Source organism: Peromyscus maniculatus, chromosome 10, assembly GCF_049852395.1.
Source record: "Peromyscus maniculatus bairdii isolate BWxNUB_F1_BW_parent chromosome 10, HU_Pman_BW_mat_3.1, whole genome shotgun sequence".
Taxonomy (NCBI): Eukaryota; Metazoa; Chordata; class Mammalia; order Rodentia; family Cricetidae; genus Peromyscus; species Peromyscus maniculatus.
In genome coordinates, this window is record NC_134861.1 from 33,007,178 (window position 1) to 33,079,266 (window position 72,089).

At 38.4% G+C, this 72,089-nt stretch overlaps 1 long non-coding RNA gene across 1 annotated transcript; it reads left to right on the plus strand.

The window, feature by feature from the left end:
* Positions 1–22,767: 22,767 nt before the first annotated feature.
* LOC143267513 (uncharacterized) lies at positions 22,768–30,857 on the plus strand. Its single transcript, XR_013042650.1, has 2 exons — positions 22,768–22,978; positions 30,704–30,857. It is a non-coding gene; the product is annotated as an uncharacterized LOC143267513 (long non-coding RNA).
* Positions 30,858–72,089: the final 41,232 nt, after the last annotated feature.

Here is a 72,089-nt window from a genome sequence, read left to right on the forward strand (position 1 = left end):
TGATACTTATTCAGGATTTCAATGGGCAACTGCTTTGAGTTCTGAAAAAGCTGATTCTGTAATCACTCATTTGCTAGAAGTTATACCTGCACAAATTAAAACTGACAACGCTCCAGCATATGTCTCTGTTAAAATGAAACAGTTTTTTGCTTATTATAGTATAAAGCATATTACAGGCTTACCACATAATCCTACAGGTCAAGCAGTTATAGAAAGATCAAACAGAACTCTAAAGGATATGCTAAATAAACAGAAAGGGGTAACAAAAAACCCCAGAAATAGACTGCATAATGCTCTATTAACTTTGAATTTTCTTAATGCCAATGAGAAAGGAACAACAGCTGCAGAGAGACATTGGATAATAGAAAAAACTACAGAATTAAATCAGCCTATATACTTTAAGGATGTGCTGACCTCATGGAAACCAGGATATGTGTTACATTGGGGATGAGGTTTTGCTTTTGTTTCTATAGGAGAAGATAAGCTGTGGGTACCATCAAAATTGATAAAGGTTCGATTTGAACAAGAGAGACCTCTTAATTAGAGGAGGTGATAGTTCATCAACCAGCATGAACATCCAATTTAAACTAACTTATACCAGTCACACATGCCTTTTCATTTAATCAGATAATAACTTGCCAAAAAGGAACATCCCCAAAATTAGTCTTGGGGAAAGGTTTTTGTCTTTTAGGAGAATGAAGGTTAAGGAATCTGAAGAACACTGGACAAATGAGACAACTGAAGAAAAGGAACAAATCATGTATCCCAGGAAACAGAGTGAAATGGCATATGGGTATATCATCTAAAAAAGGAAAATGCAAACTCCCTGTATCATGCCAGAAGAAAAGAGCCATCTTCTGCTATGGCACAGGAGAAAAGCCAAATTTATTAAGGGAATAGTCTATTACTAATCTCAACTCTTTGATTCTATTCTGATTATTTAAAGTTTTCTTAAAGTATAAAATTTGTATCAATATTTACAAGATTAATATATGTGTGTATATATATATACATTTTAAACTTTGTTAAGATATGAAGGGTCATATAGAGTACTAATTCTAGAAAAAAGGCTTCAATTAGCTGCATATATATGTCTTTGTGTTCAAGTCTCTTATCAGTTTTCTGCAGGAAATCACTGCCAGCCCTAACATCAACTGAAGTCTCCAGGAAGAAGATGGGGCCCCACAACAACAACAATTCCACATGGACAATAATAATATCACTATGCTATAGTGATATCACTATATCTACAGATCAGCTTTGGACTACAAAGTGCTCTGAGCAATTTTGAGATCACTAGCTGAGATGATCCAGTCTCAAAGACTACTTGAATAAGGACTTAAGATAAACCATGAACTTTGGCATTATACACAGACTGGATAACGAACAATATAGTTACCTCTCCTAGAATTTGACAATTAACCTAAAATTTTTCTTTCAATATAAAGATAACTTTGCCCATACCCAGCAGGAAGCAATTTTAAGAATACGACACCCACATTCCCAAAGAGGTGGTGTGTGGTGGGTGGTTTTTTGGTCTTTTTAATGGGTTTTGGGTCTGGGATAATTTTTATTGTTTGGGGAGTTCGTTACAAGTTGTTTTCAAGGGTTAGAAAAAGACTAAGCAAAGGAGATTAGATTAAAGTTTCTTGTTTAAAAAAGAGAGAGAGAAGAAAAGAAGAAAAAGACAATTACTAGTTTTAAATACTTTACATTGGATTGGATTGTTTTATATTATATACAAATTTGAAATTGATATTGTTAGAAAATGCTATATGTATATTTCTAATTGTACTTATACCGTTCATTTAACAATATAATGCAATTTTCTGATCCTTGAATGTTATTATTATCAACTATTGGGATATAAAGAAATGATAGTTAGTAGTTAGATATTACAATAGAACTTGTAGTCATATTAGATATGTTTTAAAAATTGAGCAGATATATTTTAGATAGACAGGTCATCTTCAAACCCTTCAGAGATCTACAGAATATGGCATTCAAAATGTTCTAATAACTTAGAAAATTTTTCTCTTTTGTTATGACTATGGAACATGTTGGCTCCTGGCAGTACCAATCTACTTCAGAGAAAATATGGGCATTGAAGAAACTGCATATGGAGTTAATTTTCATTGTGGCAAAAGTTAGCCACTGGACAACAAAAAATCCTCAAATCAACAGGACAAAATGGACAGACAGGACACGAAACAAAGGACTACTAATTCTTGCTAAAAACAAGTGTGGTTACGGCTTTATCAAAAGGCATCTTCTGAGGCCAGGACAATATGGCACCATCCCTGAAGTGGCCCTTTTTTTTCCGAAGGCAGCTGAACAGGCAGTGGGTTGATGGCTTCTGATGTGCAATGGAACAGCAGCTGAAACAGTTATTCTTGAAGAGTAACTAAGCTCAAGCCTCTCAATAGTAGACTGGCATTTAATACAGGGATGAGGAGAAGAACGGGATGCTGAGATGAAGCCATATATACACAGCCAAGAAGAATGGACAGCTGAATTAAAAAACCGTCATCAATTTCCAGAATTTAAAATCCTAAATCATGACAGGACACTAGTGGAATTCAGGTGTTTCTGGTACATGGACTGCTCTCACCCAATGTGAGGTTGAACTGTTGACCTTGTGTACATCCTACTTCACAAATGAGTCTGTCAAATATGCTACGCCTATAGGCTCAAGATGATGCCCCAATACTGCGGATAAACCTCAGGTGACTGTCCAGGCAGCTGGCTGTTTCTGTCAACTCACAAATTTTTTTGGAAGTTGCTTTTGTGCACTTCCTGTTTTTATTTTTGTTAGCTAATATTATTTCCTTCTTGGGTCTCTGAGGGAGTTGAAGATTAGTTAGTTATAGTTGAAGATTAATTAGGATAGAAAGTGAATTAGATACATTTTGGACTTACAAAATAGGATAGATAATAGAATTATTTTCTCTGAATTTGTCAAATACAAATGGACTAGATATTGTTTAGGTATTTATTACTTGTATATATTGTATATAGTTATTGTACTTTTGTATATACTTTTTCTTATGTATTTTTGTATATAGTTTTCTTTTGTTAGTTATAACCTTTTGCTTTTTTCCTTTTTATTAAAATAGAAAATGGGAAATATGGTGGTATTTTATTTGTACTGAAATGTGATTTTAATTTTATGTTAATAAATAAAGTTTCCTGGGGGTCAGAGCTATTAGAGCCATAGCAAAAGCTGGGCGTTGGTGGTGCACACCTTTATTCCCAGCACTTGGTAGGCAGAGCTAGGTAGATCTCTGTGTGGTCAAGGATACAGCCAACATTGGAGACACATGCCTTTAATCTCAATACCATAGAAGACCTGGAGGGCTGTACATACAGGCAGTGACGAGGCAATCATGTGTTTGGGTTTACAACCAATGAGAAGGCAGAACAGAAAGTCTATATAAAGACAAACAGACAGGAAATAGCTCTCTTTCGGAGAGGTCTCTTGGCTAAAGAGGTTAGCTGCAGCAGGTGGTAAGGCTCTTAGCTCTGATCTCTTGGCTTTCTTCTTTGCATTGGTTCTGTATTTCTTATTTAATAAGACAGTTGGTTACATCTACATCTCTCTGGCTCCTGGAGCCTGCTATAGTCTCCTGGGGCGACTGCCACCTACACATCTTTCCATCTCTCTAGCCCGCTATAACTTCATGAGCATATCTCTACAAAGACAATTACTATTTTTCTCTATTGGAACTCCCCCTTTCCCAAAAATCTTCTCCCAGTACATTTCTTCAGCTTTTTACTCATCTATCTGCTCTAACCACTTATCTCTCCTCTACTGAGTATCACTCTGGAGCTGCCTGCTTTGTCTACTACTACAAAAGCCACACCAGTGTACCAAGATGCTCCTCTCATCCTACTGGGCCTCTATCACTTTGGGACACTTCTCTCTTACAGATCTCTCAGTCCACTTGGGGATGCCCTGGATTGAAATTCTTGTCAACATGACACTTAACCCCTGCTACTCTCTTTATTTTCAGCTCCTTCCTGGGGCTTCCTTAGGACCTGCAGTCCTCTGGCTTCTCTATGCCCTCCTGAGCATATACTACAACTCTTTCTTTGCCTCTGCCTCAGAGCTGCCTGCTCTGTCTCTTCTCTATGCCCTACTAGGCCATTATGGCAACACTGGAATACAGCCCTTGTTTCTCATAGCTACACTGTTCTCTGTCCCTCAGTCCCCTCTTGGAGCTTATTGGAACCCTTCCCATAGCAGAGCTCCTGTCTGTAACCCGTCCTCCTTTCCTTTTCAGATGCAGTTATTTCATTAAAGCCTCACTGTCTTACTGGAAAAGGCTTGGCTTCAGTACAGTTTGACAGCCAAAGATGGCATACTTGATTTCAAATTCTCTCATTGGTAACAACTTCTTACACCCTCCAAATGATCACAAAACCTCTTATATCTGAACTTGTTCTGCTCTAAACTTTGAAAACTCTCTTATCACTAATGTTTTTCTACTTTCCACTCTTAAAAATCTTTTATGTCTCTGAGTTCTTTGCTCTCTGCTCTCAATTTTTTTTTCTTAAGACTATGCTATAAATTATCTTAGGATTTGTAAGTTTATTGGGCATGGTTAAAAATCTGAAAAATCTGTAACAAAAAGTTAGCTTGAAACGTGACAAAAGACTGATAGTTAAAAATCTATGCATATGTAATCTTAATTGCTATAAAAAATCAACTCTTATTTAGAAAAATAGATCTACTTACTGTATATATAATTTGAATTCAACTCTTGTTTATGAAAGAGATGTTTTTAAATAGCAACCATATGGCTGTCATACATCTTAACTAAGGCAAGAAAATACATGAAATGTAACTTTACCACCTTTTTGATTGAGATGACTACGTGGTATAAATCAACTACTATAACAATTATCCAACTTATTAGTCCACTTAGCCCTCTTTCCATTGTATCTCCTTTTAGACTAAGACTCCAAAATTATTTTGGATTAGGATGGACTTTTTTATGATGATAAATTCCTGAAGTTATAAAGGTATACTGTTCACATAAACTGACTTAGAGATATATGTCTGACTACTTATGTCTTTGCTAACTGCTCAACACCAGGCTTCTAAAAAATTTTGGATAAAAAAAACAACATATGTTTGTTGAATACAGTATATTAGATAAGCAAGGTTTATAAATTCCTAAGGTCTGGCTCAAATATATATGTCTAGTCTCTTTGACTTTGGGACTGTATTTTTGGTTAAAGTTCTATTTCGATGCTAAAGGATCTTCAATTTAATCTTCAGCTCAAATTATTAAGGCTCAAATTTAACATGGATAATTATTCCTAATCGTATAAAAGCCACTAACTTGTAAACTGTTAAAGATAATTAAGACATGCAAATCACTCTATAAATGATTAAATTCTTTAATGTGCTCAGAACTATGCTCATAATCATACTAAGTACAAATGTAATTCATTTATAGGGACAAGCTTTATTTAGCAAGGTTAAGCCTGAAGCAAGTAACTGAAAACAAGTAAAGATTGTTTAAAATTAAGTATATTTAATAGATGGTCTTCAAACTCCTCAGAGATCTGCTGAATATGGTTACTTAAAGTATTTAATAAAAAATCTTTATGTGATTAGAAAAAATCCCAGCTCCTAGTAGTGGAACTAAGCTCTCAAAAGAATATGACTCTGCCTGGATTGTCGCTAATCACTTGGTAAAGAACTGCCCTTTCCCTCGCCTGCCACCAGGGCCCTACCCAAACTGTGGACACTTTTGGGGTGATTGCCCTATTATGCCTCTCTAAAGTAGGTAAGTTTTGTCAAGTTCCTCTTTCATAGGAAAATCTCTCAGCTGAAGGCCAATACTGTCCTGTGTGGCAGATGAAGATATACTGTATTGTGTGATAGCAAAAGACCATTCCATCTTTTAACCCCCCAAAAGCCATTGAGAACCATGGGGAACCTAGGTAACCTTCTAAGTAGTGGGTAAGTCTCTGAAATTTTATTTGATACAAAGGCCATTTGGATTATACTTCTGTTGTAATTCACCCTTCTCAGATCTCTGATGGTGCTGATGGCTAGCTGTAGCTTTATCAGTTTGACAGCAGCAAACCATTCCTAACCCCAAAGCTGCAGCTGCCTGGTCAGTTTTTTTAATATGTAAAAATCAGGTCTCACTTTTCTAAACTAGTACATCTATAACTGTTTTCAGCAAACCTGTGTCTTGTGGTAAGTGATTGGATGGAAAGAAAAGATTTGAAGTTTATGTAAATTATGAGGGTCTTAAAGTGTATAAATGCAGTTATAAAGGTCTGAGGATGTGAAAGCTTAAGTAAGTTTTGAGAGTCTAAGAAAGCAATTTAAAGGGGGAAATGCAAGTTGAAAAGATCTGTACTGGCTGGTTTTGTGTGTCAACTTGACACAAGCTAGAGTAATCAGAGAGGAAGGAGCCTTAGTTGAGAAAGTGCCTCAATGAGATCCAGCTCTCAGGCATTTTCTTAATTAGTGATCAACGGAGGAGGCCCAGCCCATGGTGGGTGGTGCCATCTCTGGGCTGATAGTCCTGGGTTCTATGAGAAAGCAGGCTGATTAACACAAGGGAAGAAAGCCAGTGATCAGCAACTCTTCATGGCCTCTGCACCATCAGCTCCTGCCTCCTGGATCCTGTCCATTTGAGTTCCTGTCCTGACTTTCTTCAGTGAGGAACAGCAATGTGGAAGTGTAAGTCAAATTCTTTCCTCTCCAACTTGCTTTTTTGGTCATGGTGTCTAGTCAGAGCAATAGAAGCTCTAAGACAAGGTCTAAGGAAGGGATATAAAATGAGAAATGGTTTAAGATTTTTTTCTTTTTATCATACTGTTGTTTTTATATTAAGACTTCAAAAGTTCAGAGTTTTAACATTAATCAGTGGAGTTTTGATAAGCTATTAATCTATCCCTGGTAAAGCAATGACTACTATTATCATATTCACAAACCAAAAATTTTAAACTTTCTCAGTTGTTTTCTAAGTGTAGACTTAAAAGTGCTTCTCATCATGCTGAAAACATCTCTTTCCAATCTATATATATATCCAGTCCTCTGGATAGAAGAAAGAGTATTCATGCTTTTAACCCCAAATCATTTTTAAGCTCTGCAATCTTTTGCTATGACTCAAAGGTGTGAATCTATTGCTTTTTCTATAATGTGGATTTCAATACAAATTACAAACAGTGGCAATGCTAATATATCTAAAGCTTTTCTCTTTTTGTAAACTTAAAAAATTCTTCTAAGCTTCTGGAAGACTCGACTTGGAACCACTTCTCATGGGTCAAACAGACTCCAGATAAGCCTTCCTATCAATGAACAGTCTAAGCTTCCCTGCCTACTCTCTGTTCCTCTGTTCCTGAGGATGGGCTCTCTCTCTCTCTCTCTCTCTCTCTCTCTCTCTCTCTCTCTCTCTCTCTCTCTCTCTCTGCCTTGGGACTATTTCCACACTCCTGGCTATGAGGACCATGGGCCTGGAAGCTTCAAATATATACCCAAGATAAAGATTTCCCCTAAACTCCTTAACTTTAACTGCTGTCCTTAGTCGCAGCATGTTTCCAGTCAACTGCAGATTGCGCTAAAACTGCCTGCAACACTCCAGGCCCCAAGTGGCCCACCATCACAGACTGTACCAAAGTTGCCTGCACTTCACTAGCCCCAGGTGGTCCCTCAGAACCTGGGAAGTGATTGAAACAGATGCTCCTCAGTCTGTACTCCTATCTCCCTTCCTGGTTTTGACCAACATTCCAGCCTTCTTGGGCCCCTGATAATGACTCTCTAGTCTTAGTCAGAATTCTGTTGCTGTAAAGAGAAAGCATGACTACTACAACTCTTATAAAGGAAAACATTTAATCAGGGCTTGCTTATAGCTTCAGAGGTTTAGTCCATTATCAACATGGTGGGAATCATGGGGGCACACAGGCAGGCATGGTTGTGAAGAAGAAGCTGAGAGTTCGACATTCAGATTCACAGGCAGTGGGAAGAGAGATACTGGGCCTGGTTTGAGCATTTGAAATCCCAAAAGTCCATCCCTACTGTGACATCCTCCAACAAGGCTACACCTACTCCAACAAGGCCACATCTGATAATCCCTGTCAAGAAGCACCCTTCCCTAATGATGAAGTATTACAATGTATAAGCCCATGGGGGTCATAGTTCTTATTTAAACCACCACAGAAAACATTATGCCACCCATTATCATCAACAAAAAGCCTGGAATGTCCTCATTTCATTCAGTTTCCAAAATGTCATTTCTTCTATAATTTGTTCCCCTGAATCAAAGATTTGTTAGAAAGATCAGTCATCCCATGGACTGTCCTGGATACCAGATGCAACTGACAAATCACTTGGGTGTCCTTTCCCTTGTTCTCTAGTGACACATTTTCACAGCTCCTGCTCTTTCTGTAATGACCTCCATGTCTCCAAATGCATTGCTTCTTGATTTAAATGTCAAGATAAATGCAAATTTAGCTCCATAACCTGTCTCCTTCCTGCCAATATAATTATATCAATAATCTCTGCTCCTCTACAGAATCATTTTTTTTTAATTTCAGACAGTATCTTTGAACCTCTATTTGTTGCTCTATCAAACAAGATGTGCCTGCCATGCATCCCACCTCCATTTGTTTTGGCTGCACTGGAGATTAGCTGGGTCCTTGAACATGAACAAGACCTATACTATGGAGCTACTCTTAAGCTTAAGACATTTGTGCTTTGCTGGTCCCTTCACCATCACCAACTCTTCCTCTTTCTCCTCTTCCTCCAAGTCTTCTTCTCATTCTGTAGTTTTTAAATTGATGAAAAAAAATTGTATGTATTTATGATGTACAACATAATCTTTTGAAATATGTATACATGTGGTATGCTTAAAACTAATATAGGCATTATCTTACATGCTTTTGTATGGTGCACATACTTAGAATCTACTTTTTAAGCCATTTTTCAGTATTTAAAACATTGTTGGAGGTCAGAAAGATGGCTCATTAGCTAAAGGCATTTGGTGCCAAGTCTGATGAACTGAGTTCAGTTCTTGGGACCTGCACTTGAAAGTGTAACTGGAAGTTTCTCTGGCCCTGCAGTCTGAATGAATCTCTCCCACCCACATCTTGCAGCTGCTTGACCCCAAGTAAACACACAGAGGCTTATATTATTTGCAAACTGTATGGCCTATGTGCCAGGCTTCTTGCTAGCTAGCTCTTATAACTTAACCCATTTCTATTAATCTATATGTTGCCATGTGGCCATGGCATTACTGGTCTGCTGACATCTTGTTGCTCCTTGGGCAGCAGGCTGGTGTCTACTCTGCCTCTGCCTTTTTTTCTTCCTGTCTCTCTCTTGGATTTCCTACCTGGCTATAACCTGACTCACCATAGGCCAGAGCAGCTTCTTTATTAACCAATTATAACAATCCATATTCATATCATACAAAAAGTCAACCCACAGCACTTCCTCTTTTCTGTCTAATCAAAAAGGAATGTTTTAACTTTAACATAGTAAAATTACATATAATATAACAGTTATCAAGCAAGAATGACAGTTACAATATCTAGTCTATTTGTATTTGGCAAATTTAAAGAAAATATTCTAACATCTATCCTATATTTGTGAGCCTAAAGTTTCATAACTAATTTATCTTTTATCATAACCAATCAAAATTATAACTATCTAGTCTTCAACTACATCAAAGACCCCAGAAGGATATAATGTTATCTGAGTATTGAGGAAATGCATTGAAAGTAACTTTCACAATTCTAGAAATGACAGAGACAGCTGGGTACCTGGACAGTCACCCAGAGTTCCTCTGCAACATTGGGGCATCCATCTTCAGCCTATAGGCCTAAAGTCTCTCAGTCACTTTTCTCTGTGTCCTGTAGAATGTCTGGCTCTCTCTTCTGTGAAACAGGAACCTGAAGGACTATCTCACCCTGTTTAGGCAAAGTTTAGTGGTCACTTTCCCATGGATCCTGCATGTCCAAGTCTATATAACATATTATCAAGTAGCCCAGGCAAGAGCAGTTTCTTGCCCAAATGTCTATTTTTGCCATAAAGAAAGCAAACTCCATATAGTGATTCTTTGATGCCCATCATCCTATTTGAAGTAATTGGTGCTGCCAGGAACAGATGTGTCTCATTGTCCAGAAAAGTATACGTTTTTGAAATATTTTAAATGCCATATTCTGTAGGTCTTTGAAGTGTTTGAAGATTATCTACCTAATTGAAATATATCTATGTATACCTAGAAAACTTAACTAATATGACTATAAGTTTGATTATCATAAATCACTAATTATTCTGTATTTTAATTATATATTACAATTTTAAATGACTTGCATAAACAAGACACCTTAAACAAGAATAGAAATATACATACAATATAAAAAATTAACTTTAAATTTGTAATAAACTAAAATCTATAGCTAAGTAAATCATTTCAAATAAGTTGTGGCTCTTTAAAAGTAGATTCAATAATCTACTCTTTTATCCTATCATATCTATATCCTACATTTCGATATCATATTTCTTTTTTTTCTTTTAGAAAGAGATTGACTATGACCAATAACAATTTGTAACCAATATCCAAAAAAAAGATAAACTTCCATAATCCATTTTTTTGGGGGGAATGTTGCCAGTGTTTTAGGCTACTTCCTGCTGTTTAGGGGTGCTGTTAATCTGTCCTGACTGGAGTAGTCTGTGAGGCTGGATCATCTTAGCCAGTTGCCTTGAAGCTGTTCTGGAGGTTGGATCATCTGGAGATCTCTCAGAGGGTCTTTTTTTATGGACCCATATTAACCTGGAAGGAATCCACAGCTTCTCATCTCCTGTGGAAACAAAAGCAGAACCTCTTTTCCAAAGCAGCATATTCTTAGACACAATTTTTGCAGTCATGATATCTTAAAATATATATATATATGTGTGTGTGTGTGTGTGTGTGTGTGTGTGTGTGTGTGTGTGTTTAATTCAGCAGCCTTTACAATTAAATGTCTTTCTGCAGTTAAAAATCCCAAAGACAATATAATCCAGACTCTCTGTGTGATTTCCATCTTTGTGTGGCCTATTATATTCTTTATATATAATTTTATGTTTTAAAGACTTTATTTTATTTTTATGACTATCTATATCCATCCTTTCTTTTCTCTCTCTCAAGCCTATGTACATTTTTGTATGTAATATAAACCATTTAGAGGTTTATTCCATCTGAATCTTTCTTTTGTGTATCTATAATCCTTTTCTGATCATTGCAATCTGCAGCATGGCTAAGATTGAAGCAGCAGCCCTGGCTGCTCACTCCACCCATTTCAGCTTCCCAACATGGTGAAAGTACCTAGGAGTGTCATGCTTACTCCATCAAATCTGGGGTTCATGCTGCCATCAGGTAGCATGCAGCTGGATCATAAACCCTTTGTGTCTGTATGAGTAAAGGCTGAATCCACCATGTAGTATGCTGTGCAGCTTGGAGATAGCTCTGTATACTGAGGCAGGAATCTACTATGCTGTTCTCAAGTCCAAATACTACAGTGTCTCTGTACCAGTCTGCATGAGACATGAAATAGGAAGCTGTTTTTGGCTCTGTTTTAGAATCTCGTGTTAAGTTCTCTCAAGTTTTAGGTGGACAATCAAGCCAACACGTTGGGCATCCAAATGTAGCCAGAAGTTTCTCTAGTCCTGCCCAGCCCTGTGGTCGAGATAAATCTCTCCCATCCATATCTTGCAGCTGCTTGGCCCCAAGTAAACACACAGAAGCTTATATTATTTATACACTGTATGCCCTAAGGGTCAGGCTTCTTGCTAGCTAGCTCTTATAACTTAACTCAACCCATTTCTATTAATCTTTGTGTTACCACATGGTCATGGCATTACCAGTCTGTTGGCATCTTGTTGCTCATTGAGTGGTGGGTTGGTGTCTCCTCTGCCTTCCTTCTATGCCTTTCAAATCCTTCTCTTCTTAAGCATCATTGGATAATTGTGCCTTCATGAAGTCTTTTCATCCACAGCCAAAGCTAGCTTTTTTTCTGTGCTTTGTTGCATATCACCTGTACCTCTGGCATGTACTCTACTCTCCTATATAATTTATATACATAAAGGTATGTCTTCATACCTAAAATAAACATTTTCACTTTCTTTTTGTTTTATAATTTATTTTTTTAATTTTATGTATATGCATGGGGATGGGGCATGTGCATGTGGGTGTTGTAGGTCTCCAAGATGCCAGAACTATTTGATTTTTTTGAGCCAGAGTTGCAGAAGCTTATGAGCTGTGAACTGTAAGCTGCATAATATAGATGCTAGAAACTGAAATCAGATCCTCTGGAAGAGCAGTAAGTGCTCTTAACCACTGAATCATCTTTCTAGCCCTTCACTTTCATTTATTTTATACCTCTCAATGGTCTTCAATATTTTTATTTAATATCAAAGTACTATTATTATTTGCATTAATACCTGTCGGATGAGAAAACTAAGACTCCAAAGAAGTAAGTCACTTATATCCAGACCCAGAGAATGTCTGAATTCTAGGTTGAATCCTGTAAGGATATTTTTACTACCTTGTTCAGTGACAACTTCAGTCTGAATCGCTTCAGAAACTAAATGAAATTAATGGAAAAATCCACTTGAATTTTGAAATTAAAAGTAAGCAAATCATTATTGATTCTTTTACTCACAGCACTACCTCTGCATAGTCAATCATTTGTAAGAGTCTGTTCTTGGCTGGATATTGTGGCCCATACCTTTAAGTCAAGAACTATAGGAGGCCAGAGGCAAACAGATCTTTAGATGTGTCAGGCCAGCCAGAGATATATTGTGAATGGTAGGGGGATCAAGCATGTAGGTGGAGATCTGAGTTTGAGGCTTTCATAGTGTACATAATGAATTCTAGGCCAACTAGGGCTATATAGTGAAAGCCTGTATCAAAGAGAGAAAAGGAAGAAAGGGGGGAAAAGTCTTTTTGTTTGTTTGTTTGTTTTTTCAATGGGTTGAACTCAGAGCCTCATTCATGCCAGGAAGTGCCTTACCACTGGGCTACAACCCAGCCCTAAGAGTCTTTTCTCTTTAATGTTGAAATTAGATTTTACTATTTGCATATGGTATTAAATTGGGTAGTTCAGAAAATATTATAAGGAAAAGCAGGATTCCTACTTAGTCAATTTCCTATCATACTTTACAAAGACAACATGTTATCATCATTTCTATTTTAATCCATATGATGGCTATCTAACTCTAGATATATGCTTATATATTTAAACATTGATCTTACTACCTATAAATAGCATCTGCTGACTTCTTCTTATGAAGGGGAAGGACTGAATTCTGTGTACTGCCTTCATATCTTAGAGTAGGATCTCCACGCAATGTGTTGGAGACAGAGGGTTATGTATTGAAGGCTTTAGGGACTATAAGTAGTGAAGCAGTAGTGAAGGTAGCAGGATGGAACTGCTGGACAAGCTGACTTATTGAACAATTTTTGAAGAAGCTTCAGTTTGTCCTGTGGAGAATACAAAGGACCCTCCAAAGCAGTCCTGGGTCAAAACAATGGGCCTGGTATTTGTACCCCACCTCTGATCAGAGGACATAAATAAAAACAAGCCATTGTGAGAGCCAAAGTTACATTTTAAGTTTTAATTACTATGCCTAAGAGAAACACACACACACACACACACACACACACACACACACACACACACACTCACACACACACACACAAAATGCCTCTGATCTGCAAGTCCCTTGCCAAAGGACAGATAGTTCCTAAACTTCTGGAGGCTATTGTTTATGGGAGATAAGCCACATGCTTTTCATTCCCCTAAACAAGTTTGTTTGACCTATCTGTACTGATGTGCTTGATCATATATGGGTGGGAAGCTCACAGGATGGAGGTATGTCAAGATGTATGCCTGCCCTGATTGGACCTGATAGGAATTGTAATGAATTATGTGTTTTCCTTCTTAAGCCACTACAAACTGTGATTCTGATCCATTTCCCAGGAACCTGGGTATGGACCTGGCCAGAACCCATCCACGTAGCCAGTATTTAATTAAAGCTCACTTTAAATTTGGCTTTAAACTGTGGCAGTGGTCTTATTCTAGATAGGTGAGATTAACATCACCTCTGTTTGACTTCAGACAATCCTGGAAGAAAGACATTGTAGGAGTTAGTAATTCTGGCAGCTAAAGAACAAATTATATTTTCCAGAGGTTAAGGGGCTGAGGAGAGCATGCCAGCACCTCTGAAACATGATCCTGTATTGCTGGAGACCATTTGCTTGCAGGGTAGGGAAATAATCCAGGCAAGGTAAAAATGAGCCAATGCTGGGTCAAAAACTTCTGGAGTCTGACAAAGAGGTTTATTTTTCTTACAAATTTAAACACAGTAAAACTTTGGGGAAAAGATCTCCATGTGACAATCATCACAACAATGCTTTGGGTGTGACTACATCAAAACTCCCTTGCAAGGTGTATCTCTTTAGTAAATCATTGTGACCTTTACCACAGAATAAGTTCTATCAACACAGGAACTGTGATCAGCATAAAGGCTTAGGGAAGAAGGTTTGGGTTTGTTGTTGTTGTTGTTGGTGGTGGTGGTGGTAGGTTTTTGTTTTTTTTTAGATTTTTCAGGATAGGGTTTCTCTGTGTATCTGTGACTGTCTTGGAACTCACTCTGTTGACCAGACTGGCCTCGAATTAACAAAGATTAACAGAATGCTGGGGTTAAAGGCTTAAACCACCACTAGCAGGCTGGAAGAAGGATTTGTAATAAGCATGAAGTGGGGTTCTATTGGCTAAGAGACAAAGCTAAGAATTCAGGGGATTTGATGAAGCCTGGCTTTACAGATTAGCAAAGGTATTAACACTTCCATTCACACTCTTCTGGGTGGAAAGCAGGCATACACACACCTTTTGTTGAAGAGAAGTGTCCATCTAGTGCTATCTCTAAGCTGGGCCTTCTATAGCTGCCCCCTTTCCCTTTTTATTTATATTATTGTTGTTTCAAACTAGAGTCTTATTCTATTGGCCACAATAGCCTTGAACTTATACTCAGTCTACCTTAAGTATCTGAGTGTCTGGGATTACCAGAGTGTGCTAACTGTGCCTAGCTCTACTTTTTTGTTGTTGTTGTTTGGTTGGTTTGCTTTTTTTTTTTTTTGGAGTAAATTCACCCTGTTTTGGAGTAGCATTGCCAAGTTTATTATGAGCTCCTTGATTTGCAAACCTCCTTTATGAGATTTTTTTGGGATTGTGATTGTTATTTATTATGTGGCACTATTTGCCATGTGAGAGAAACCACAAGGTACAATGAAATCTACTATAAGAGTTTTTATTAGAGGAGGGTAAAGAGGAGGGTAAAGAGGCCTACTGGAAGCAAATGATGTGGAAGAAGGGGTAGGGAAATGGGTGGAATTTGTTTTTATGGATCTCCCTGAGCATGCACATATGGGCCTATGTAGCTACACCACACATGTGCATAGGTTACATGGTCACGCTGCATGCAAATTATGTGATCACATGGTACATGTATTACATAAGACGTAAGGCCCTGGGATGGCTAAACATCTTGCACTATTGCTGGACAGCACATGCATGATCAATAAATTCTAACAGTGATAGATAACATTATATTTTAAGTTTAAATAACTATGCTTAAGAGCCCTATAAAGCAAAATTGTTTCTAACATGTAAGTCTCACTTGCCCAAGAACAGATAGCTTCCCAGAATGCTGAGGCTGTTCTTTTATTTGCCTGGCCTTGTTCGTGCAAGATAATGGTCACAATATCACTGCTTCTCCTTCTGCTAACAAGCTTGCTTGCTCAAGACATCTCTTTACTCAATTGAGCCCTTGATTGCAGGATGTGAACCTGCATGTAAACAGAAGGTAATCTTACATGCTTTCTGTCTTTATAAACCCCTGACTAATGTGGCTCAGGGCTACACTTAGAAATTCTGAGTTACAGGTATGGCCCTGGTGCCAGTATCTGAATGAAAGACTCTTCTTCACTAAAATATATTTATGGTCAGAATGGTAAGTCTCTGAATGGCTCCAGACGCATAACCATGACCAAATCACAGTTCTTGCCTTTGCAGCTATTCTAAAAGATGCATTTCACTTCTTTACTACCAACTCTAGATCCTTCTTATCTTCAGTACTTTGCTGGTGGAGATGGCTCTAATCTTTATCTCCATGGATTCCTGGTTCCTAGTCACCATAGCCAAGTCTAGGTTATATTGTCCTATGTTATGTGAGCATGAAAGAAAGAGATGCTCTTATGGATTAACTAGGAGTCAAACATATTCTTTTGCTCCTTTCAGTGAAATAGAAACTTCACCCTTTCCTGTTGACTGGGACCTGCTACACTGGGATGTAGCTCTTTCACATCCCATGTACTTACAGGTGTCCAAAAAACAGTGGTGCTGCATTGTCATTCAACACCAAAGCTCATTAATTTCTAAATTAAATTGAAATTTTCTGTTCCCTTAAACCTGCTCTTCTTCCTTCACTCTTCAAAAAATCGTGCTGGGAAACTTGGGTTATCCTTCATTCCCTTTACTCCCTCACCTTATATAGCTACTAAATTCTGTGGAATTCTATGTCCCCATTAACTTTTCAATTCACCATCATTCTCCTGCTGCCTAGTTGCTTTTCTCATTTAAACTCATCATTTCTCACACTAACTAGCCTCCCACTGATGGCTTTGAGGTAAAAAAAAAATGCAATAGAAGATCTGGAATTGGAAATGGATCTACTTAGGGCTACTTGGGGCCTGTAGTGGGTAGCCATTCCAGCTTTGATCTGGAAGTTCCAACCCCCATTGAGGCTTTGGCAACTGTCATGCCTACAAGGTGGGGCCAAGGGAGGACCCTGGAGACCCAAGATCGAGATGAGCCAGCGCTCTCTCAGTTCCTGGACCCTAGACGGTGGAGGTTGACAGAGCAGAGCTCCAGAGAACAACGGTGGACTGTGATACACCTTCCCCAGACCCTGCGATCTACCTATCCCTTCATTTGTAAGTTACCCACTAAATAAATCTTCCTTTTAACTACATGGTGTGGCCTTAATAATTTTGCAAATATCTGGTGCTCACATGGGGCAAATTCCAAAGGCCTGGGTGGCTCCCACCCTCAGCCTCCTCCCCGGCTGACGGGTACCTAAACCAGCCTGCAAAGTTCCATATAACTAGGGAACGCCTACATGGTTCCATTCCTGAAAAAGGGAGCAGCTACTCTGGTCTCAGTTCCCTAGCTCAGCCCCGAGACCAGCAAAAAAACCGCTATGAGTGAGGCATTCCCCTGTTCCCTGAGTGCTGGCTCCTGCTTCCCACCATCTGGATTCCTGCCCTTAGCTGCAGTCAGCCAAGGTCGCCAGCAGGCCCTGCTTTGGAGCTGTACCAATGCCACCTTCTGGCTGAAAAGTCCTACTACACCCCCAGAACTATGGAAAAGTAAGCTAGGCAAAGCAGTGTCTTATTTCAAGTAAAAGTACTTGATAATTTTATATTTTAAATTGACTAACAAATTTTGAGTAATTTTTGTAATATGGCCGACAACATTACCTCACAAGAATTTAAAAACTTTTTTGTCTGTATGATGAATGACATTCTCCTGGAAATATATGACCTTCCTCAGGCATATTTGGCCTGTACCATTTTGGCATTCATCATAATAATTCACACAGTGTACAAACACTGGTTTAATAATAAGAACAAAGATGGGACTGATACAGGCTTTAAGTGACACCAATGAAGGTTTACAGAAAAAGAATCTCTTTCTGGAATCTGCTTTAAAAGATAGCAATAAAGGCTTATAGAAAAAGAATCTCTTTCTGGAATCTGCTTTCAAAGACAGCAATGAAGGCTTACAGGAAAAGATTCTTTCTCTGGAATCTGCTAATCAGGATTTACAAAACAGGCTTGTACCCAAAATTGATTTTATTGATAATAAATATGAACATTTAATGGATAGGACACTAACTCTCCAGAGTGAAGTTGTGGCTACTCAGACACTATTAAATGATAAGATAAGGTCGATGGAATCATGTGTTTCTGAGGAACATAAAAACTTCTATGATTTCATGAGAAATCTGGAGTCCCTTGCAAGAGAGGAGGTTCACTCCCTAGAATAGACCCTAGGTGCTCATTTTCAAGCCCTAGAAGAAACTCTCAGTAAACATGACAAGGGACCTAATAAGCAGAAGGGCAAGACCATAGAGGTTGTAACACCTCCAAATGGCTCTCATACAATGGCTTATCCTGTCATCATCCATGAGAAGCCAGCAGATGACACACACCCTGAGCCATATATGACATATACATTGCAACCAATTTCAACAAGGGACTTTAAAAATATAAAGGAAGCAGTAGTTATGTATAGGATACACTCCACATACATAAAACAGATGTTAAATTTGTGGTCTACCTCACATAAAATCATTCCAGATGACTGGCATCAGTTAATTTCAGCTGTTCTAGAATATAGCCAGCAGTTACAATGGAAAAGCTTGTTGAGAGAAGAGGCAAAAAATTTGGAACAACAAGGTAAACTTAGAGGTTTTGTGATCTCCCAAGATCAAATACTTCGTGAGGGATGTTTTGATGACAGGAATGTACAAGCCACTTATGATGAGCATACAATATCCTTATGCCATACAGCAGCTCTAAATGCTTGGGAAAAAAATTCAGAACCTGGAAAACTAACTGAGGTATACACAAAGGTATTTCAGGGACCACACGCACCCTTCACCAATTTTTTACAAAGGCTTAACACAGCTATAACAAAAGCTGTATCAGATAAAGAATTAAGAAAAGTATTAACTGAGTCCTTGGCATTCAACAATGCTAATGCAGAATGGAGAAAAACACTTACACCATTAAAGATCAGATCAGCTCCTTTGGAAGAATGGATTCAGTATACTAATGGTATTGAGTCTCTTAACTACAGTAATGAGGCTTGGATAGGAGAGACAAATCCCAGAGGTGAAAGAAGGCCCTGTGATACCAAATGTTTTAAATGTGGTACACCAGGTCATATAAGTAAAAACTGTACATGGGGTACTCCTAGAAGTAATACTCCTTTTAGGAATAGCCTAAACAGGAGACCCCAACCACCTTCTGGATTATGTAGAAGGTGTGGCAAAGGCCAACATTGGACTTGTGAGTGCAGATCAAAAATAGATATACGAGGCAACCCTTTACTGGTAGGAAACACCTCAGGGGGCTTCTTGCAGGCCCCCAAATCAAATGTAGTACGAACAATCCCAGCCACTGTGGAAGAAATTCCTCTCCAGGACAACTGAATAAACCAATGCCTTATGTAAAAACTGATACTGCAATGGATGATAAAACAGCTCTGATAGATGGATCACAGTTTACAAAGAACACTATAAAACAAATATTTTGGCAAACTTCTATAAATGAACAAAGACCAAAGCTTAGAATTCGAATTAATGGCCTGGTTCTGGAGGGCCTGGTAGACACAGGTGCAGATGTGACTATAATTACACCAAAATCATGGCATCCGAATTGGCCTCTTCAAGAGGTAGATGTCCAACTTTTAGGGATTGGCACCCTATCTCAGATAAAACAGAGTTCGAGATGGGTTGAGTGCATAGGGCCAGAAGGACAGAGAGGAAGGCTGAAGCCATATGTAGCAAATGTAGCAGTAAATCTTTGGGGCTCAGATCTGTTACAACAGTGGAATACCCAGATTAAAATTCCTACACTCTCATAAAAGGAATACAGGCCAATGCATGTTTCTAGGAATAAGATCATAGCATGCTATAAAAAATCAGTCACCAACCATTCAGGCTGTTCACAAACAGAGCACAACTGCTGTTAAACTCTCAGAAGTACCAACAGCCTTACCTTTAAAATGGCTAACTAATAAACCTGTCTGGGTTGGACAATGGCCTGTGACAAAAGAGAAGCTACAAGATTTAGAAGAGCTGGTTCAAGAGCAGTTAAATGCTCAACACATTGAAGAATCTACCAGCCCTTGGAATTCTCCTGTATTTGTTATTAAAAAAAAAGTCTGGTAAATGGAGAATGCTGACAGATCTGAAAGCTATTAATAAAGTAATTCAGCCAATGGGCTCCCTACAGACTGGGATGCCCTTACCTTCTCTGCTACCCAAAGAATGGTCTATAATAGTTATTGACATAAAAGACTGTTTCTTTACCATACCCTTACAAGAAAATTATGGAGAAAAATTTGCCTTCACAGTACCTAATTATAACGATTTTCAGCCAGTCAAGAGATATTAATGGAAGGTCCTCCCACAGGGAATGTTAAACAGCCCTACTTTGTGCCAATACTTTGTGCAGAAACCATTGGAGGTAATTCGTGTAAAGTTTCCACAATCAATAATTTATCACTATATGCATGATATCCTATTAGCTGATCCAAAGTTAGATACATTAGAAAGCATGTTTGAAGAAGTAAAAAAAAGTTTTGCCTCACTGGGGACTTCAAATTGCTCCTGAAAAAAAACACAAAGAGGAGATTCTATTAATTACTTAGGATATAAGATAGAGCTGCAAAAAAATTAGACCCCAAAAGGTACAACTATAAGGAGAGATTGATAGAAGACTCTTAATGATTTTCAAAAGTTATTAGGAAGCATTTCCAACTTACTGGGTATCGTGGGAATACCCAAAGATGGACTACAAAATGTGGATAATACTCTAGAAGGGGACAAAGAATTAAATAGTCCAAGAGAATTATCAGCCGAAGCTGAGAAGGAATTGGCTCTAGTGGAAAAGACAATTCAAGAAGCACATGTGGATTGTGTGGATCCAGAACTTACATGTATTCTTGTCATATTTCCCTCCAGACATTCCCCCACAGGTATTTTGATGCAGAGGGAAGATATTATATTGGAATGGATATTCCTACCACATAAACCAAATAAGAAATTAAAGACTTGTGTAGAAAAGGTCTCTGATTTGATTCAAAAAGGAAAATTAAGACCTTGCCAGTTGACAGGAATGGACCCAGCAGAAATTGTAGTACCTTTAACTGAGGAAATTTCATCACTATGGAAAGATAATGAATATTGGCAGAGAGCTTGCAGTAACTTTTTAGGAGAGATTAACAACCACTATCCCAAAAGCAAGAGAATAGAATTCATAAAGAAGACTGAATGGGTCCTTCCTCACATTGCACGACAAAAGCCAATTTCTGGAGTCCTCACATTCTATACTGATGCAAATAAATCAGGAAAAGCAGGATATAAATCAGTCGACTTAAGTAAAGTGGTACAAAGTCCAAACAGCTCTGTACAAAAGGCAGAACTGTATGCCATTCTTATGGTACTGATGGACTTCACAGAACCCCTCAATATAGTCACTGACTCTCAATATGCAGAGAGAATTGTTTTACATATTAAAACTGCTGAATTCATTCCTAATAATACAGAATTAACTTCATTATTCATACAATTGCAGGAAATCATCAGAAAAAGGGAACATCATATATATATATATATATATATATATATATATATATATATATATATATATATATATCACATATCAGATGCCATACAGGTCTGCCAGGACCTCTAGCACAAGGTAATGATGAGACTGATCAGTTACTAATACGTAATGTGCTAGAAGCCTCAAAATTTCATAAGAAATACCATGTAAATAGCAAAGGTTTGAAGAAGGATTTCTCCATCACTTGGCAAAATGTCCTACTTGTTCCATCTATAAACAAACTCCATTACCTACAGGGAGCAATCCAAAAGGTAAACAAGGAAATGAAATTTGGCAGATGGATATGTTTCATTTTGCAGAATTTAGAAGATTAAAGTATGTCATCATACCATTGACACCTATTCAGGATTTCAATGGGCAGCTCCTATGAGTTCTGAAAAGGCTGATTCTGTGATTACACGCCTATTAGAAGTTATGGCCATTATGGGAATACCTGTACAAATTAAGACAGACAATGCTCCAGCATGTCTCCAATAAAATGAGACAATTCTTTGTTTATTACAATATTAAGCATGTTACAGGTATACCACACAATCCCACAGGCCAAGCAGTCATGGAAAGATCCAATCGAACTTTAAAGGATATGCTAAATAAACAGCAACAGGTAGCAATGACTCCTAGAAATAGATTGCATAGTGCTTTGTTAACCTTGAATTTTCTCAATGATGATGAGAAAGGAACAACAGCTGAGGAGAGACATTGGATGACAGAAAAAGTCCTGAGCTGAACCAACCAGTTTATTTCAAGGATGTACTGACGTCAGAATGGAAACCTTGATATGTTCTACATTGGGGAAGGGGTTTTGCTTTTGTTTCTGCAGGAGAAGAAAAGCTATGGGTACCAACAAAATTAATAAAAATTCGATTCAAACAGGAGAAACCCCTTGATGAGGATAATTAAAAGATCATCCATCAATGTGACATCTCTACAAGCTACAAGAAAATCTTAACAATCAAAGGTTGTGGTAGGGTTCTGTTTTTGTCTTTCCAGGATAATGGAAATACCCATCTTCCAAAAATCATAAGACCTTGGATATCCAGATGTTTACAGCAGAAAGGAAGAATCTATTAGCACCAATCTACACATGGCAAAATCTCACTGCCTAACATTTATCTCTCTATCAATCTAGAAAAGTTGTGGTTCCAATTCAATTATAAGCCAAGCTGGCTTTTGGAGATTGGCTCACTCCTTCTCTAAACCCAAGCATATTGCTAAAAGAAAAGGTTGAGAGACTCTTCAGTCCCGTATCAGAAGAGCCCTCTGGTGTGGGACAGAAGGAAACCAATAAAAAGGGACCATTGTCTTCAAGATTCTAATTCTTTCCATGGTTACTCTTGATTTCTCAGAATCCTTTCTTACATGCTATGTCCTCTTTAAATCCAAACTTTCCATTTTGATAACAAATAAGTTTTTCCAAAGCAATCTTTGAAGTCTCCAGAAGGAAGATGGGGCCCCAACAACAACTCTACCCAATCCAGAATGATGCCATGGTAATCATCATCATACTACACTTCTTGCCAGAATTTCAGACAATCTTACCCATTACTCTAAGACTTGCTGCAGAACCTACAGTTAGTCTAACTGAGATTTAACTATCTGAGCTTTCTCACAGTACCCAACAGAGATACCATCACCTCGTAAACAGCTGGAAGCAATTCTAAGAAAACGATGCCCCTTCTCCCTTAGGTTTCATAATTCTCAGGGTTATGGATGATGGTTATAGGGTTAGGGGTGGAAGACAATATTAGACTCAGTATTCTAAAAAAAGGGAAAAGAAGAAATTGAATGGATAGGTATAAGATATTATGGTAGATTATTGTATATACTAGTAAACAAATTTAGTAAAATAGCAGCCTTAGATAATTTGCACTGTTATGGATTCTTATATGTTGATACAAATGTAAACTATTTTTATATTCCTGTTTAAGATAAGTTGTATATTGATAAAAATACAGAACTATATTTGTTATAATGTACATATGTTTCTACTCTTATTTGAAATATTTGTATATTGATACAAATGTAAATTTATATCTGTCATACTGTATGTATGTTCTACTTCTGCTTAGGATATTTTGCATATTGATATATATATTTAAGATTATTGTCAGGCCGGGCGTTGGTGGCGCACGCCATTCCAGCTTTGATCTGGAAGTTCCAACCCCCATTGAGTATTTGGCAACCCCCATTGAGTAGTCACGCCTACAAGGTGGGGCCAAGGGAGGACCCTGGAGACCCAAGATCGAGATGGGCCAGCACTCTTTCTGTTTCTGGACCCTAGACGGTGGAGGTTGGCAGAGCAGAGCTCCAGAGAACAACTGTGGACTGTGATACACCTTCCCCAGACCCCACGACCTACCTACCCCTTCATTTGTAAGTTACCCACTAAATAAATCTTCCTTTTAACTATGTGGCATGGCCCTAATAATTTCACCAATAGGGGCTATTTAAAACAAGAGTGGGCTGGGGTTATACAAGGGCTTGGGTTTGGGACCCAGTATTTCAAAGAGAAAAGACATAAGAATCTACAGAGAAGGCTGAAAAGGTGATTCAGTGAGGAAAGATGCTTGCTACCAAGCATGATAACCTCAGTTTGGTCCCCAGGACCCATATAATGGAAGGAAAGAACTTACCCCTACAAGTTCTCATCTGACTTACACACACCAAGAAAGAAAGAAAGAAAGAAAGAAAGAAAGAAAGAAAGAAAGAAAGAAAGAAAGAAAGAAAGAAAGAAAGAAAGAAGGAAAGAAAGAAAGAAGGAAAGAAAGAGTGAGAAAGAGAGACAGAAGGAAGGAAGGAAGGAAGGAAGGAAGGAAGGAAGGAAGGAAGGAAGGAAGGAAGGAAGGGAGGGAGGGAGGGAGGGAGGGAGGGAGGAAGGATGGAAGGAAGGAAGGAAGGAAGGAAGGAAGGAAGGAAGGAAGGAAGGAAGGAAGGAAGGAAGGAAGGAAGGAAGGGGAAAAGTAGGTAGGCTTGGGATGTCAAAGAGAGAATTTATTTATAGGTATGCATGTGTGTCTGTGTGAGTTTATGCATGTACATGTTCAGAAAGCTTAACCAGCCAAATGCTTCTAGTTTCTGGTCTTCACACCTTATATATCTTTCTGCCTTCTACCACCACTCCCTGGGATTAAAGGCTCACTTCTTGGGATTAAAGGTGTGTGTCACCATGCCTGGGTGTTTCCACTGTGGCCTTGAACACTGAGATCCAGAGGGATTTCTGCCTCTGGAATGCTAGGATTAAAGACTTGTGCTACCGCTGCCTAGCCTCTATGTTTAATATTGTGGCTGTTCTCTTCTCTGACCCCAGATAAGTTTATTAGCATGCACAATATTTTGGGGAACACAATACCACCACAGAGAGCAATTAGACTTTTCTTCAATGAAGAAGACTCTTAATTATACTGTCAGTGTGCCATAAGAGAAACATCAGTTCTGTGCTATTAAAAAGTAAGAAATAGACTGGATACTAAGGTCTACAAGTACTCCTTGGGAAGATGGCCCTGACTAGGCCACATTCTCTAGTCTATGACATATGCAAGGATAGAAACCTTCATTGTATTTTGAGAATAGGCAATCCTTGTTCATCCAGTCTGCTTTTTTTCTAGAGGGTAGAATTTAAGTTCTATTTCTGCCCCAACATCTGGGAATCCATGAGAATATAATTTCAAGGCTGTGCCTTTGCAGCAGCACAGGCTAGAGTCACCAAGAAGATTCTAGGAAAATGAAGGCTGGTGCCAGCTTCTTGGTGTCAGGTCAGTCTCTTGTCCCATGTTCATAGAGACAGTTGTTCTCCACACTTTATGTTTGGGCTTTTTGATTCTCCTAGAGTCACTATTCTTTTATATTTTCTGTATATTCCTGATTACTCCAATAACAGCTGTTCTCAATAAACTAAGGCTTGACTTCTCTTGAATGTACCAACCCACTGGGACTTGTCTCAATCTGATGTTCTAGGTCAGTACTAATGGGAATTAGACTTTTTCCAAATCACCAATAAGATGCAATTGAACTTTGAAAAGTTTGTGGTCCTGAAAGTGCCAGAAGAATGGGTAAAGCAGATTAACATGTAAACTTCATGGGGTTTGCTATGGCTTTAGCCTGTCAAATCTTTACTGTATAGCCCGTAGTAGAGACACCATGAGCAAGCTAACTCCATTCTGTGTTTTGGACAAAGACTAACACTTATGTATGCTTTTTAACAGTAACAGATCCTGTTGTTGAGAAGACATTGGTAACTGTTGTGTGATATTTTGTGTCCTGACAAATAAAGCTTGCCACTAGTTAACCATAGAGATCTGGAGGTCTGTACAGACAGGAGACAGGAAGTGATAAGTCAGGGCAGAGACAGAATTTTAGCTTTTTTTTTTTGGTCAGAGGATTTGGAGATGTAAGAAGTCACTGGTGAATGATCCTCTTCTTCTCTGATCTTTCAGCTTTTACCCGGATTTCTCAATAAAAAAAAAACACAAAACTCATGGTTGTTATTGATAAGATTAATTAGGATTGCACTTCATCTAGTGTCCAACTTTTGGGGCAAAATATCATAAAAAAATCCACTTGCCTATGGCTTTGCAGCCACTGGCACAGGCCAGAGCTGCACGTGCGGCTCCTGCTGGAGTCACCACCCCACCAACTAGGTTTTCCTTTTTTCCCCAAGCTCTCGGAGCAAGTCTTCGATTTGTCTGTTGCAGCCTCTCTATAGCTCATCTTTTAGTCATCATTAATAAACTATAACAGAACAGAGTTATCATTTCCAAATATTTTCCCTTAAGTTTTGACATCATTAACAATTAAATGACAGGATAATTAATGTTAATGGAATTTACATAATGTCAATCATGAATATTATTTGTTCGATCATTTTTATTTTAGCACTGAAAAGGTTGTTTAATTTAAGTGCCAAGGTAAAAATTTTACAAAAATGTGTGAAAAAGATTATAGAGATATTCAGACCCAGACAGAGGAATTTAAAGGTGAACCTACCTCAGCATTGAATTATATGGTTATAGAGAAACAGCCTGTTTTCAAACAACCAAACTTAATCTATCCAGTAATCTTACAGGAATTGCCAAATGCTCATGGCTGTGTATGAGCTAACTGGACTCCTGTGAAAATGTTAGATTTGAGGAGATTTAAATAAGCTATATTCTTATATGATATGTATTCTCCATTTGTAAAGCAGATGTTAAATTCATGGTCAACTTGTAATAGAATTATCCCTCAAGACTGGAAATATTTTGTTACAGCAGTAATAGAGGTTAGTCCAAAGTTACAATGGAGAACCTGGTGGAAAGCAGATGCTAAGACTAGAGAACAACAATGTCGGACTAGAGGTATGAAAATATCCCAATATCAACTTCTTGGAAAAGGTGATTGTGCGGATACACAAAGATAATCTGTATATGATGGCCACACACTAATTTTATGCTGAATGGCAACCCTGAATGCTTAGGACAGAATTGAAGAAGTAGGAAAGAAAATTGAATCATTTACAAAAGTTATACAGGTCACAAAAGAAACCTTCACTGGTTACTTTAAAGGATGTCTTCAGCAGTAAATAAATCAATACCAAATTCATAATCTACATAGATACTAATTGAATCTATGACTTTAGAAAATGCCAATGTACAATGCAAAAGGTAATTAGGACATTAAAGGCAAGATCAGCACCCTTGGAGGAATGGATCAAAGATACAATTAATATTGAATTGCGTGACCATGATGATACTTGGATAGAAGAGGTGATTTCCAGAGGTCTGAAAAAAAATAATGTCAGATATTTTAATTGCAGTAAATGAGGTCATCTAAAAAGGGACTGTGAAGAGGGCATTCCTAGAAACAAAGTTTCTTCAAGGAACAAAGGCAACAGAATGCTCCTCCCTTCTATATTTTGCAAACATTAGACTGACAAATGTAGATCAACAAGGGACAGACAAGGGAATCCTTTGCCTTTGCCATTGGGAAACTCCCTGAGGGGCCTCTTGCAGGCCCCCTTGGCAAATTCAGTTTAGTTCTTTCTGCCATTGTAGAAGAAACTCCTTCCCAGAGCAATTAAATAACCTAATGCCTATTGTAAATAAATCATACTACTCAAGGTGATAGAACAACTATCGCAGAGAGAACAAAAAATTCGGGAGAAATCATAAAGCAATTTTTTTTTTGGCAAACTTCTACAAATGAACAAAGACAAAAATTAAAAATATGAATAAATGATGTTCTTATTGAGGGTCTTGTAGAGACAGGTATGGATGTTACAATAATTGCACCAGAATCTTGGCATCCAAATTGGCCCCTTCGGGAGGAAAATGTTCAGCTGTTAAGGACTGGAACATTATCTCAAGTGAAACTGAGTGCAAGATGGGTCAAACGTATAGGGCCAGAAGGACAGAGAGAAAAATTAAAGCTAATATAGTTCTGAATTTATGAGGTCATAATTTATTACAACAATGGAATACCCAGATTAACATCCTTCCAACCTCAAAAACAAACCATAAACTAACATGTGTTTCTGAGAAAAATATTAGAAAATATTATAAAGAACAGTCACCAGCGATCCAAGTTGTACAAGAACAGGGCACAACAGCTGCTGATTTTTCAGACAGCAACAGCTCTGTCTTTAAAATGATTACCAAATAACCCTGTATGGGTTCAGCAATGGCCTTTAGCAACAGAGAAACTTACAGGCCTTAGAGCATCTCATACAAGAGCAGTTAAATGCTCATAATATTGAAGAATCAATCAACCCCTGGAATTCTCCTGTATTTGTTATTAAAAAGAAATCTACTAAGCGGAGAATGGTAACAGACCTAAGAGCAATTTAAAAATCTAATTCAGCCAATGATCTCCCTACAATCTGGAATTCCTTTGCTTATTCTGTTACCTAAATGATGGCCTCTCATAGTTATCAATTTAAAAGACTGTTTCTTCTCAATGCCCTTAGAAGAAAAAGACAAAGAATGATTTGCCTTCATAGTGCCTACTTAAAATAATTCTCAGCCACTAAAGAGATATCAATGGAGGGTTCTCCCATAGGAAATGTTAAATAGCCCAACCCTGTGCCAATAATTTGTATGACAGCAATTGAAAGTAATATGTAAACAATTTCCTAAATCTATAATTTATCATTACATGAATGATATTTTACTAGCAGATTCAAATGCAGATACCTTAGAAAGACTGTTTAAAGAAGTAAAGAAAAATTTTCCTTGCTAGGGTTTACAAATTGCTCCTGAAAAGATACAAAGAGAAGATTCTATTAATTATTTAAGATATAAAATAGGTCTATAAAAATTAGACCCCAAAATGTACAAATTACGAGAGATCAATTATGAACTCTTAATGATTTTCTATGATTATTTGGAAACATTTTCAGTCTATGGACTGCTGTTTGGGTGAAAAATTATGAATTGAGTAATTTGTTTAAAATCTTAGAGAGTGACAGGGACTTAAATAGTCCAAGAGAATTGGTTTTGGTGGAAAAGAAAATACAGGATGTACATGTGGATCATGTGGCTTCAAAGATTGGTTGCATTCTGGTTATTTTTACGCTCTAAGCATTATCTTACAGGAATTTTAATGCAGAAGGATAATATTATATTTGAATGGATATTTCTATCAAATAAAGAAAGTAAATAATTAAAAATGTATGTGAAAAATATCGCTGAGTTAATTTTAAAAGGAAAATTGAGACTTTTCAATTAGCAGGAATAGACCCAGCAGAAATTGTAGCACCTTTAAATAATGATGAAATGGACAAATAATGGGCAGAAAGATCTTTCAATAATTTTTTAGGAGAGATTAACAAAAAATATCCCAAAAGCCACAGAATTCAACTTATAAAGAGAGCTAACTAGATCCTGCCTCACACTGTATGGAAAACACCAATATCTGGAGCCCCTACATTTTAAACAGACACAAATAAACAAGGAAAGGCACGTTACAAATCAGAAAATTTTAGTAAAATGGTTCAAAGTTCTTATAATTTGGTTCAAAAATTTGAACTATTCTGATGGTATTAATGGATTTTTCAGAACATCTCAACATAGTCACTGACTCTCAGTATGCCAAAGAAGTGGTCTTACATATTGAAACAGCAGGATTTATCCCTGATGAGTCAGAATTAACTTTGTTATTTATTCAGTTACAAGAAATAATCAGGAATAGGAATCATCCCTTATATATAACTCGCATCTGATCCCATATGTGTCTGCCAGGCCCTCTAACACAAGATAATGATGAGACTGATAAACTATTGATAGGTAATGTGCTGGAGGACTCAGAATTTCATTAAAAAAAAACATCATGTCAACAGCAAAGTTTTAAAAAAGGATTTTTTTCATAACATGGCAACAAGCCAAGGAAATTATAAGGAAATGTCCTACTTATTCTTTTTACAATCAAAATGCACTACCAGCAGGGTGTAAACCAAATGGTACTCAGGGGAATGAAATCTGGCAAATGGATGTGTTTCATTTTGCAGAATTTGGAAAATTGAAATATGTACACCATACCATTGATATTTCAATGGGCAATTGCTCTGAGTTCTGAAAAGGCTGATTCTGTAATCACACATTTGCTAGAAGTATGGCTATCATGGGTATACCTGTACAAATTAAAACTGGCAATGCTCTAGCATACGTCTCTGGTAAAATTAAATAGGTTTTTGGTTATTACAATATAATGCATATTAGAGGTATATCACACAGTCCTACAGGCCAAGCAGTCATAGAAAGATCAAATCAAACTCTATAGGATGTGCTAAATAAGTAGAAAGGGGTAACAAAACCCCCCAGAAATAGATTACATAATGTTCTATTAACTTTGAATTTTCTCAATGCTAATGAGAAAGGAACAACAGCTGTGGAGAGACACTGGCTAACAGAAAAAAAAACTACAGAATTAAATCAGCCTATATACTTTAAAGATTTTCTGACCTCAGAATGGAAATCAGGATATGTATTATGCTGGGGATGAGGTTTTGCTTTCATTTCTACAGGAGAAGAAAATCTATGGATACCATCAAAATTGACAAAGGGTTGATTTGAACAAGAGAAACCTCTTAATTAGAAGAGGTGATAGTTCATCAACCAGCATGACAATTCAATTTAAACTACTTATACCACTAACAAATGTTTTTCATTTAACCAGATATAACCTGAAAAACGTAACCTCCCCAAAGTTAGAGTTGATGAAGGGTTTGGGTTTTTATCTTTCAGGAGAATAAAGACTAAGAAAGCTGGAGAATACTAGACAAATGAGACATCTGAAGGAAATCATCCAGAAAAATCATCCAGAAAAAAAGTGTCCCAAGACAAAGAGCAAATTGGCCTACTGGTATATCACATATAAAATTTCATAAGTCTTCCTAAATGTTTGTGTCTGCTCTTCTCTATAGACATTTAACACAAATGGTCTTTATGTAGTCCCAGTTCAATAAAAATTAAAGCTGGCTTTGGAGTTGGAGCATGGCTCTCTCCTTCTCTAAACCCAAGCAAGCTTGTTAAAATAAAATCCAAAATCTCTGTATCATGTCAGAAGATTCATGTGATATGGAACAGAAGAAAAACCAAAATTAAGGGACTATTCTATTGCCACTAATCTCATAATTCTTTGGTTCTATTTTGACTCTTTAAAAGTTTTATTAAGGTATGAATTTTATATCAAGATTTATAGGATATGTGTGTGTATATATGTATTTTAAACTTTTGTCATGATATTAATGTTCATATAGAGTACTAGTTCTAGAAAAAAGGCTTCATCTAGCTGCCTGTACATGTTTGCATGATTCCATCAGGATGATAATAATACTACTAAGCTAACAAAAACCACCCAAAGATTGGCTTTGGACTACAAACTACTCAGGACAATTTCTTTTCTTTCCCCACCCCCCCCCCCGTGGAAGGTTGCTCAAACATTTTATTGGTTTTTTGTTTGTTTGTTTTTGTTTTTGTATTAACTTTTTTATTTTATAATTTAATTTAATTTTACATATCAGCCACGGATTCCCCTGTCCTCCCACCTCCCACCCCCCACCTTCGCCTTCCCCCCAACACACCCCCGTTCCCATCTCCTCCAGGGCAGAGACTCCCTTGGGGATTCAGCTCAACCTGGTAGATTCAGTCCAGGCAGGTCCAGTCCCCTCCTCCCTTCACCCAGGCTGAGCCAAGTGTCCCTGCATAAGTCCCAGGTTCCAAACAGCCAGCTCATGCACTAAGGAAAGGTCCAGGTCCCACTGCCTGGGTGCCTCCCAAACATTTCAAGCTAATCAACTGTCTCACTTATCCAGAGGGCCTGATCCCGTTGGGGGCTCCTCAGCTATTGGTTCATAGTTCATGTGTTTCCATTAATTTGGCTATTTGTCCCTGTGCTTTTTCCAATCTTGGTCTCAACAATTCTCCTTCATACAATCCCTCTTCTTTCTCACCAATTGGACTCCTGGAGCTCCACCTGGGGCCTGGCCATGGATCTTTGCATCCGCTTCCCTCAGTCATTGGATGACATTTCTAGAACGACAGTTAGGGTGTTTGGCCATCTGATCACCAGAGTAGGTGAGTTCGGACTTTCTCTCGACCATTGCCAGTAGTCTATTGTGGAGGTATCTTTGTGGATTTCTGGGGGACCTCTCTAGTACTTTGCTTCTTCCTATTCTCATGTGGTCTTCATTTATGATGGTCCCTTATTCCTTGTTCTCCCTCTCTGTTCTTGATCCAGCTGGGCTCTCCCACTCCCCTAAGCTCTCTTTCCCTCAAACCTTGCCCTTCATTACCTCCACTCACATCCAGGTTGTTCATGTAGATCTCATCCATTTCTCTGTCATTGGGCGATCCCTGTGTCTTTCTTGGGGTCCTGTTTTCTAGGTAGCCTCCCTGGAGTTGTGAGTAGAAGTCTAGTCATCTTTGTTTTACATCTAGTATCCTCCTATGAGTGAGTACATATCATGTTTGTCTTTCTGAGTCTGGGTTACCTCACTCAAAATGATTTTTTCTAGATCCATTCATTTGCCTGCAAACTTCTTGATGCCATTGTTTTTCTCTGCTGAGTAGTGCTCCATTGTGTATATTGTACCACATTTTATTTATCCATTCTTCAGTTGAGGGGCATCTAGGTTGTTTCCAGGTTCTGGCTATTACAAACAATGCTGATATGAACATAGCTGAGCCCTTGTGGTATGATTGAGCATTCCTTGGGTATATGCCTAAGAGTGGTATAGCTGGATCTTGGGGGAGATTTATTCTCAATTTTCTAAGAAAGTGCCATATTGATTTTCAAAGTGGCTGTCCAAGCTTGTATTCCCACCAACAATGGAGGAGAGTTCTCCTAGATCCATGTCCACTCCAGCATAAGCTCTCTTCAGTGTTTACAATCTTAGCCATTCTGACAGGTGTAAGATGGTATCTCAGAATCATTTTGATTTTCATTTCCCTGATGATTAAGGATGTTGAGCAATTCCTTAAATGTCTTTCAGCTGTTTGAGCTTCCTGTGTTGAGAACTTTCTGTTTAGTTCTATAACCCATTTCTTAATTGGACTGTTGAGCATTTTGATGTCTAATTTCTTGAGTTCTTTATATATTCTGGATATCAGCCCACTGTCAGATGTGGGGTTGGTGAAGATCTTTTCCCATTCTGTAGGCTGTCTCTTTGTCTTGTTGACTGTGTCCTTTGCTCTACAAAAGCTTCAGTTTCAATAGGTCCCATTGATTGATTGATTCTCCTAGTATCTGTGCCATTGGTGTTATATTTAGGAAGTGATCTCCTATGCCAATGCATTCAAAACTACTCCCTACTTTCTCTTCTAGCAGGTTCAGAGTAACTGGATTTATGTTGAGGTCTTTGATCCACTTGAACTTAAGTTTTGTGCATGGTGACAGATATGGATCTATCTGCAGCCTTCTACACTTTGACATCCAGTTTTGCCAGCACCATTTGTTGAAATTCTTTCTTTTTTCCATTGTACAGTTTTGACTTCTTTGTCAAAAATTATATGTTCATAGGTGTGCAGATTAATGTCAGGGTCTTCAATTTGATTCCATTGGTCCACGTGTCGGTTTTTATGCCAGTACCAAGCTGTTTTTATTACTGTAGCTCTATAGTAGAGCTTGAGGTCAGAGATCGTGATGCTTCCAGAGGTTGTTTTATTGTACAAGATTCTTTTGGCTATCCTGGGTTTTTTGTTTTTCCATATGAAGTTGAATATTATTCTTTCCAGGTCTGTGAAGAATTGTGTTGGGATTTTGATCGGGATTGCATTGAATCTGTAGATTGTTTTGGTAAGATTGCCATCTTTACTATGTTAATCCTGCCTATCCATGAGCATGGGAGATCTTTCCATCTTCTGACATCTTCTTCAATTTCTTTTTTCAGGGACTTAAAGTTCTTGTCATACAGGTCTTTCACTTTCTTAGTTAGAGTTACCCAAGGTATTTTATATCATTTGTGGCTATTGTAAAGAGTGATGTATCTCTGATTTCCTTCTCAGCCTGTTTGTCAATTGTATATAGGAGGGCTACTGATTTTTTTGAGTTGATCTTGTATCCTGCTATGTTGCTGAAGGTGTTTATAAGCTGTATAAGTTCCTTGGTTGAATTTTTGGGGTCACTCATGTGTACTATCATGTCATCTGCAAGTAGTGAAAGCATGACTTCTTCCTTTCCAATTTATATCCCCTTAATCTCCTTATGTTGTCTTATTGCTCTGGCTAGAACTTTAAGTACTGTATTGAATAAGTATGGGGAAAGCAGACAGACTTGCCTTGTTCCTGATTTTAGTGGAATTGCTTTGAGTTTCTCTCCATTTAATTTAATGTTTGCTGTTGGCTGGCTGTAAATTGCCTTTATTATGTTTAGGTATGTTCTCTATATTCCTGATCTCTTCATGACCTTTATCATGAAGGGGTGTTGGATTCTATTAAATGCCTTTTCTGCATCTAGTGAGATGATCATGTGGTTTTTTTTCTGTGAGTTTGTTTATATGGTGCATTACATTGATCAACGTTCATATGTTGAACCACCCTTGCATCCCTGGGATGAAGCCTACTTGATGATGGTGGGTAATTGTTTTGATGTGTTCTTGGAGTCTGTTTGTTAGTAGTTTATTGAATATTTTTGCATCAATGTTCATGAGGGAGATTGGTCTGTAGTTCTTTTTCTTTGTTGCATCTTTGTTTGGTTTAGGAATCAGGGTAATTGCAGCCTCATAGAAGGAGTTTGGTAATGTTCCTTCTGTTTCTATTGTGTGGAACAATTTAAAGAGTATTGGTATTAACTCTTCTTTGAAGATCTGAATTCTGAAGACCCTGACATTAATCTGCACACCTATGAACATATGATCTTTGACAAAGAAGCAAAAACAATACAATGGAAAAAAGAAAGCATCTTCAACAAATGGTGCTGCCATAACTGGATGTCAATGTGTAGAAGGCTTCAAATAGATCCATATCTGTCACCATGGACAAAACTTAAGTCCAAGTGGATCAAAGACCTCAACATAAATCCAGTTACTCTGAACCTGCTAGAAGAGAAAGTAGGAAGTAGTCTTGAATGCATTGGCACTGGAGATCACTTCCTAAATATAATACCAGTAGCATAGACACTGAGAGAAACAATTAGCAAATGGGACCTCTGGAAACTGAGAAGCTTTTGTAGAGCAAAGGACACAGTCAACAAGACAAAGTGACAGCCTACAAAATGGGATAAGATCTTCACCAACCCCACATCTGGCAGAGGGCTGATATCAAGAATATATAAAGAACTCAAGAAATTATACATCAAAATACCCAAAAGTCCAATTAAAAAATGGGTTATAGAGCTAAACAGGGAATTCTCAACAGAAGAAACTCAAATGGCTGAAAGACATTTAAGGAATTGCTCTACATCCTTAATCATCAGGGAAATGCAAATCAAAATGACTCTGAGATATCATCTTACACCTGTCAGAATGGCTAAAATCAAAAACACTGAAGACAGCTTACGCTGGAGAGAATGTGGAGCAAAGGGGAATACTCAACTGAAGAATGGATAAATAAAAATGTGGTACATATATGCAATGGTGTACTACTCAGCAGAGAAAAACAATGGCATCATGAAGTTTGCAGACAAATGAATAGATCTAGAAAAATCATTCTGAGTGAGGTAACCCAGACTCAGAAAGACAAACATGGTATGTACTCACTTATAGGAGGATATTAGATGTCAAACAAAGATGACTAGACTGCTACTCAGAACTCCAGGGAGGCTACCTAGAAAACAGGACCCAAAGAAAAACACAGGGGATTGCCCAATGACAGAGAAATGGATGAGATCTACATGAACAAACCGTGGTGGGGGTGGAGATAAAGAAGGGCAAGGGTCGGGGGAAAGAGAGCTTAGGGGAGTGGGAGATCCCAGTTGGATCAGAAGCAGAGTGGGAGAACACCATGATGAATGTAGACCCCAGGGGAATAGGAAAAAGCAGAGTGCTAGGGAGGTCCCCATAAATCCACAAAGATACCTCCACTGTAGACTACTGGCAGTGGTTGAGAGAGTGCCTGAGCTGACCTGCTCTGTTGATCAGATGGCTGAACTCCCTGGCTGTCGTGATAGCACTCTCACTCAGTGACTGATGGAAGCAGATGCAGAGATCCACAGCCAAGCCCCAGGTGGAGCTCCAGGCATCCAATCAGCAAGGGAGAAGATGGATTGTATGAGCGAGAGATATTGAGACCATGATTAGAAAAAGCACAGGGACAAATAGCCAAACTAGTAGAAACGCATGAACTGTGGACCAATGACTGAGAAGGCCCCATGGAACTAGATCAGGCCCTCTGGATAAGTGAGACAGTTGATTAGCTTGAACTGTTTGGGAGGCACCCAGGCAGTGGAGCCAGGACCTGTCCTTGGTACATGGGTTGGGTTTTTGGAGCCTGGGGCCTATGCTGAGATACTTTGCTCAGCCTTGGTGTAGGGAGGAAGAGACTGGACCTTCCTCGGCTGAGTCTACCAGGCTGGGCTGACTCCCCAGGGGAGACCTTGCCTTGCAGGAGGTGGGGTTGGGGGGTGCATTGGGGGAGCACTGGGGGTGAGAAGAGGGAAGACAGGGGAATCTGTGGCTGATATGTGAAATTAAGTTAATTGAAAAATAAAAATATTAAATAAAAAAGAAAATATAAACAAACAGTGCCACACCAGCTCCAGTGTCATCCGTGTGACATAAACAATTATGTCTATAATGGCAGACGGGAGATACGTGTCCTACAGGACTAAACTCCCTGGAGGTCCCTGACAGAGTGCCCGCGTTATACTTCCTTCTCAAAGAAGATGTACTTCACAGATCCTGAGCTCCCTGGGCCATGGGTTCTGTATAACTGCTTTTCTGACAATGTTCTAATTAATCTATGAAGCACAGCAAAAATTAATAAATGCTTGGGTTGTGAACTATGGAGGAAAGGGAAAGCTAGACATGGATCTTAATTAAATATAGCAGAATGAGCTGTTTTTTAAGACACCAAGCCACTAGATAAAGAAAGTATAATAGTTCAGGCACTTCTAGGGAATGAACGCTCACCCACTAGGAATCCCAACTAAAGTGATTTATAGTAGAAAACGTTATCTCATAGGAAGCAGATGGTGGGCCCCTCTGTTGAGGAAGTTCAGCATGGGAAACTTAAGGACTACAGCAGAACCCCTTCCCCTTACAGGCGGAAAAAGTACAAGAGTCCATATTCCAGCAGATAAAAAGGTTTTATATTAGAAGAGATATGTGGTGGAGAACTGAAGAAAGACTTAGAGAGGGTCTGCAGATTTCAAATTAGCTAAGTGGGTCAGGAGAACCAGAAAAGCAGAAGTGTATAATAAACTAGAAAGCTGCTGAGATAAGATGAAGGACACAGCTGCAACCGCAAGAAGTCTGCACAAGTCTAGGAACTGTATTAAGTTTAGAAACCACAGACTGCTCTTTGGGTCATAAAGTTCTTGTGGGTGAAGGGATATGTCTAGCGCCGATTAATAATTGTGTGCTTGCTGTTTTTTTAAAGATGATGTAATTGAATTATTGCCAAGCTCTTGTTGTTCCTTGTATGACTTGATAGTTTTCTTTTCTGTATATAAACTACTGATTTACAAAAGTAAAATTACAACAGATTCAAACCACTTCTGAGTGTGTTGTCTGTCTGTCATTTGCTGAATCCTTGCCTTTCTGACTACCCAAGGCCTGGTTCTCCTATGGTCATGGTACCCCCGATGGTCCAGTCTGTGACAAATCAGATAAATAATAAATAAGTAAGTAAATAAATAAAAACAAAATCTAGCTAAGCATAAGCTGATCCCTGAGCCAGCTAGAAAGTATCATCCTCCATGATTCTTGCTGTACTTCTTGACTCTAATGGTCAGAGGTACCACTCTGTGGAATAGCAAGCAGGCCACCTTGAAGTTCCTGCCTTAACTTTCCTCATGAAGGACTGTGAAGTGGATTCATAAGGTGAATAAACCCTTTCTTCTTTAAGTTACTTGTGGTAAGGGTATTTTATCACAGCAACAGAAAGTAAAGTAGAATAGTTTACTCTCTTATTAGGAGTACTTGATTCTGCTTATAACTTTCTAATTATAAGTGTTTAAAAATGTATTGTCTTCCTTCCCCCACTAGATTGTAAAGTCCTTGAGGTCAAGCATTCATCTGTCATTTCTTATTTCTCTAGGAACCAGCATAGTAACTGATAGAAGAACCTCAATAAGGCTGAAGATGTAGCTAAATTTGGTAGAGTGCTTGCCTGGCATGCTTCTTCAGTACCATATAAATCAGATTTGTGACACATACCCTTAGTCCTAGCACTCAGAAGGTGGAGGCAGGCGACCAGAAGCTCCAAATCATCTTCAGCCCCATATCAAGTTCAAAGCCAGCCTAGAAAACAGGAGACTTTGTGTCAGAAAATAAAACGGGCTATGGGGATGGCTCAGTTGGTAGAGTGATTACCATGCAGACATGAGGATGTCAGTTCAGATCCTAGGACTGGGGATCCTGGTCAGCTAGTCTAGTTAAATCAGCAAGTAACAGGTCTGGTGAGAGATCAATGTCTCAAAAGATAGGGTGGAGAGCAGCTTCCAATGTTACTATGATGAATGAATATGTGATGCAGAGGTGGGAAAGACAGAGGAGCAGAGTGGTACATGCACAGCGGAACTGGACATGCCAAAGCTGTGACTGTTATGAGAAAAGGCAGTGATTGATAGAGGAGCAGGCCATTGCCCAGAGGAGATGGTGAGACAGGTTTTTTTCTTATTTTCTTTTTGAATGGAGGTTACAAGGGTGGAGGGTGAATATGGAAGGACTTGGAAATTAGTGGGATTGGGTACATGATGTGAAATGCCCAAAGAACCAATGAACAAAAAATGTTTTATAAAAAAGTAAATTTATATATTAGCAACCAAGCATGTTTGCCTAATAAAAGCATAGTTAAAAAATAGGGTGAAGAAGTGACTAGGAAGACATCAGACCTCTACTTCTGGCACCAGTGTGCACATTCACACATGTGCACACACATATGAATACATATACCACATACATACATAAAATAAGAAAAGGTCCTCAATTGGTATTTCATGAGGTCATGAAGGCACATACAATATGGAACATATGCTTAAGAGGTCTAATTAATGCTGAGTGCAGTGGTACACATCAGGTCACCCAGAATTAAAAAAGAAATTAATACTGGCCAAGCATAATGGCAAATATGTAATCTTGGCACTGAGGAAGAAGAGGCAGGAGAATTGCTATAATTTCAAGGCCAACTCACACTATATATTGAATTCTGTGTTACCAAGGGCTATTTAGGGAAACCTGTTTCAACCTCCTTCCCCCGCCATCCACCCATTTCCCACCCCTGCTGCCAAATCTAATTTTTGAGCCATTTTAGGGTAAATAGTTCCTGCATCTTTTTTAGCCATGTTGCTTCCTAGTTTGATTTCTTTGTATACCCACTAAAATGATCTCTGATTTCAAGACCTCTCAGATTTTGCCTACTTTAAACTCAAATGCTACTAACTTTTTATTTTACCCAAAGCTGCTCTTGCTCAGTTAATTTTCCTAGTTAAGTCATTTATAGCTCATTCCATGACATATATGTAGAAAGCTAATTTAGGATCTGTAATGCTCAAAAACTTTAAGCCACAAAGCACCATAAAAAGCTCACTCTAAGTCTCTTTGCTTTTGTGCTATATTAAAGGTTTCAAACAGGCACAGCACCATGTGGTATTGAACATATGGCACATGACTGTCCCTATTCATATGGAAAATATGCTAATGTTATCCTGTACTGGAAGTGGAAAAAGAACCAGATTTATTTTTATATACGTTTATCTGGTATCAGCATCTATAAATACTCATATTCTATGTCACAGCAAGAATAAGAGGAGAAAAACAGACATGCCTGATGGTCATAGTCAAGGTAATATGAGGCTCATAAAGAAGTCTCTCAACATTATCAAGTCTTCAAGCCCAAAAGAACATATGCCTGCCTGTGGCCATATGCTAGATTTTACTCCAGATGCCTTATAGATTGTTCTTATAGTTGTAAGCTATAGCTCTGTATTAGTTAGGGTTTTATTGCTGTGAAGAGACACCATGACCACATAGCTCTTACAAAGGAAACCATTTATTGGGGGAGCTTATAGTTCAGAGGTTTAGTCTATTATCATCATGGCAGGAAGACATGGTGTCATGCAGGTAGACATGGTACTGGAGAGGTAGCCAAGAGTTCTACATCTGTATCCTCAGGCAGCAGGAAGAGAGAGTGAGCCACTGGGCCTGGCTTGAGCTTCTGAAACCTCAAAGCCCATGCTCCCACTCCAACAAGGCCACACCTCCTAACAGTGTCACTCCTTATGGGCCTATGGGTGCCATTTTTTCAAACCACAACAGGCTCCATCAGGCCAGACCACACACACTATTTAATATTGTGCATAACTTTGTTTTAAAATTTTATGGATTGGGTATGTAGTGGAGGATCTGGGAGGAGTTAAGGCTAAGAAAATGCACACACAACACACACACACACACACACACACACACACACACACACACACACACACACACCCCACAAACTCAAAAAGGCAAAAAAAAAATCCTGTAAATCTACAATTGCTTTGGGGACTTCTGTAGCTATGATCACATGTAACCACCTAGATTTCAAATGGACATTCTTAACAACAACATCAATAACAAAAGGAAGAGAATTGGAAATATAGTCTAAGTTGTTGTGCTTCATTACAATTCTTATTACTGTTAACATTATTATTATTTGGTACTGGATTCATGCCCTTGCACATGCTGAGCAAATGTTCTAGCCCTACTTTAGGAATACCTATTTATGCATTAACCAATCTTGCTGTGGATGACTGATTGATAAATAAAACACTGATTGGCCAGTAGCCAGGCAGGAAGGGGTGGGACTAACAGGGAGAAGAATTGAGAGAACAGGAAGGCAGAGAAGAAGCTGCCAGCCGCCACCATGACAAGCAACATGTGAAGATACAAGTAACCCACAAGCCATGTGGCAACTTACAGATTAATAGAAATGGGTTAATTTAATATATAAGAACTAGATAACGAGGAGCCTGCTGTGGTCGTACAGTTTGTAAGTAATATAAGTCTCTGTATGTTTACTTGGTTGGGTCTGAGTGGCTGTGGGACTGGCAGGTGAGAGAGATTTGTCCTGACTATGGGCCAGGCAGGAAAACTCTAGCTATACAATCTATTTAAAACTCTAGAAGAAGAGACAGTGTTGGATAGTCCTCAAATAGTCCTCTAGAGAGGCAAGAAAGGAACTATAGGCATTTTAATCCAGACTAAAAGTGACATTTGTGTATTATGTGGATCCTTCACTGTCTTTAAATTTACTTATTTCCCCCCACTTAAACAGTTTCCTACAGGTATTATTGCACAAGAGGATAAATTTTTGGAACTGATTTATTTAAACCATAAGGGTCATAAAATACTGCTTGCTTTGCTGCTCTTGCTCAATTAGTAAATTAGGGGAGGACCTGATGTCAACAGTTATATAGATTTGATCCTTTCTATATTATATTACCCTTAACTGACAACCAGTTTTTAAGAGTATTAAAGAACTCCATTGATTTTCAAATTCATTTGCAGAGCACCATGGAAGTATTGGAAATCATTATCCATGTGACAAGCTGTGGGATTTTCTCATACAAACTGAATTTGTCATTACAAAAATTGTCCAGCCTTCTCCCATTCCACAGCAAATGCTTATTTTATTGATGCTCATCTAATGGATAGGAGAGATTCATGGCCTAGATATTCATCAATCTATTAATACTTTTTTTTTTTTACCTCAAACCAACAGTAGAACTGGCTGTTTTGAACCATCTACTATGGTTAATTCATAAACCCTCAAATATCATTTCAGGTTCTGCTTATACTATAGGATTATTTCCAGCAATAGAAACTACTTCAATTCCATCTTTGCATCCTGCTATACTCCCATTACTACAGGAACTACAACATCTGGTTTAGCCCGCATACATCCTTTGTTCATTACTCATATTCATACTTTTTAACCTCTTTTGTTGTTTTGCAGAAGGAAATAAGCAAGTTTATGCATTAACTTGCCCTATTTTTACTTCCCCAGAATAGGAACATCCACATCCACATGTTAATGCTGATAAACTTTATGTACAATACCACATCCCACTTAGATAAGCAAGAAAAATTGTGCAAGAATGTCATGTTTGTACTATTTTACACTGTCATAGTCATATACCTGGAGTTAATCCCAGAGATTAAAATACTAATGAATTATGGCAAAGGGGTGTTACTCACTTTTCTCTTGTGCCTCAGATGCCATACCTGCACATGTGCATTGATACATATTCTAAATTTCTTCGGTCTGTGCCTCAATCCTCAGAGAATGCTTCTGCAGTATACTCTTCTCTTATACAAACTTTCGCTGTTGTAAGAGTGCCTACTTAGATAAAAACTGAAAATGGACAAGTCTATAGTAGTAAAAAAAATTAAGAACTTCTGTAAAGAATGGAATATTGATTATATTATAGGCATTCCTTACAATCCTCAAGGCACATAGAATATTAAAACATTACTTATAAAATAAAAAGTGGAGCGCCAAGGAATATCCTTATACTTTCCTTATCTACTCTTAATTTTTAAAGTTTGCCTGAAATTATATATGATGTCAAGAGTTCAAAAATATTTAACTATAGAGCATTCTGAACTGCCTTTAGACAGGCCTATATGGTTTAAACAATTTAAGACTTGAAATTCTGGTTGGTTGGCTGAAAAAATTGGGAAGCTGTATACATCTGAAATTGCAGATGACTCCACTGAAACATTCACAGTGGGCAAAAGGAGATATTAACTATATCATCAGAAGTCACATCTGCCCACTTGGGGCCAAGTTAAGGCCCTGTGCACATAGGGAGTAGTTATTCTATGAAACACACAGAGCCTATGAGAATCTCTTTTTGGTGATGTTAGCTGTTTTGACTTGTGCATATGCAGTGAGTACCTCTGAGCATGTGTATTGATCTTATGCTCATCATCCTCCTTTGACATGTGCATCTACAGTGAATACCTCTGAACATGTGCACTGGTCTTATGTTTTACATCCCCCTTTGCTTCAATTCATAGGTTGGATGAACCTAGTTCCTGTTATCCATATTAATGACACTGTGCTTATACCTGGACCTTGGGACAGTAATAGACTCGTTCATTCATCTGGAGAAGGGACAGCACTTAATTTTGTCTTGGGATTTAAATCACTTCCTATTTGCATAGGACATGATAACATTTGTATTCCTATTAAAGGCAAATATGGGATATATTATACATGATATCAGAATAATATGGGCCTCTTTTCCAGCTATTTTTGAGATTTTTCTGAACAATATAATAATATAACCAATATTACTGGATATAGTTTTGGTCCTTATTCTTTTTTTTAACTTTCATTTTTATTTATTGTGTCTTTCACATCATGCATCTCCATACCATTTATTTATTTATTTATTTATTTATTTATTTATTTATTTATTTATTTATTTATTTAGGTTTTTTGAGACAGGGTTTCTCTGTGTAGCTTTGCGCCTTTCCTGGAACTCACTTTGTAGACCAGGCTGGCCTCGAACTCACAGAGATCTGCCTGGCTCTGCCTCCCGAGTGCTGCGATTAAAGGCATGCGCCACCACCGCCCGGCCCTCTCCATCCCATTTATTTCCCCATCCCTTCATATCCACTCTCTGCCTTTGCAACCTCCTGTCCCCCAAATAAAGTAAAATAAAACTTAAGAGAAGAAAAAAGCAGAAAAATCAATTTCATCATGGAAGCTGTATTTGCAAGTGTTCATTGCAATGAGTCACTGGTCTTGTTCGAGACTTCTGGTTCTGCTTCACTATCGATGCTGACTCCTCACTGGGACTCCTCTTCTTTATCCCATTGTCCTGTGTCATGGAGATCCTGCAGCTTCGGGTCTGCAGGACTGGTCCCTTCACATGCTTCAACAGACCACAAATGGCAAGGATATTGGGGTAGGTCAACTCATAACCCTTGTTCTGGGCCTGGTTAGTTGCATGGTTGGTCAGTTCACCAGCTCTCCCTTGTCCTTACAATGCTCTCATGCATTGTCCTGGCTAGTCCCCCCTTGCAGTGATGAGCAAGTGGTAGGACCAGTTCCCCCATATTTTGTGTCCTCAGGGTTGGTTCTTCTACACCTACACCTTCAGGGTCAGCTCTACTGTGTTGCCCAGGCATGGCATAGGAGCCATTCTCCTGAGTGCTGCAGCTGATAAGGGGCAGGAACAGCTCTCTTGCTCTTATGACCTCTGGGCCAGTTCTCCCACCTGCCTCAGGCATTGATGGGCAGGGTGGGGCAGGTGGGAGAGGGCATCTCTTACCTGCCCATGATGCCACATGACAGATGAGTAATAGGGACAGCTCTCTCATGTTCACAACTTGGGGGCTGGTGCACCCACACCTCTGCCAATTGGATTGGCTCTATTATGCTGCTCAGGTGAGGTACAGAGCCTACTCTTTGAGTGTTGTGGCTGGTGCAGCTCTCCTACTCTTATGAGCTCAGGGTCAGCTCTCCCACCTACCTCAGGTATTGCTGGGTGAGGGGAGGGTATCTCTCCCCTACCCATGCTGCCATATTGCAATTGAAGGGAGGGGCCAGGTATCCCATGTTCACATTCTCTGGGTGGTTCACCCACTCCCCCATCAATAGGGTCAGCTCCATTGTGCTGTCTAGGTGAGGTGCAGAGTCCACTTTCCCTAGTGCTACAGCTGGCAAGGGGGAGGGTCAGCTCTCTCATCTACCACATATGGCAGGGGTAAGAGGGAGGTTGTTTATCCTTAATCCTCACCACCACATGGCAGATGAGGGGTGCGTGGCCAGATATCCCACTCTCCTTCCCTCAGAGCTATCTCACTCGTGCCTCATCTGTCACCGCATTGAGGGAAACGGCTATGGGAGGCATCTCTGCCCTGGCCACACCACCTCATTAGAGATTAGTTGTGGGGACAGATCTCCCACTCTCACAACCTCAGGGCTGGCTCACCCATGCTTCTGCCAACAGGGTTGTCTCTATTTTGCTGCCCAGGCAAGGTGCAGTCCTTATGTGCCTGGGCAGGTGCCTGCTTTCCTGAGTGTTATAGATGGTGGGGGTAAGAGGCAGCTCTCCCTCTCCTGTGACATCAGGGCTATCTCTCCCACCTGTCTTAGGTGTTAGTGGTGGGAGAGCATCTATCCCCAGCCCATGCCTCCATATGGCAGATGAAGGACAGGGCCGGCCAGGTCTCCCATGCTCACATTCTCAGGGTGGGCTTACCTGTGTCTCATCACCAGGGTCAGCTCCACTATGCATCCCAGACCAAGTGCAGGGTCCACTTTACTGAGTATTGCAGGTGGTAATAGCTCTCTTGCCAGCTGGACATGGTAAGGACAGTGAGGGGGCATCTTTCCCTCATTCCACCACTGCACTGCAGGTGAAGGAGACAGTACCAGTTATGCCCCTCTCATATCCTCAGGGCTGGCTCACCCATGCCCCTATCTACAAAGTCAAATCTACTGTGCTGCCCAGGTGAAGTGGAATGTCTGTTCTCCCAAGTGCTGCTGCTGGTGAGGGGTTGAGTCAGGTTGTCCATCTGCTGGAGGTGTCAAGAGACAAGGGGAGGCATCTTTCCCTCACTACATGGCCTGTGCAACCTGCTCTCCCATTTTCCCACACTCAGACCAGCTCACTCTTGCTCCTGTGAACAGGGTCATCTCTATTGTGATGCCCAGGTGAGATATAGGGCCCTTTCTTCTGAGTACTTCAGCAGGTGAGGGGCAGGACCAGTTCTTCCTAGTGTTTTAGCCACTGACAGGGTGGAATGTAAACAGAGGTGGAAGTTTTTATCCTACCAGCAACTCCAAAATATCAAGCAGCTGCTTCCCAAATTACTAACAGAGACTTATATTAATTAGAAATACTTGGCCTATACCTCAGGCTTATTACTAACTAGCTCTTATACTTAAATTAACCCATAATTCTTATCTATGTTTAGCTGATGTAGGATAGTCTTTCTGTATGCTGTTAATATGTCTTGCTCTCATCAGCTGATAAATAAAGCTGATTTGGCCTATAGCTAGGCAGAATATAGCTAGTCAGGAAAGCCAAACAGAATACAGGGAGAAAGGACAGAGTTGAAGCAGATGTCAGCCAGCCACCCAAGGAGCAACATGCTAGAAGACCGATAATGCCATGGCCATGTGGTAACACATAGATTAATAGGAATGGGATTTAAAATGTAAGAGCTAGCTCATAATAAGCCTAAGACATTGGCCAAACATTTATAAGTAATATAAAACCTCTGAGTCAATTATTTGGGGAGTGGCTGCCAGGTATTTGGGAGTTGCTGGTGGGACAGAAATGTCCATTTACAAATGGTGCCCAAAGTTTGGCAACTCCATCCATATAAAACCTGAGAGAACTTAAAGAAGGTTCTAAAATGAAGCCAAGTGTAGCTTTATAGTTCATGTCTCTCATTTCAGACCATGGTACAGAACTGCATCCCCTGGCCATGGCAGGCTTCAACTACAACATGACAGGCTCCTATGGTGGTATTTTATTTGTACTGAAATGTGATTTTAATTGTATGTTAATAAATAAAGTTGCCCCGGGGTCAGAGCTATTAGAGCCATAGCAAGAGCTGGGCGGTGGTGGCACACACCTTTAATCCAGCACTTGGTAGGCAGAGCTAGGTAGATCTCTGTGTGTTCAAGGATACAGCCAACATTGGAGACACATGCCTTTAATCTCAATACCATAGAAGACCTGGAGGGCTGTACAACAGACAGTGACGAGGCAGTCATGTGTTTGGGTTTACAACCAATGAGAAGGCAGAACAGAAAGTCTATATAAAGACAAACAGACAGGAAGTAGGTCTCTTTTCGGAGAGGTCTCTTGGCTTAAGAGGCTAGCTGCATCAGGCAGGTAAGGCTCTTAGCTCTGATCTCTTGGCTTTTTTCTTTGCATTGGTTCTGTGCTTCTTATTTAATAAGATGGTTGGTTACATCTACAGGCTCCCATGGTGTCCCACAGGCCACAGTACAGAGAAGCATCTCCCAGCCACTGTCTGCAGACTTGAGAGCACAACTCCATGCTACTTAATACTGCTTCCCAGAGTTGGGAAGGTAAGCATGATGGTCCTTAGTACCTCGGCCATTATGGAAAGCAAAGATGCCACTTTGGTCCTAGCCACACCCTCTTAGCAGTTTAAAAACTCTCCTGGTCAGAAAAGCATTACAGATATGCAATAAGGATAAATTCAGACAAAACAAAAAACAAAACAAAAAAAAAAAACCAAAAACTTCTAAACAGGTTACAGTGTGTTTAAAAATATACATAGACTTGGGAGAAAAAAGGAAAAGGATAGAAAAGAAGTCCTTAAAAAACAAAGAAATGGAAAAAAACTACTTAAAGATGGAAAATAAACAGGGAGTCTGGATCCTGCATGTTATTGTGTTGATTTTTGAATGTTTTGATGCTGACAAGCAAACAACAGCTGCTGAGACATGGGATTGAAAGAGGGACTGATGACATACATGAGCCTAGACATTTTAAGAATGCCTTAACTTTAAAATAAAAGTTAAAAAATATAATTGCAAAATGAAACTTTAAAAATGCATTGCTTTGGAGAAGCAATTTTGCTTTTGTTTTCACAGAAAACAAGAGGCTACAGATTTGTTCCAAATTAATATGGATCAGATTTGATCCACTTGAAACTTGACAAGTGATATCTATCCACAAAGGTTGTTCTTACTCAGGACTTGGTCATTATATCAAAAATTTCTCAGGGACAACCCCTGGAGATGCCTTTACCCACAGACAGCAGGAAGCAGTATGGAGAAAACTATGCCCATATTCCCAAGAGTTGGGGGTGTGGGTAGTCTTTGGATATTTGATGGGTTATGGATGTTTGTTATCACTTAGTGGAATATAGGAATATAGGCTAAAAAGACAGCTATTAATCTCAGATATTTTGCATTGGCATAGATTTTAGTACATTGATACAAATTTAAAGTTGATTTTGTTACACTGTATATATGTTTCTACTCTTGTTTGGGGTATTGTGATTATGCAGTTCATTTAAAAATGCAATGTATAAACAAGAAACTTAGATTATTAGTCATATATAACAATCAAATTTGTAGATATGTTAGGTATGCTTTCAGGACCATATAGAGATATATTTTAGATAGATAGTCTTCAAATACTTCAAAGATCTATAGAATATGACACTTAAAATGTTTTGTTAACATGGGGTTTTTCATGACAATGACACAGATATGATCCTGGTGGCACCAACTCACTTCAGAGATGATGGGCATTGAAGAAACTCCTTACGAGTTTGCTTTCAATGTGGCAGGGCTAGTTATTTGGGCAAGAAATTGCTCTTGCCTGGACTGCTTGACAATATGTTTTATAAACTGAACATGCAGAACTCATAGGAAAACGACCACTGAACTTTGCCAAAACAAGGCTGAAAGGTCCTTCAGGTTCTTGCTTCACAGAAGAAAGTGCCAAACATTCTGCAAGATACAGAGGAAAGCAACTGACAAACTTTGTCAAAATAGGCAGGACAGTCCTTCAAATTTCCTGCTTCACTAAAAAGTTTATCAGAAATACTAGGCCTATAGGCTGACGATGGATGCCTCAACATTACAGAGGAAATTTGGGTAACTGTCCAGGCATCCAGATGTCTCTGTCATTTCTAGAATTTTGGAAGATGGTTACAATGCACTTCCTGTTTACTTAGATAATATTATATCCTTCTGGGGTCTTTGATGTAGTTGAAGACTATATAGTTACAATTATAGTTTTACTTAGTTATGATAAAAGGTAAATTAGATATGTAGCTTTAAACTCACAAAGATAGGATAGATGACAGAACATTTTCTTTAAATTTTGCCAAATACAAAGACATTGTAACTGTAATTCTCACTTGATAACTGTTTTGTTATATGTAATTTTACTATGTTAAAATGAAAACCTTCCTTTTCAATTAGATAGAAAAGGAGAAATGATGTGGGACAGTCTTTCTGTGTGCTGTGAATTTGGGTGTAGTTCTCTAGACTAATTCCTGCTGATTGAGGGTGCTGATAATCTTATGAGGATTCTGAAAAATTTTAGAATGATGGTCAGGTCCTGACTGGAGTATTTTGTGTGGCTGGTCCATATCAGTCAGCAGCCTTGAAGCTGTTTTGGATGCAGGACTCAGAGGAAATTGTAACAGAGGTATATTGAAATGATGGAAAATCTGAGCCATTCATTTTTATTGGTGCCTGGTTTCCTTGTTCTGAAAATATATAAACTTTTAAAGGTAACATATATATCTGCATTAATATAAACTGTGTATCGTACACATGCCAGCCAATGATATTTTTTGTTTTATGTTTGAGCAGGTAAAATATGTGTCACATGTCTTGTAGTTACTTTAGGTTTACTTTTCCATGTCTGTAGTTAGGATTTCAGGGGTCTTCCTTGATCAATCCTGATATTTCTTAACCTAGAAGGAATCCATAGCCTTTCATTTCCTGTGGAAAAAAAAACACAACTTCTCTCCCAAAGTGTCATATCTTTGACTTAAGTTTTGGAGTCAAGATATTTTTAAAAATAAATAGATTGGATTAATCCAGCAACATTTATAATTAAATGTCTCTTAACAGCTGTTGCTCCTTCCTCAGCAGTCAAACAATTGAAAGACAACATAGTAACATACAATATCCAGACTCTGTGTATTTTCCATCTTTATGTGGCTTTTTTCATATTCCTCTGCTCCTTTCTTAAGAACTTCATTGTTCTAGAACTATGTATTTGTTTTTTATGACTGTCTATACCTTCTCTTTTCTCTCCCAAGCCTGTATATATATTTGGTTTTTCAAGACAGGGTTTCTCTGTGTAGCTTTGTGCCTTTCCTGGGACTCACTTGGTAGTCCAGGCTGGCCTCAAACTCACAGAGATCCACCTGGCTCTGCCTCCCGAGTGCTGGGATTAAAGGCATGCGCCACCAACACCTGGCTTGCCTGTGTATATTTTTAAACACACTGTGAACCATGTAGAGGTTTTGTTTTGTTTTTCTTTTTTTCTTCTTCTTTTTTTTTTGAATATGTCTTTACTGCATATCTCTATCTTTTTCTGACCACCTGAGTCTTTAAAGAGTGAATCAGTGTGGCTAGGACCAAAGCAGCTGGCTCTGTCTCATTCCTTGACTTCCTGAGAGTCTAGCTTCATGGTAGAGCTATTGGCAGGAGCCACGTGTATTGCCTGAACTGTGGGGAGTTTCTAGATCCATGCCACCACCAAGTAATGCATCACATGTTGCTCATAAACACCATTTAAGTATTTGATAGTAGGGCCTCTTAAAAGAGCTTCTCATTTTTACCACTAATGCTGAGTCAGGAAGCCATCTTTTAAAGAAACCATGCCCTTGCTAGCCTCCAGCAAACAGAACCCACTGGAGAAAAGACAGCTACCAAGCAGCCATGCTTGACTCTGTTCTTGTGTGCCTAGAATTTTTTTTTAAAGCTTTCTCAGGTTTTGTGTGGAAATTCTTACCAAATGTTTAGGTTCCACATGTAAATGGCAGTTTCTGTCCCACCAGAAACTCCCAAATACCCAGTAGCTGCTTCCTAAATTACCACACAGAGATTTATATTAATTATAAATGCTTGGCCAGTAGCTCAGGCTTATTACTAACTAGCCTTTACACTTAAATTAACCCATCATTCTTATCTATGTTTAGCCATGTGGCTTGGTACTTTTTCTCAGTACAGAATTCTCATCTTGCTTCCTCTGCTTCTGGCTTGTGACTCCTCTCTCTGCTCTTCCTCTTCTCAGCATTCTTAGTTTGGTCACTGCCTATACTTCCTGCCTAGCTATTGGCCAATGAGCATTTTATGAAACCAGTTAGAGTGACAAATCTTTACAGTACACAAGAGGATTATTCCACGGCATTTATATTAAGCCTCTGAGTGAGTATTTGAGAAGTGGTTGCTGGGTATTTGGGAGTAGCTGGTAGGACAGAAACTTCTGCCTACAGAGGGGCCAACCGTGTACATCCCTTTCTTGTCAGCCTTCAGTAATATCAGGAGCCACAGACATCAAAACACACCATGATTGCATCAGGGCCATGAACCCAGACATTGGTCTCGGCTGCAGGCCAGGTCTACACATCACTATGATCCTGGGTGGCAATCACACCACCCACATCAGCCTGCCTCTCATTGCTTTCACCTTCTCACATATGCCTCTGTCCATAGGCCATGAGATATTCTCTCTCTCTCTCTCTCTCTCTCTCTCTCTCTCTCTCTCTCTCTCTCTCTCATACTATACCATACCATAATATACCATAATAGTGACCATCTGCCTGGTGCTGCATGTGAGACTCCTTGTCTACTCAGTCCATCAGGGCACTGGGCAGGATCCTGCTTCCAAGAATTATAATGGTGCCCAACTGCCTGACACCAGTGACCTGGAGCAGAGCTGTGATTGTCTTCTGGTGGTCTGCTAGGTTTATATTTTGCAGACTGGCTCCTAGATAAACTTCTTCCCTCTTGAACCCTATTCTTACTACACACAATGCTTTCACTTTTCTAATATTATTCATTATGTTCATAATTTGCTTGCTTACAGGATAATCATGCATCGAATGACGATTAGATTTATCTGCAACATCTTAAATAAAAAACCACTCTGGATATCCTGCATTTCAAAAATAAAAAAGTAACTGATGTTGGAACACAGTCTAGGAATAGAATTATATGAGGAGAATTCTGAATACTTATGAGAACATTGCAAATAAATAATATGGAAGTCTTGTGACCTCACTTTCTTCAAAACAGAATTGTTCTGGAATTGTGTTTCCATGTTCCTCCCAGGTGTAGCAGACAGGAGTGAGTTTTACTTCCAATTACTCATTATTGCTTGCTGTTGTTATTCAATTAAATATTTAAACTATTCTTTATATGTCTCTATAGAAAAACCATGTTTTTACCATGTGCAGCTTATTTTGATTGTATACAGCTTGAACTTGTGTGAACTTTACTCATGTGACCATCTTTAACCCTCAGAATATAAGTTGTCTGAAGTTCTGAATAAAGTTGGCTATTGCATGAGATTTTAGTCTTTCTCATTTATCAGCTCCATTCTCCCAGGACCACTGCCTCTAGAGTGGTGACACTTTACCATTGAGCTATATCCCTAGACCTCTATTTACATTTTGTTTTGATATGGGGTCTCATTAATTGCCAGTGTTGGCCTGAACTATTACTTCAGGCCTAGACCTTGTAGTCTTTCTCCCTCCACTCCTTGGATTAGGTCAAGTTACAGTTCATAATTCTGTCTCACTCTCTAAACAGCTATAGTTGTTCCAGTATTATCAAAGAAAAATAATTTTCAACTGGACTTGGTGGCACATGTCTATAATCCCTGCACTTGGGAGGATGAGGCAGGAGTATGAGCTATTCAAGACTAGCTTTGGTTGTGTAGCAAGTTTAAGGCCACCATGGGCCAGTGTGGGTTAGATAAAACCCTGTCTAAATAAAACAAGATGAGGAGAGAAGTAAAAACAGATGAAAGAAGAAACAACCACTGTATGGTCAGCTCTTTTTTATACTGAGGAAATAATATTTAAGAACAGCCAGTAGTTTGTGTGCTAATATTAGTAAGTTTTCATCTTCCTAATTTATCTAGATTTGTTTACTATCTCTGCAGACATCCCTACCTCATTTGATTACTGGGGAAAAAATGCAGAAGCCCAATTTTAAAGAAAGTCAAATCATTTATGAAAAAAATTTAGAGTCAGATTAATTGTTCTCTCTTTATATATGGTTATAAGCAACCACTGTTTTGTCACTGTTCACATTAATTATTTACAAAGTCTTGACAACAACTTTGAAGATTTGGAACTGAAAGGCAAGGTGTGTGAGTGTATTTAATATGACTGAACTGGATACTTAACAAATAGCTAGCAGGCAGCCCTCTACAGCTAAATGTAGAGCCAACGCCTGAGTGTAATTCCCAGCATCACAAAGAATGAAGAGAATTGTATCCTGCATTTTATGTTATTTGAGTTTGTCATATTAAAAAATGTACCCAAGAAATAAAATTAGAAAAATAAAACATTGTTATTTATCAGATTATTTCTAATAACAAGTAATGTATGAAGTTCAAGGTAAAATTTAATTGATGAATGTATTTACTCATTTACTGTGTGTGTGTGTGTGTGTGTGTGTGTGTGTGTGTGTGTGTGTGTGTGTGTGTGTGTTACTAGGGATCCAACTTGTGACCTTGAGCTTAGGAGGCCTGTGCTCTACTGCTGAGCTATGTCCTCAGCCCATTAAAGTTAGAATTTTTGGAGCCTTGATGGTCTCTTCGATCTCCCAGGGAAACAACCTTGGACTCATGTTATACAACTCAGAGCCACTTTGTCTCCAAGGCCACTGAAGAGTTTACTTCCAGAATCATGACTCAGCTCTTTAAGTGAGAATTTTCTTACCATGGTATTGCAGCCAAGCTGTTTCCACTAACAGTAATGATATATTAAACATATTTTTCCTGGTTAGCCTTAATTGTCAACTTGAAACAGCCTAGAGTTATTTGAGAGAAGCCTCAATTAATTAATTGTCTAGGTCGGGTTGGTCTGTGGGCTGATCTTGATTATTAATTCATGTAGAAGGGCCCAACCCACTATGGGTGACACCATTCTTCAAGGAAGTGGTCATAGGATATTTAAGAAACAAACAAACAAAAATCTAGCTAAGCAAGAGCAAGCCAGCAGGCAGCATTCCTCCAGGGTTTCTGCTTCAAACTCTGGATGTGAGCTTCTGTCCTGACTTCCCTCAGGGAGGGATTTTGGCCTGGAAATACAAGCCAAATAAGCCCTTTCTTCTCAAGTTCCTTTTGGCCAGGAGTATTCTATCTCAGCAAAAAGAAACTAGAATGATACTGTATTATGCGTTTTTAAATGTTTAGGTTTTTTTTATTTTTTAGATAGGGTCTTCCTTTTTAACTCAGGCTGGCTGGAACTCATACCAATACTCTACCTCAGTCGCCCAAGTCCTGAAATATTGAAGGGAAAACACTGTGTGCTAACATGTTTATTTTTAAATGACTTATTTTTTTCTTAATTATGTTATATATGTGTGTCTATGTGTGAACCTGAGTGCATGTGCCTAAAGAAGATAGAAGATGTCAAATTCCCTGGAGCTGGAATGCCACAAAGTTGAGCCATCTGATATGGATGTGGGGGAACAAACGGTCCTCTGCAAGATTAGTACTAGCTGCTGTGCCATTCCCCAACCCAAAGACATTTTTTAAATGTTTATTTTACATTTTAAAAACTTGTTCTCAACTTCAGAAATAGTTTAAAAGCACAAGTGACCCCAATACAACTTTTAATTATAGTAATAAGCAAGGAGCTACAGAGAATATTCAGTTAAAATGAAAGAAATTTATTCTACCTGGCCTTACCTTCACATTTCATTCCTAACTTAGCCCAAACCATAGTCTACTACAACACAATCATTTTATTCATAGCAAAGTAATAATTATCATGTACCCTTAGCAAAATGGGTCTATCAATATTTTTTATTTATACATTCTTTGGTTAAGAATATTAAGTCCAATAATTAAATAGCAAATAAAATAACTGGCCCACATTGCAGAAGAATTTTCAATAGCAAAATTCCTTTATATGGGCTTATTTTTACAATCTAAAATAATGTATCTATTATCTTGTGTAGATGTAACCAACCATCTTATTAAATAAGAAACACAGAACCAATGCAAAGAAGAAAGCCAAGAGATCAAAGCTAAGAGCCTTACCGCCTGCTGCAGCTAACCTCTTTAGCCAAGAGACCTTTCCGAAAAAGAGACCTACTTCCTGTCTGTTTGTCTTTATATAAACTTTCTGTTCTGCCTTCTCATTGGTTGTAAACCCAATCACATGACTGCCTCGTCACGGCCTGTATGTACAGCCCTATAGGTCTTCTATGGTATTGAGATTAAAGGCATGTGTCTCCAATGTTGGCTGTATACTTGACCACACAGAGATCTACCTAGCTCTGCCTACCAAGTGCTGGGATTAAAGGCATGCACCATGAATGGCCAGCTCTGCTATGGCTTGCTAATAGCTCTGACCCCCGGGCAACTTTATTTATTAACATACAAATAAAATCACATTTCAGTACAAATAAAATATCACCATATTTCCCCTTTCTATTTTAATAAAAAGAAAAAAAGCAAAAAGTTATAACTAACAAAAGAAAAACTATATACAAAAGTACAGTAACTACATACAATTTATATAAGTAATAAATACTCAAACAATGTCTAGTCCATTTGTATTTGACAAATTCAGAGAAAATAATTCCATTATCTATCCTATTTTGGTAAGTCCAAAATGTATCTAATTCACTTTCTATCCTAATTAATCTTCAACTATAACTAACTAAACTTCAACTCCCTCAGAGACCCAAGAAGGAAATAATATTAGCTAACAAAAATAAAAAAGGAAGTCCATGCAAGCAACTTCCAAAAAATTTGTGAGTTGACAGAAACAGGCAGCTGCCTGGACAGTCACCTGAGGTTTATCTGCAGTGTTGGGGCATTATCTTGAGCCTATAGGCTTAGCGTATCTGACAGACTCATTTGTGAAGTAGGATATACACAAGGTCAACAGTTCGACCTCACATTGGGTGAGAGCAGTCCATGTACCAGAAACACCTGAATTCCACTAGTGTCCTGTCATGATTCAGGATTTTAAATTCTGGAAATTGTTGACGGTTTTTAATTCAGCTGTCCATTCTTCTTGGCTGTGTATATATGGCTTCATCTCAGCATCCCGTTCTTCTCCACATGCCTCTATTAAATGCCAATCTACTATTGAGAGGCATGAGCTTAGTTACTCTTCAAGAATAACTGTTTCAGCTGCTGTTCCATTGCACATCAGAAGCCATCGGTCCACTGCCTGTTCAGCTGCCTTCTAAGAAAAGGGTACTGTACCTTTTCCAGATTGTGAAGGCCACTTCAGGGATGGTGCCATATTGTCCTGGTCTCAGAAGATGCCTTTTGATAAAGCCATAACCATACTTGTTTTGGCAAGAATCAGTAGTCCTTTGTTTCGTGTCCTGTCTGTCCATTTTGTCCTGTTGATTTGAGGATACTTTGTTGTCCAGTGGCTAACTTTTGCCACAATGAAAGTTAACTCCATATGCAGTTTCTTCAATGCCCATGTTTTCTCTGAAGTAGATTGGTATTGCCAGGAGCTGACATGTCCCATAGTCATAACAAAAAAGAAAAATTTTCTAAGATATTAAAACATTTTAAATGCCATATTCTGTATATCTCTGAAGGGTTTGAAGATGACCTGTCTATCTAAAATATATCTGCTCAATTTTTAAAACATATCTAATATGACTACAAGTTCTATTTTAATGTCTAACTACTAACTTTCATTTCTTTATATCCTAATAGTGGGTAATAATAACATTCAAGGATCAGAAAATTGCATTGCATTGTTAAATGAATGGTATAAGTACAATTAGAAATATACATATAGCATTTTCTAACAATATCAATTTCAAATTTGTATACAATATAAAACAATCCAATCCAATGTAAAGTATTTAAAACTAGTAATTGTTTTTTCTTCTTTTCTTTTCTTTTTTTTAAAAATAAGAACTTTAAATCTAATCTCCTTTGCTTAGCCTTTTTCCTAACCCTTGACAACAACTTGTAACCAACACCCCTAAACAATGAAAATTATCCCAGACCCAAAACCCATTAAAAAGACCAAAAAACCACCCGCCCCACACCACCTCTTTGGGAATGTGGGTGTCGTATTCTTAAAATTGCTTCCTGCTGGGTATGGGCAAAGTTATCTTTATATTGAAAGAAAAATTTTAGGTTAATTGTCAAATTCTAGGAAAGGTAACTATATCCTTTGTTATCCAGTCTGTGTATAATGCCAAAGTCCAGGGTTTATCTCAAGTCCTTATTCAAGTAGTCTTTGAGATTGGATCATCTCAGTTAGCCCTCTCAAAATTGCTCTGAGCACTTTGTAGTTCAAAGCTGATCTGTAGATGATGTTTGTCAGCTTAGTGATATTACTATTGTCCACATGTAATTGTTGTTGTTGTCGGGCCTCATCTTCTTCCTGGAGACTTCAATTGATGTTAGGCCTGGCAGTGATTTCCTGCAGAAAACTGATAAGAGACTTGAACACAAAGACATATATATGCAGCTAATTGAAGCCTTTTTTCTAGAATTAGTACTCTATATGACCATTCATATCTTAACAAAGTTTAAAATGTATATATATGTATATATATTAATCTTGTAAATTTTGATATAAAATTCATACTTTAAGAAAAGTTTAAAGAATCAGAATAGAATCAAAGAGTTGAGATTAGTAATAGAATAGTCCCTTAATTAATTTTGCTTTTCTCCTGTGCCATAGCAGAAGATGGCTCTTTTCTTCTGGCATGAATCAGGGAGTTTGCATTTTCCTTTTAACAAAATGCTTGAGTTTAAAGAAGGAGAGAGCCATTCTCCAAATCCAAAGTCAGCTTTAAATTTTGATTGAACTGGGACTATTAGAAGACCAATAGTGTTAAATTTCTTTAGAGAAGAGTAGAAACATTTAGGAAGACTTATAAGAAATTTTTAGATGATATACCCATACGCCATTTCACTCTGTTTCCTGGGATAGATGATTTGTCCCTTTTCTTCAGTTGTCTCATTTGTCCAGTGTTCTTCAGATTCCTTAACCTTCATTCTCCTAAAAGACAAAAACAAAAACCTTTCTCCTGGACTAATTTTGGGAATGTTCCTTTTTGGCAAGTTATTATCTCATTAAATGAAAATGCATGTATAAGTTAGTTATAAGTTACTGTATAAGTTAATTATAAGTTACATGTATAAGTTACTGGTATAAGTTAGTTTAAGTTGGAAGATCATGCTGGTTGATGAACTATCACCTCCTCTAATTAAGAGGTCTCTCTTGTTCAAATTGAACATTAATCAATTTTGATGGTGCCCACAGTTTATCTTCTCCTGTAGAAACAAAAGCAAAACCTTGTCCCCAACATAACACATACCCTGGTTTCCATTCTGAGGTCAGCACATCCTTAAAGTATATAGGCTGATTTAATTCTGTAGTTTTTTTCTATTATCCAATGTCTCTCTGCAGCTGTTGTTCCTTTCTCATTGGCATTAAGAAAATTCAAAGTTAATAGAGCATCATGCAGTCTATTTCTGGGGGTTTTTGTTACCCATTTCTGTTTATTTAGCATATCCTTTAGAATTCTGTTTGATCTTTCTATAACTGCTTGACCTGTAGGATTATGTGGTGTGCCTGTAATATGCTTTATATTGTAATAAGCAAAAAACTATTTCATTTTAACAGAGACATATGCTGGAGCATTGTCAGTTTTAATTTGTACAGGTATACCCATGATGGCCATAACTTCTAGCAAATGAGTGATTACAGAATCAGCTTTTTCAGAACTCAAAGCAGTTGCCCATTGAAATCCTGAATAAGTATCAATGGTATGGTGTACATAGTTCAATTTTCCAAATTCTGCAAAGTGAAACACGTCTATCTGCCAGATTTCATTCCTCTGAGTACCCTTTGGGTTACATCCTGCTGGTAACGGTGTTTGATTGTAGAAGGAACAAGTAGGGACATTTCTTTACTATTTCTTTGGCTTGTTGCCAGGTTATGGAAAAATCCTTTTTTAAACCTTTACTATTGACATGATGTTTTTTATGAAATTCTGAGGCCTCCATCACATTTCCTGTCAATAATTTATCAATCTCATCATTGCCTTGTGCTAGAGGGTCTGGCAGACCAGTATGGGATCAAATGTGAGTTATATATAAAGGATGACTCCTTTTCCTGATTGTATCTTGTAATTAAATAAATAGTGAAGTTAATTCTGAAGCATCAGGGATAAATTCTGCAGTCTCAATATGTAACACTACTCTTTCAGCATACTGAGAGTCAGTTACTATGTTGAGAGGTTCTGAAAAATCCATTAATACCAACAGAATAGCATACAATTCTGATTTTTGAGCTGAATTATAAGGAATTTGAACCACTTTACTTAAATTTTCTGATTTGTAACCTGCCTTTCCTTGTTTGTTGGCATCTGTATAAAAGGTACAAACTCCAGATATTTTTTTTTTCCATACTATTCGAGGCAAGATCCAATCAGCTCTCTTTATAAGATCAATTCTATCATTTTTGGGATATTTGCTGTTAATTTCTCCCCAAAAATTACTGCAAGCTCTTTGCCAAGGTTCACTTTCTGTCCATTATTGTCCAATGTCCTCCTTAGTTAAAGGTACGACAATTTCTGCTGTGTCTATTCCTGCTAATTGACGAAGTCTCTATTTTCCTTTCCAAGTCAAGTCAGAGATTTTTTCCACATAAGTTTTTAATTTTTTATTTGGTTTATTTGGTAAAAATATCCGTTCCAATATAATACCTTCCCTCTGCATTGATATTCCTGTAGGAGAATGCCTAGAAGGTAAAATAACCAAAATGCAATCCAGCTTTGGATCAATACGATCCATGTGCCCTTCATGTACTTTCTTTTCTACCAAGGCCAATTCTTTCTCAGCTTCAGATGATAATTCTCTTGGACTATTTAAGTCCTTGTCACCTTCTAACGTCTTGAACAAATTATTCAGTTCATCATTTTTTACCCCAATAATAGTTCGTAGATGAGAAATGTCTCCAAATAATCTTTGAAAGTCATTAAGAGTCTGTAGTGGGGCTGGAGAGATGGCTCAGAGGTCAAGAGCACTGACTGCTCTTCCAGAGGATCTGAGTTCAATTCCCAGCACCCACATGGTAGTTCACATCCATCTGTAATGAGATCTGGTGCCCTCTTCTGGCATGTAGACAGAACATTGTATACATAATAAATAAACCTTTAAAAAAAAAAGAGTGTAATCTATCTCTCCTAATTTGCACCTTTTGGGGTCTAATTTTTGTAGCTCTATTTTATATCCTAAATAATTAATAGAATCTCCTCTTTGTAGCTTTTCCGGAGCAATTTTTAATTCCCAGCAAGGCAAAATTTTCTTTACTTCTTCAAACATTCTTTCTAAAGTATCTGTATTTGAGTCAGCTAGTAAAATCTCATCCATATAATGATAAATTATAGATTTAGGACATTTTTTATGTATCACTTCCAATGGCTGTTGTACAAAATTTTGGCTATAGGATGTTCTGTATTGCAAATGTATTACTCTGATTGGTTAGTAAATAAAACACTGATTGGCCAGTAGTCAGGCAGGAGGAAGTATAGGTGGGACAAGGAGAAGAATTCTGGGAAGTGGAAGGCTGAGTCAGAGACACTGCCAGCTGCCACCATGACAATCTGCATGTGAAGATGCCGTTAAGCCATGAGCCATGTGGCAAGGTATAGATTTATAGAAATGGGTTATTTTAAGATATAAGAACAGTTAGCAAGAAGCCTGCCATGACCGTACAGTTTGTAAGTAATATAAGTCTCTGTGTTTACTTGGTTGGGTCTGAGCAGCTGTGGAACTGGCAGGTGAGAGAGATTTGTCCTGACTATGGGCTAGGTAGGAAAACTCTAGCTGCAATCTTGGTTATAGTTCAGCTCTTTTAAATCTATAAGAAATATGTTATGCAGGAGTCTTTGGTGATGATTCAGATTTGAAATTACACCTACTCTCCTTTGGTTCTGGCACAAAATGTGTCAGTGCAGTCTGCAGTTAGGAGAATTGTCTTGGCCTGTCTATCACAGGGTGGTGATGTCAGTCTACACATCCAGATCAGAAACATTATATCAAAACAGCACTCTTCTAGGACTGCTATGGTGCCTCTGCAAAGTCATCTGAATTTTTGTCATTTATGACAAGACTAATAATATCTACTGAAAACTGCTACATAGGTTTTTTTGTCATAAATCTGATTGTGGCTCCTATTTTATACATGAAGGCAGTTTAAATAAGTTTCCCAAGATAATACAACTGACTAATGGTGGAGTTTGGATTAGAACCAGGTTTCAAAGACTTGGGTTCATTCTCTAGATGAAAACTATTTACAAAATTGAAGGATTCAGTGCAATGCAAATGCTCAAGATCTCTTGTTCAAAAATTATTAATGATTTCAAGGCTAGAGGATATGGTTACTGGTAGAAATCTTATCTAGTATGCACAATTTTGTTTAGATCCCCAACACCACACACACTGACTAATAACATCAAGAGAGCAATAGCACAACACTAAAGCAGATGATGTGAGGCCCTTCTCGATATAGTGCTATTATACGTTATAAACCCTGTAAGCAGTATTAACTGAATAAAGTTCTCCTAAGAAGCCACATTATTCAATTGCTTGCAGACTAAAGAGGATCAAGAATGTAGGCTCAAGACTGTAGAAAGAGAATGTTGCAAATCAAGCAGTCAAAGTTCGGGCTGGAGAAATGGCTCAGTGATTAAGAGTACTTAATGGTGTTGAGAGGCCATGGGATTGGCTTCCAGAACCTATATAATAACTCACAACCATCTCTAACTCCTGTTCTAGGGGACCTAATCCCTCTCCTGACCTCTGCAGGCTCTTGCATGCATGTGATACACATATGTACACTCAAGCACTCACACATACACATAAAATAATAAATATTTAAGAAAAGAAATTAAAGTTATTTGGGACTGTCTTCCCCTTCTCAGTACCCATTTCTCCATCTTATGTAGTCTAGAACGGCCTCCAACTCTGTATTCTCCTGCATCACTGTTGGAGCCCATCTATGTTTCCTAGTGGCTTTACCCAATCAGACTGCATAAGAGGATGATTGCATCATGGGTCTGAGTACCAGATGTTTGGAAGGGTCTACACTTGGATGCATCTAGGAAAGGGGATATCCTTTGGCCCTCCCCTTGGTATTATTATAAAAAAAAACCCTTAGAATAAAGTTCTGGGCCCAATGGATTAGGATCCAGGCCTACCCGAGGCTATCCTGTGTTTTCTCTCTCTCTCTCTAGCTATATTTCTATCTAATATTTCCTACTGCTCCTGCTCAACAATACCCTGGGGAAAAGTGGGGGTGGGATGGCTCCCAACACATCATTAACGCAGGTACTAGAATTACAGGAGTCCACCACCCTTCTGGAATCTTTAGTCTCTTTTATTAATCATATGCTACCAACCTCTGCATCTGAAATAGAATTTTGTGATTACTAGGTAAAGCTCTTTAGTGTTTAAATTTCACAGAACTCTATCCTATGCCAACCTTAAATTTGAAAGCTGAGAAAAATAATAGACTCAAAATTCTGCAAAAGAAGTCTTATAAAACATTCTCTACCCAAGAGACAGATTTCTGTGAGTTCAAGGCCAGCTTGGTCTATGTAGTGAGTTCCAGCACAGCCAGATATATATTATGAGACTATGTTTCAAAAAAATAAAAAAGATTCTCTTCCCTTGTTCAAGATAATGTCTGACTCCCATAGAAACTTCCTCTGTATCGTCTTCTACTTAATGACCCAACCTGATTTTTGTTTGTTTTACTTCATTTACTTCATTTTTGTTTCTTGCTTTTTAAACACAGATTCATGCATGCTAGGCAAGTACTCTACCAACTGAATTACACACTCAAGACCCTACTAGGTTTTTTTTTATAACTATAAACATTTTCTGTAACTCCTGTTATGAAACAGTATTGTTCAGGCCAACATTAATTTGTGTTCTTAGGGCAGGGACATTTGTGTTTGACTCAAAACAAAGTATTTTTGTGAGTTTTTATTTTATGTTGACACTATATTGATTCCCTTTATCAAGTCCTTATCCTCATGTCTCAATTTGATTCAGTAAATACTTTGTTCAACCCATAATTCTTCTTGTGTATCATGTAGAACCAGCCTGGAAACAAACACATACATTTCGGCTAATCCTTGGAATTCCGAAGTTAAACACTATACTTCACTAATTCACTCTGTGCCAGAATGTTTCCACAATTTTAAATGAATTTTGAGTATCAATCCTTCTCTGCTGTTAGTCTATTTTCCTTCTTAAAACAAACAAGCCTGGCATGATGATCCACATCTGCAATCCTGTCACAGAGAAAACTAAGCAAGAGGTTTGCTGCACACTGGAGGTAGCCTAAGATGCAGAATGAGACTGTCTCAAAAAGTTAAGAATGAACTTTAGCATTTTTCCCAGTGCAGTTTTAAGCATGTAATGTGGCCTGCTGTACCTTGCTCCTTCCTGTGACTACTTGAGCTCCTTCAACCTGAGGATGGAAAAGGTCCTCAGAGCCTTGCAATTGCAGGGATCTGATTAGTAAGTCCTTGACTTTTCTGCATTTTCTTTTGGAGATCTTTCCAAACCTTTCACTTTACTCTTCAGTGAGCAGAAAGGTTGAACTTACTGAATGGCATATCCTAATGTAAGCATTTCATCATCCAACACATATCCAGAGAACAAAGGAGATGTGAGATGTGGAGAGTAATTGTGACATGCAGTTTACATTTTGAAGACAAGAAAAGGCTCTGTGTGAATATCTGTGATTGTGAAGGTCTTCAGGGCAAACTGATCTGTCTGTGTCTTGGTCAGCTTCCTGCCTAACCTGACACCTAACCCAGATTCTTCTTCCCTTCTTCCTTTCCCCATAACATCCTAGGTTTTCATCCAGCTACCACCCTTCTGTGGTTTCCTTTTCCATAAAAAACTTGGTGGTTCCTATTTTTAGTTTCCTCCTACTATGAGGTAAAAAGGTATCATAGCCATCCCTGAAATGAGACTCTTCACACATTTGGATTTAAATGTAGGCTGCTAGAAATGATGGCCCTCTACCTTATATGGCTAAGATTAGATTAAGCTATAAAGGACCTGAAAATTTTTCATGTAATGGATACCAATATACATGCAAATATCTGGGACAGTAGTTCTCAACCCTATCTGACTCAGTTTTTAGATAAAGTTTTAAATAAATAATCTTCACTTTCCTGGAATTTATCAAGAAAAACAGGCAAAAACAAAACAAAACATAATACCTTCAGTATTAATATAAAGGAGAAGAAAAATTAAAATTGAGGTCTATGTTGAAATAATTACAGACTTTCTGCTACATCAGTGTCCTAAAGGACATTTGAAAGTCAAGCAGGAGAGCTTTGCCCTGTCAACTGTTCCATTCATCTGTCAGTCCTGACCCTCAGCCACCAAATGCTAGTTCAAATGCACTCAATCATTATGATAACCAAAAATACACTCAACAATCCCAAACAACATCCAAAAAAGGCACACAGCACCTGTTGATGATTGCATGTCTGAATAATAGCTCCCTATATACTGGATTCCTTTTGATTCTTGCTTGGATCATTTTTCCCAATGTTAGTACAAGATATATTTGTCATCTTCTTGGGATGAGTTATAGGACTTGACAAACCTGACCTCTACAAGCATGTATTTTCTATTTGTACACATCTATTTTTAGGTCACTAATTTTAGAATAGCACACACAAACAGAAACATACTCCACTTTCACTAAGGTGCCTTGAGCACATAGAACAAAGTTTTGGTCAGGGAGTAGTCATGATGTGCATGGACTGATGGTAGAGTGAGGTACTTGAAGCTATTTTGGTCTATATTTAAGTTTTAGGGATGTATAAATGATGGGTATGTTGGTAGGCTCCATAGAAAGGTTGGCTGCTGATCTTATACTCAGTCTCTTGGTTCTCTCTGTCCTCCAGCACAAGATTAGCCAAAGTCTATAATAAATGTCTCAAAAATTACTAAGGATCAGCCGTAATACTCTTCTTCCCAGGGGCCCAGAAGAGAGGCTAAAAAAGGCAAAAATTATTTTCAGGAAAAGGATCTAAGTACACCGAGCTCCTTTGTCCATCTACTTTATTCCTTTGGGATAAAGTTCTGTCTACACAGATTCAGTTCTGTTCTCATGCCTAGCTCCTTTCTTTCCTGATTTCTCTCTACGTTTATCTGCTGTTCCCGCTAATTTCTATCTTAATTTTCTCATCTTAGTTCTGCCCCATCTAGGTTCTCTTCCATCTAGTTCTTTCCCATCTTAGCTCCTCTCCTGTCTCCTTCTTTCTCATCTTGCTCCTCCTCATCTCGTTATTCCCCATCTGGTTCTTTCTCATCTTCCATCTCATTCCTCTAGTACTCTCTTCTAGCCCTACTATTGAATTATTCCCCATCTCACTTCACTCCTCTCCAGTTCTTACCCATCTAGTTTTGCCATTCTCTTTTATCTTCTTCTCATCTTCCCAAGTCTCTGAGGTTTACAGTTATATACCCATGCAATAGCAATGCTCTGGTTAAAGAAAGGTCATGAGGCTTCAATTCCCTCTGGGTCAAAATGAGGAGCATTAAGACCTACACAAAAGAGCAGTGATTGCCAGCCATCATCTGCAACCCAAAAAGGAAGTGACTAATGGGGAATAGAATCAACTGAAGGCTAAATTTGGTTAATATCTGAGCAAGGGAGATTTTATGTGCTCAACTATATTCTTAGAAGTGGTTAGTTAAAGTTAGGAATAGTTAGGAATCTATCAGTGATGAGTGAAAATAAAACTGCCTTATTTTCCTGTGGCCCCTTATCTGTCCAAGCTATCTTGGTTGCTGCTTTCTGGCAGGGTCGGGGAGTGTACTCAGTGACTGGATAGCCTAAGTCAGCTTGTTGTACCTGTAAGTAGAAACACTTTAGTTCTGAGTTAATAGTTAAAGGTAGATCAAAAACTAGAGATAAGACTTTGGAAAGAGAAAAAGTTAAGCTTAATTAGCATATCCACCAGGCCTTCTCAAACAGTCTGGATGCTTAAATATGTTCTTAGAGAGTACAGAGGTATCTCTGATAAGATACTTTCCTCTGCCTGGGGATGGACCTGGCCAGAGGCTGCCAATGACAATAATGACAGAAAGGCCTGAAATTAGGGATCCTGGTTGTATTAGTGCACAGAAGGTTATCTAAATATTCCTTTAGTAGAGGGGAAATTGTCCCCAATGAATGATGGAAAAGCTACAATAGCACATGAGAAATTAATAGTAGGAAACAGCTAATAATCAAAAGCCAATATCACCAAGACTCCTTGAGCCTCAGATTGACCTCTGGAAGGCCCTTGGCTTCTTCCAGGTATTAGCTTGTCATAATCAGGTGAAATCCTACTTCATATATTTTTGCAGCTTACAGCAAATATGTGCCATAGGACAAAGACAAGTAATATTATATGCCTCTCTTTCTGCTTGCTGAGTAAAAATTGGAGTCAAACAATGATCCTAAAGAAGTAAAAGTCATCTCACACCATACATCCTTTGTTTGCTTGAGTTTTTGGTATTTATTTGTTTAGAGACTGGGTATCAAGTAGCCCAAATGGCTTCAAACTCTCTGCAACTGAAGATGACTTTCAGTTCCTAATCCTCTCATGCAGGCAAGCATAGGGACTCTACTTGGTTTGCATTATGCACACCCTCCTCTTTTGATGATGCACTTGGTAGCCAAGCTAATTTACCTGCATGTACTCTGCATATTTGTACCTCTCCAAATAATACACCCTGCAATTTAAGACACCAATCTGCATTGAACTGCATACAAACCTCTCTCTGAAGAATTGGATATGTTTATTCTCCTCTAACAACTATCAGAGAGTTGGATAATTTAAATTCAAACATATTCTTAGTTATGTCCAGGTATAGAATAAGGAATGCTGATTCAGTCTGAACTGGTTTTAGGTACATGTGTGATAAAGCAAAAACATAAAAAGTAAGCTTTTAGCCAGGCAGTGGTGGCGCACGCCTTTAATCCCAGCACTCGGGAGGCAGAGCCAGGCGGATCTCTGTGAGTTCGAGGCCAGCCTGGGCTACCAAGTGAGCTCCAGGAAAGGCGCAAAGCTACACAGAGAAACCCTGTCTCAAAAAAAAAAAAAAAAAAACCAAAAAAAAAAAAAGTAAGCTTTTAGAGAGAATCCCTTATTTATCATCTTAACTAGCATCATAGGCTATGCATATAAATAAAATCATATGCATTATAGGAAAGGATTTGAGAAATAGAAAAAATTATTATATAACAATCTATCTATCAAAGCAAAGGACTACCTTCATTAAGTACCTCTGTAACCAAATTCCTCCTCCTCTTGAACCTTATGAAAGGAAGTCCTAAACAACTGGGACCCTTGAGTACCTTCATTTTTATGGCCTGCTGCTCTTTTGTAGTATCTTCTGGTCTTTTCTATTGCTTTCTTTGTACTACTTTTGCAAATCTCTCTGAGCTTTCATCTCAGTTCCTTGAATAAGAAGCCAAGAATCTGGAAACACTTGAGTCTGACCACCAGCAGCACTCCTGCCTCTATCTCCCAAGTGCTAGGATTATAGGGTGCACCACCATGCCCTTTTTATGCAGTGCTAAGGATCCAACCCAGAGTCTTGTGCATGCTTGGCAAGCATTCTACCAACTTACCGACTGGGTCCAGCCTTGGGTTATTTTGTTGTTGTTTATTTCTGTGTGGGTGTGCATATTCATTATGTAGCCAAGACTGGACTCACTTAAACTCATGATAACCTCCTATCTCAACCTGCCATCTGCTAGAATTACAACCGTGTGCCACATTCCCAGATACTATCATACTTCTTTTTTAAAAAGATGTTCCTTTTTAAAAATAATTTCTGTATTTATTTATTTTATGTGTATGAATGTTTTTGCTTGCATGTCTGTGTGTATACCATGTATGTTCCTAGTACAGAAGAGGATTTCAGATGCTCTGGATTTGGAATTAGGGTGGTTGTGAAGCACCATATGGATGGTGGGAACTGAATCCATTCTCTACAAGAACAAGTGTACTGGACTACTAAGCCATTTCCCCAACCCCATCATCATATCTTTTGATACATTATGTATTTGTCAGAGTTCTGTAAAGTAACAGAACTTATAGGATGAATCTCTCTAAATATATAGAAAGGGGGTTATTAGAATGACTTACACGCTGTGGTCCAGCTACTCCAACAATGTCTGGCTATGAATGGAAAGTCCAAGAATCCAGTAGTTATGTGGTACATAAGGCTGGATGTCTCAGCTGGTCTTCAGTATATGCTGGAATCCCAAAGAACTAGGCCCTAATGCCTGTGGAAGAATGGAGTTGCTAGCAAGGTGAGAACAAGTAGGCAAAAAGCAAAACCTTCCTTCTTCCACTCCCTTATATAGACTTCCAGCAGCTGGTGTGGCTCAGGTTATAAGTGGGTTTTCCCAGCTCAAAAGATCTGGATTGAAGGTGTGTCTTTCCATCTCATAGACCTGGATTAGAAGAAGATCTTCCCACTTCAATTAAGCAAAGATTTCTCACTGATATGCCCCTCCATTTGGGGGTTTTAGTTAATTCCAGATGTAGTCAAGTTGGCAACCACAAATAGCCATCACAACATCCTTAACTACGATCTGTTTAATATCATTCACCAGGAAAAGTAAAGTAAAAAAGGGGTAAAGATTGTTTGTGGAAACTGTGGTGAGTCAGCCTTTTGAGGTCAATGGATTTACCAGAGGTCAATCCACTTCATTGACATGATGAGCTCACATTTGAATACAAGAATTCTAAACACTCTGAGGGAAAACTTTAGAGAGCAAGATCTCTGAATTTATGATAGAACATTTGTTCCTTTTAAATTACTGTCACCCAAGAATAATATATAGTAGCTTAACACCAAGCCTACTTCCTGGATGATCAGTTCCTATGTAGGCCGTTAAGAATAAAGTAAGTTTCAGTGTTTGAGAAACTGAAGCAAAGAGGATCTTGAGTTTGAGTCTAGCCTGGGTTGGATAGTGAGACTCAGTCTCAAAAATCTAACAAAAAGCAAAAAACTAATGAAGTAGGGTCTGGGGGCACAGCTCAATAGAGATGGCTTGCATAGCAAATGCAAGACCCTGGGTTGAATTTCTCATGCCATAAGAAAAAAATAATAATGTAGGTTTGAATCAGTGGATGGAGAGGAAAAAAATCACTCCAAGTGGGGAAATATTCATTTCTGTAAATATGCATTCATTTAATCCCATACAGTGTCAGGTTTTTTAGACACTCCTACATAGCACAGGTTGTCCCCAAACTTGCTATATAAAATCACATATAAGAATGATCTTGAATTCCTGATTCCCCTCTCTCCTGCTCCAAAGTACTGAAATCAAAACCTTGTCCAAGATCTGTCATGTTTTCCATCAGTGGAACAAAACTCAGAGAAAATGACTCAAGGGACGAGGATTTATTCTGGGTCAGGGTTTCAGCCCAGGGTGGGCTAGTTCCACTGCTTTGGGCCTCCAGGCAGATTCTTCATGGCAAGAACACACAGCAGAAATAGCTACTCACTCTGTGGCAAGTACAAGACACAACCCCCAAGGATCTGCTCCTTTCAAAGAGGCATCAACTCCCAATTGGTGGAGATTAATCCATTGATTTCATCAGCACCATTATAATCCAATCACTTCTCAATGATTATCCCACAAGATGGAGATGAAATCTTCAATACAAGAGCCTTTTTAGGAGACACTTCATTTCCAAATCATAACACACACCCATCTTAAATTAATTTATATCATATAACTTAGGCCTCCTCCTCCCTTGTCTCCTCTCATAATTTGAGATATTCACCTGATTACATGGTAACACTTATGTTAGAACACCGGTCTGCACTGCTAGACCAGATCCCAAAGCTTTTATCAGGCTATATTCCCCTGTAGTTCTCTCTGTGCCATCTCTGCAGCCCAAGTATTTTTAACATCTCCTTTTTCTTCTTCCTTCTTTCTCCTCTACTCCTCCAACCCCACTTCTCTCTTTCCTTCATCTTTTGGGCACTATTTGCCAACCAAAATAAAAATATTTGTCAATTTTTTCCATTGATCAATTGAGTCACACAGAAGTCACCTGTACATTTAAAGCATTCAATAAATATTTAGTGAACAAAGCCAAATCAGTGTGATGGCACATGCCTGTAATCCCAGTCCTCAAGACATGTGCCTAAGAGGATCAAGGGTTCAATACCAGTCTGGACTGTATGTGACCCTGACTTAAAACAATAAAAGTATATTTACTAAGTGAACAAACACCTATTGCATGTGAAACATCAGCTTGAAGTACCAATGAAACAGAGGAATCAAGCTATTTAATACTCTGTTCTATATGTTCCATATCTATAAAATTAGGGCATAGGAGGCTGGAATGGTAGTTCAGTTGGCAGAGTGACTGCGTAACATGGATGAAGACCTGAGTTAGATTCCCAGCACCATATAAATTAACTGAGTTAAATTCCTGTAAGCTTAGCACTCAGGAGAGGCAGAGGATCTGAAATTCAAGACAATACTCAGCTACAGAGTGAGTTTGAGGCCACTTAGGGTTATATGAGACCCTGTCCTAAAGAAACAAAAACAAATTTAAATTTAAAAAAATAAAGAATAAGGTTTGGTGTGGTGATGTGTACTTAAAATTCTAAGAATCAGAAGACTGACACTGGAGGATTTCGAGTCTGAGGCCAACCTGAGCAATTTAGTGAGACCTTGTCTCAAACATAAATAAATAAATAAATGTAAAAATATTCCTCACAGAACTATTCTGAGTGTTAAATGACTGAATATTTGTATAGTGTTTAGAACAATACACATCACTTACTAACATATATTTGTTGCTGGAGGGCTTCTCTCCAGGTTCCACCAAGCCCCAAAGTCCCACAATCCATGTATAAAATAATCACTCAGACGCTTATATTACTTATAAACTGTATGGCCGTGGCAGGCTTCTTGCTAACTGTTCTTATACCTTAAATTAAATTATAGCTAAATTAGAATTTAGATTCTATAAATCTATACCTTGCCACGTGGCTGGTGGCTTACCGGTGTCTTTACATGTTGCTTATCCTGGCGGTGGCTGCAGTGTCTCTCTCTCCTTCTTTCTGTTTCCCCAATTCTCCTCTCTCCTTGTCCCGCCTATACTTCCTTTCTGGTCACTGGCCATCAGTGTTTTATTTATATAGAGTGATATCCACAACATAAATTAAGTAAATAAAGTACTTACATATGTAAATATTATATATATATATATGTGCATATTGAAATTCCTATCCTTCCAAATTCCCCTTAACGGAGCCTTCTCACCTGCAGTGGTCCCACCTCCTGACCCATTGCCACTGCCTACCCCCATCAACTGTAATTTTGTAAGAAGAGTGGCTTGCTGGCATGATAAATCTCTAGTTATTGTAATTTTCAAATATTCCTTCCCTCAAGAAGTTCCATATAGTGAGAAGATTAATAAAATGTATCTGCAAGAAAGTATCAAGTGTCCATTGGTAGCAGAGAAAATTATTTCCTGGGAGTGAAAGAAGCCTCAATAACCTTGGAGAATGGGGAGAGACTTAGCAGGTCACCAAGAAAAGCATTATAGATAGAGTACACAGAACAAATGCTTGAATCAGGAGGCTCAGAGGTAAGAAACAATGGAGGCAGTGGCTGCTGCACTGAGTTGCTGGCTCCTTCTCATCATGTTAGTGACTGCGGTGATGCTGCTACCTGGGACTAAGGGCTCACTGCTGCTTGTTCGGAGAAGAATTGCCAGGACCATTGTGTTACAAGAAAGCATCGGCAAAAATCAGTTTGGAAAAGTTTGGCAAGACAAATGGTGGGGAGAAATTAATGTGAAGATATTCTCTTCTAGGGAAGAACATTCATGGTTCTGAGAGACAAACATTTATCAGACTGTGATTGCTCCAAACCACAGAGGAAGCACCAAAAAAAAAAAAAAAAAAAAAAAAAAGTCTGCAGGGAAACATGACCATACCTAACAGCAACTGTGAAATCTTCAAAAGGATGATTGGACTCCACACCAATGATTCTACATGGACTATGGTAAAACCATTAAGCTGATTAACACCATGGAAAGACTGGCTTTGGACAAACTGCTCAGGACAATTTCAAGATGGCTAGTTGAGATGATCCAGATTTACAGACTACTCGAGCAAGGACTTGAGACAAGCCCCACACTTTCCCATTATGCAGAAACGGAACAACTGATACGACTAACTTTCTCAGGACTTGACAAT